Source organism: Anomaloglossus baeobatrachus, chromosome 4 (assembly GCF_048569485.1).
Source record: "Anomaloglossus baeobatrachus isolate aAnoBae1 chromosome 4, aAnoBae1.hap1, whole genome shotgun sequence".
NCBI classification, from domain to species: Eukaryota; Metazoa; Chordata; class Amphibia; order Anura; family Aromobatidae; genus Anomaloglossus; species Anomaloglossus baeobatrachus.
The window spans coordinates 142,938,769-143,010,857 of record NC_134356.1 but is presented as its reverse complement, the minus strand read 5'-3'; positions in this window follow the sequence as shown (position 1 = coordinate 143,010,857).

The window sequence follows — 72,089 nt, the reverse complement described above, 5'->3', positions numbered from 1 at the left end:
GCACAAGGGAGGTGATTTGAACTTTTGGTTTTTTTTATATTTTTAAAGACTTTCTATTGCTTTTACTAGTCCCTTTGGGGACTTGAAGCTGTGATACTCTGATTGTTTGTGCTTTACAGAGCGCTCTGTACAGCACAAATGAATGACAGTGCTCAGCTGGCGTTCACAGTAACTATGTCATGACAATCACTCAGGTCATCAATTGACCCCCCGCTATCATGACAACTCATTGGCATCCCATGATCACCCCAAAGGAGGATGGAGAATGGCACGTTCTTTGCCGGCGCTCTGTAAATTCTGCTGTCAGAGATTGACAGTGGTAATTAACTTGTTAACAGGTGTGAGTGGATCTCTGATTCAACGGCATCTGTTAAATGCGCATTTCAGCTGATAAGATCGGCTGAACATACATTCAGATCAAACGCCATGTTAGAGGAAACATGCGGGCTCGCCATGGGATAGATACGATCTTGGATGTACTTATACATCCAGGGTGGTTAAGGGGTTAAAAAGAACAGTCAATAATATCCAGTATGGTGTGACTGCAGCTACTAAGTATGAGCTATTTACTCCCTGGATTCATTTGTACACATTTGATTAAAATTCACTTGTTCAGTGCTGCTTAATGTATGCAGTTATATAGAACTATAAACAAACCTGTTCAGCACTAGAGATGAGCCAGCCTTTAAAGGCTCGAGTTCGGTTCGGTTCGTCGAACGGAGGCCCCGTTCGAGTTCGGTTCGGCGAACCGTTCGGCGAACCTCTCGAACCCCATTGAAAACAATGGAAGGCAAACACAAACACATAAAAACACATTATAAATGTACACATACAGTTAATAAACATTGCCATTATACTTACAGGTCCCTGCGACGCGTGCTGCACTCAGTCTCTCGCCGCTTTTCCTTCCGATAATCGCTGCATCCTCCCGGTAACCAGCACTGATGATAGGATTTTCCATGACGTCAAAAAAGCATGAGACCAGTCACAAGTCTATTATCTCATTGGCTACAGACTGGTCACATGGCTAGAAGTCATTGCTAGGTCCTGTCAAAACATCTCTCCGGTACGCGTAGCTCGTCTGTGCATTCCCGTGTACCGGTGAGATGCTCTGGCACATGGTTGGCTCCCCGTTCTGCTTCCCCGTTCCGTTATTCACCGGCTGCCACAGCCGGTCAATAACGGAGATCACCGTTGCTATAGCAACGCGCCTGTCAGCGGTGACATCACCGCTTACAGCCTGCAGCCTCTGCTACTCACTGAGTAATAGAGACTGCACGGGAAGCAGCAGCGTCTTTCTCCCATGCAGCGCTGTCTGATGTAGCAGAGCTGCATGGGTTGAAGGAGAAAGAAGACAGAAGACCATGGATCGTGGAGGGATGCGAAGGAGTAATGAACATGGAGTCTCTAAGTGTGTCTGTGTATTTATTTCTATTAAAGTATTTTTCTCTGTGTGGTGTCTTTTTTTTAACCCTTTATTGGAGATTCTTAATGGCCGGGTCAAACTTGCCTGACATTAAGAATCTCTGACTTGATACTAGCTAGTAAAACAAAGCTAGTATTAACTCATTATTACCCAGCAAGCCACCCGTCAACAGGGCAGCTGGAAGAGTTGGATACAGCGCCACATGATGGCGCTTCTATGAAAGCACCATTTTCTTGGGTGGCTGCAGACTGCAATTCACAGAAGAGGGGCCCAGAAAGCTCGGGCTAACCCTTGCTGCAGATTCCAATCCCCAGCTGCCTAGTTTGAATCTGCAGCTCAGGGTGCCCATGCTTTCTGGGCACCCATGCTGCAAATTTCAGTCCGCAGCCGCCCCAGAAAATGGCACTTTCATAGAAGCGCCATCTTCTGGAGCTGTATCCAACTCTTCCAGCTGGTGACGGGTGGCTCACTGGGTAATAATGGGGTTAGGGCTAGCTGTATATTATCAACTGGCTCTAAGCCTGAAACTCATGGTGTCATGCCAATATTAGACATGGCCACCATGAATTTGTAGTACAGATAAAAAAAAACACAACACACAGAAAAATATTTTTATTAGAAATAAAACACAACACAATTAGTGACTCCATCTTTATTGAAATAAATAACCCCCTCCTCAGTAGTCCTGGGTCAAGGGTCCCACGCCGTCCAATCTGGATCCAATATCATCTGATCGGTTTGCTGGAAGGCAAAGCGATCAGATGATGTGTCAGGTTCAAGGGCCTGAATCACATGACACAGCAGCTTATTGTATAAATGGCTTTTATACAGTCAGCTGATGCATCAGTGCAAAAAAAAAAAACTACACACTTCAGTGCAGACTACTGTCCGGCAGCTTCAGCTGATAGTTTAGCCGGCCAGGCGGCAAAAAGCCGGCCACACCGCTCGACTTATAGTATCAGCTGATTCTGTCAGGTGACCACATCAGCTGCCCATCGACAGGTCTGAGAAAGAGAGAGAGAGAAAGAAGAGAGAGAGAAAATAGAGAAAATAGAGAGAAGAGAGAGAGAGGAGAGAGAGCGAGAGAGAGAGAGAGAGAGGGAAAAAGAGAGACTGAGAAAAAGACAGGGAGGAGAGAGGAGAGAGAGAGGAAGGGAGAGAGAGAGAGAAAGAGAGAAAAAGAAAGAGAGAGAGAGAAAGAGAGAGAGAGAGAAAGGAGAGAGAGAGATACCATGGACCCATGAAAGCACCTTTAGAGGTGCAAAATGGTACCATCGTCCTCGTGCTCTCCTCTCTCTGCATCCCTGTGTCTGTCTCCCCTGTCTGCATGAAGCATTATTAAAAATCAACTTACACTGCAGAGTGCTGCCATTCTTCTTTTTCTTCATTCTCCTGTTGTGAGTATTTTTATCTTACATAGTGTACAGCTATGTTTCCAAAGAGATCATCCACTAGAGCCTGACTAAGGTGTACTTCTCACATAATAAGATCGCTAGCGAGATCGCTGCTGAGTCACAGGTTTTGTGACGTAATAGGGGTCTCACCAGCGATCTCGTTATGTGTGACAGTAAGCAGCGACCTGGCCCCTGCTCTGAAATCGCTGATTGTTACACACTGTTCTGGTTTATTTTCTTCAAAGCCGATGTCCTGCTGGGCAAGACGCATCACTGTTTGACACCTACCAACAGCCTTCTATACAGGTCGCTTATCGTTATATAGGTCGCTGATTGTTACTGCGTCGTTGGTAAGGTCTGACTGTTTGACATCTCACCAGCGACCTCCCTGTGACTTATCAGAGATCCTTATCAAATTGCATCATTTTCGGGATCGCTGGTAAGTAGTTAAATATGACGGGGGCTTAAGTATGCACAGTAATTACATTCCAGGCTGAGGAGCTAATTCTTAAAATCCTTTTCAGCTCTCTTCAGCCTAATAATTTCTATACAGCAGTTAGCTCCTCATCTCCTTCCCTATTCCTCTTATCTCCCTCCCAAGCTGCTGCTATTAGTCCTGTTTAATCACTTTCTTTCAGGCCTCACCATCAACAGTATCCAGAGCAGTTATCCAAATCAAGACTCTCACTTTCCTAAGCAGTTTGTTTGTTCAAATATACTGTTAGCACTATATTATAACATTGTTGTAACAATGCAGACTTCAGAACAATGACAGATTGTTAATTTTTCAAAGCAAAGCTACTGACTAGATCTGTCACTCATGGAAGAGTGCCTGCCACCCAGCATCCAGGAAATAAGAAGACTGCTGAGTCTAAACTTTAGAATACCACTTTAAATTACCTAAAATCATAAATATTCACTATACAAGCAAAAATTATTATATTATAATAATATATTATTGACCAATACACAATAGAATTGTTTAGTCACCTTTATATTAGTGTCAGAAAACATACAATTAATATTATCTTTCAAGTAAAACAAAAGGTTTTTTTTACAAATGGAGTGTGAAAGAACGTATTAATGTAATATAGTATACATCTACTTCTAATTTGCATTTCTCAACAGCAGTGAAAAGCACAGCATAACATGCAATCAATGTGTCAAATAGTTTAAAATCCATAGGAAATCCCAATATCCTTTGTTTCATTGACATCATTGCTGGATGCTAATACATTTCAGATGTCTACAGTTAACCTTCAGATTATTCTAGGGCATGAAGCTTTCTTATATTTTTGGTTTGTTAATGCCCTACAAATCATATGAGTATAAATCCTCTAAGCAGGATTACTAGCTTCCATTCAGTTTAATCTTGAGATCTTACAAGCAGGTTTCTTTAGTGACTACGGTGTGTGCTTTCAAAAAGAAGAGCCTGACTCGTCACTTCATCAATACTTGTAATATTATCAGATCTGAAGATAATCCTCGTCTCCTTCATAGGCCACCATGCAGGTCATTATAGGATTTGCATTGCTGTCTGTGAAAATTCAATATTTACATTGCAAGTTGAGGTACTGCAGACAGATATAAAATCAGAATATTCTTTTTTCCGGCTGATAAATAGCATTGTTCAGGAAGAAATCATCAGCTTCCAATTTACCTTTGTTACACAATTTATTAAAAAAAAACAGCTTGAAGTTTTTTAGAATGGTTTCTAAATTCTCACAGTGTATCCATAGCATTATTAACTATAATCTCACAACATTCCATTTGAGTTAAAATGTTATGTAGATGGAGACTCAAGGATATTATGGCATATCAATAACCTCCAAAATCATCGATTAGTAATCTATAGGTCAAATTAAAGTATTTCCAGGGAAACAAAAATTGTAAAAATTGTAGCATAGCCCCACCGGATGCCATAAAACAGCAGTTCTTCAGTGTTTCTCTCACGCTCGTTTCTCTGTTGTAGAGTTTTGTGACATGTTCTGGGTCAGAGACTCACTTTATGGCTGGACTCACACGAACAAATGAAAAAAACGGTGCCATTCTCATCCAGGAGAGTATGACAATTTTTTGTCACTTGTCATCCGTGTGCTCTCAGTGTGCTGTCAGTGTGCTCTCAGTGTACAATCCATTTTTTTCTCAGCACCTACTAGTCATTTACAGTAATTTACAGGACCATATATAGTGTTCTGTGCTACATGATAGTAATATATCCATAAAAACGGACGTCACTAGGATGGTCCGTGTGCCATCCATTTTTTATTGCACCCATTGACTTGTATTGGCGAGTCTTGGACGATTTCGGCAGCAAATCGCAGCATGTTGCAAATTTTCTCTCATCCAGACTCTGGATGAGAAAAAAGCTGACCAACTACTCTCCCTCATTGACGAACATTGGTTCAAGTGCAATGAGATATTTTCTTGCATTGCACTCGTCCGATTCATACGCTCATGTGAGCGTACCCTATCTTGTGAGATTCTGTTTATTAACTGGATTCCCTGTCTTTTGGGAAGGAGAGGGTTAATGTCAGTTTACCTTCCAGCAGCTCCTGACTCCTGGTCAGGTGTTGCTGGTTGGGACCACGCCCAGTTGTTATAAATACCGGAACAGGTGAAGTTCAGAGCTCTTACCAATTGCTCAGTTAAGGCTGCAGACACATTAACGTATGGCATCTGATGTGAGAGCAACTGATGCATTATGCTAATGACCCCCGCTTCAGGCTCTGCTGCGAGCATGATCCGAGTGTCATGCAACTGTAACCGGATCTTGCAATCGGGTCACAGCTGCGAAGCTGAAGGCGGGCGCTGAGGAGGAAAGGGAGGGGTTAATCCTCCTTCTCTTCCATTGTCAGCCTGTGCGTGTATCGCACTGCACTGGGATAACATCTGAGTGCAGTCCGATGTTTTTCTCGCATCCATTCACTTGACTTAGTGCGAGTGATATGGCTCTCGCAGAAAATCGCAGCAAGCTGTGATTTTTTTCCTCAGTAAATTTAGGGCTGAGAAAAAAATTGCTGATCTGATCTGCAGCATTGTCTATCATGGGGCCGAGTGCAATGCGAGATTTTCTCGCATTGCACTCGTCCGATTTATATGCTCATGTGAGTGTGCCCTAAGGAAACTACCAGTGTGGCTTTCCAAGATGCAATCTTTGCCGGTTTATGATCAGAACTGCACATTTTTCAGATACAGACAACACACGCAGTTTTTCAATAGATTTGTTTATTAACTGCAACATGACTCACATTGTTTATATGGCTACCTGCAATGAATGTGCCCAGCACTACATAGGATGTACCATACGTGAGTTCAAGGCATTTATTGCGGAGCATATCCGTGATGCTACACCAGAACCTTTGAAAATTAAATGTACCATATCGGGATTATCCAGACACTTTTTAGAAAAACATCAAGGGCGTCTGAATACTCTGAATATCATTGGAATACAGAGAGTAACTAAGCCTGTTAGAAGTGGGGATTGGCAGAATAAAATATTTAAACAAAAAGCCCTTTGGATTCTTAAACTGAAAACTAGATGTCCTAGTGGTTTAAACTATAAAACTGATTTATTTTATCTATATTAATGCCTGTTTATTATGAGTTGTTTTGTTATTTTTTTTTATTTTATTTTTTTGCATTATATGTGGAATTTATTCAATATATACGGTACTTTTAATCATTTTTAGCTTTTTGTATAGTCGTATATGTACATATTTCCATATGCATACATTGGTCAACATTTTTCTAGTTTTTTTTCTTCTTGTGTTTTTTTTGCAGTATATGTGGAATTTTTTAGTATTCATTGTTATGTATTATTAGATTTTGTGTATAGTCGTATATTTATATATTTGTTCAACATGATTTTTCCACAAGTTGTGTGGATATTTTTTTTTCTTTTTATGCAGCATATGTGGCATTTTTTCAATATTTATTGCCATGCATTATTAGCTTTTTGTATATATTTTGTATATATTTTGTATATATTTTGTACATTCACATATGCATTTATTTTTTTTAAAATTATGTGATTTTATTTTTCTTTTCCTCCTTCTTGCAGAGTGGAGCTATGTTGTGAGCTATTTATGTCCATGTGCATGTAATCTACTCATTTGTTAATCAAAGTTGATATTAGAGCTTTTTCAGAGTCATATTTGTATAAATGTATACGCCTCAGTTCAGACCGCTGCCAAGACTAAGGGCTTTGAACGAAACACGTAAACTGGTCTGTCTATACTGTCTATGCTTGATTTTATCATGTTTTAAACCGATTCAATAGAGGTGTGATTTTTATTTGTGGATGCCGGATACAATTTTTTTTTGCCTTATCCTATTATCCTATAAATACCCTCTACTTCCACCAAAGGCTGCCAATTATTTTCATCATTTGGTAGCTTGGCTAGGAGGAGAAATGAGCTGTGAAACCCCTCCGAGACTTGCACTGTGTGCTGCAGCATTGGTGCTTGATGCAGCAGTTCTAGTTGTGCTGGTTGTACAGTATGGATGTTACCCAGTAGTCTGTTGTCTTTCCCCCCTTTTATGTTTCCCCTTGTGCTCCTTTGCATGTGGTTGCCGGGTGTGCAAGTTGTTGTTGTAGTTACCCCTGTTTTGTCTTTATTTGTCAGTGGGGTTGTTGACTTCTCTTCTAGTTCCTTCCCCCTGGGTGGTGATTAATGGAGAGGAATCTTATCATCAGGAACAAGGACAGAAGGTAGGGCCTTGTTTGGAGGCCCAGACCTCTGTTCCTTCAAGAATAACTCTGGGTCTTACGGTGAGCGCAGGGGCCCCAGCCTTATGGCCAGTATAGGTTTCCTGCATTACCCTGGTCACTCCATGACAGTTTCTAGGGAAAAATATCTCTATTGTATCCTGCCAAATAAATGCACCAAACAGCAGCAAGCTCAAGCCCTTTGACTAGAAATAAGAGGATCTTTGGAAATTTAAATTTTATCGGCTTTGCCAAATTTTCATAGAAAATTCAATTTGCAAATTATAACTGCTTCAAAGCCTTCAAAAGTCATTAAAAATCATGTATAACACTCTGAGGTCTCCTAGGACTGTATCCAACCCACAGCCTGTTTAATAACACACTGCCCTTTTACTGCTTTTTAAAGTACAATAACAAATTAATGAATCTTTCATGTCATCAGGAAGACTGTTCTGTCCCAGCCTATATGTTCAGGAAAATGACTGCAATTTTCTCTGCAGCAAAATTCACACAAGTCAATATCCTGAAATTCTCATTTTTACGTTATAAAGACTGTAAATAAGTAATTATGAAGCAATAATTCTTGCCATGGCAAAAAAAAATTTAAAAGTTACATATTACTTGTATATAAAAAAGCCCCCAAATATCATGCCTACCACATCAAAAATTGATTTAAAAATGTTTATAAAACTATGTGAATCGGTAGCAGCACTCCCAATTATTATGTCCCGCAGTACCTGCAGTAACCCTCAATCCTCTGTACTACTGCACGACTAAATCTACCCTCACCTACTGCATCCTCACCAATTCCCTCTAGACTGTGAGCCCTTGTGGGCAGGGTCACTGTTCCTCCTGTACCAGTCTGTGCCTTTGTCAGACTGTTCAGTTCTAAATTTGCTGAGTGTCATGGCGACTTCTGACCCTGTTCACATTGCAGAGTTTGACACAACACACTATGGTTTCCCTAGTGCTTCTGAGTTGCACCGTCAGACTCACGTGTCGACCAGTTGTGTGCTTATCAGTGATCAGTTTAGCAGGAGTTAATTTCTGCTAGTTTGTGGATTTCTGCTAAGATCACAGGTAACAGAAGACCTATCACAGCAACCTCCGGTCTTTAAAAGATGGCGGAGCCTGTTTCCCCACGCTGATTATGGCTTCATTTGTGAAACCTGTCTTTGTGCTGTGGTGATCTTGTTCTGGTGATTACATTATTTGATATGTTGTGAAATATTTTCATTGTCTGTTTATTTCCTCCATAATTCTTTATTTCCTCCTGAGCATGTATTGTCTTACTTCTGTGTGCGTGTGCAGTGAGTTTGAGTTTTGGTTTTCCCTGTCAGTCTATTTTTGGGGGATAAACCAGTCCTGTACTTGCCCTCCTCGGGGATGGAGGAGAGGGGCTATAAACCAGGGCAATTCAGGAGCTAGGGTTAGGAACGCGGCCAAAACATTGTCACCATTAGACATATCTTTGGAAACAGGGAAAGCTAGGACAAACTTAACCCTAGGGTCAGTGTAGGCACCCCTATTCCAAGTTACCTTGTCACACCCCTCAACAGACTTGAATTGTTCATGATTATTTTACTTGTCTATGTATGCCCCTTTTCACAGGTTAAGTGCCATGAAATAAATGGCGCTATAATAATAATAAATAATAATATTAATAAAAGCAATTAAAAACAATTACAAGCACAATGGTGAGACAAGATTCAGACCCTGGGAGATAAGGAGATTTTGGAAGTTACTATTCTTTCTTAATGCCTTGTTCCATCCTTCTCAGTGTTGTTTCCAATTTAATAATTAGGGGAATTACATTGTTGCTGCCAATTGTATTCATATTACAAATGCTTTAGTATTTTTGAAGGATTTCAATAACTGACACATATCACCTGCCAATGTCAGATTGCAAATAAACACAAACTGCAGTTACTCTACTGCATAATATAGTCAGTCAATGACTTATGCTGATCCATCATGTGCAACATTGAATTCCATAGCAAACAGAGCACCAGCTGATTGACAATGTTGCTGAAAATTCTGGAGGACATTGTTGACCCTGTGGGAATGGTTGAAATGGCTACACACTCTCCTTGACATGAGCACTAAATTGTCTGAAAGGGTAACTTGATTAAAACATTTTGCATGATCAAATTGAACATGCATGCCACAAAGTGCAACATAGTGAGTGTGTTACCTTTCCCACATAGTGCAGCCAGATACAATACCTCAATGTTTCTAGAAATGTTGCTTTGTAAGGTTCTCAGTTGTAATTGACAGGGAGCTGCCCAGCATGACACTTGCAGTTTGATTCAAAAACACATGTCACCCATGCTCATCAGTTGTATGGTGGCATCACTGTGCTTCAACCCACAAAATGGAAAAATATGAGGGTGCGGAGTTGATGAAACTTACTGTCCTGAGGTTTGGAGCTTGTACATTGAGGAGAAGGAGGTGCACTATTTTCCAACAGTGCAAGACATAAAAACATGACATGACAAGACATGAAAGACATATTTTGTCTCTGGCCATAATTGCAGTTGTCGACAGTCTACAGTTGACAGCCCTTAATCAATGAATACCATCAAAAGTGACAAGCAAAAATATTGTGTATTACAACTACACAATTCAACAATGTATCAAGTTTTATAGATTAATATAAATATATATAAATCAGCACGTTTTTAATGCAGTTTTTAGCCAAAGTCATTATGGATTTAGAAGGAGTAAAAACTATAAAGTAATAATAAAAAATACTTTGTCCTATTAAAATATAACTGCAGTGACATTTTATAAAAAACACTCAATATGAAGAAACTTAAATCAATTTATTAGTTTTGAAACTCTCTATTAAAATAAACACGTAAGAACTTTTACCAATTAACCAGAACAGTGGTTATAAAGCTAGAGACTCCCACTTTAGAGGACATAGTAGAAGGAGTATTGAAACTAAAACTATGTAATAAATCAATTACCCTGCAATGCTTTTTCAGTATAAATCATGTGTCTTGGGCTGTGGTGGCCATCATACCAATGAGGGGCGGTAGGAAAAGTATAATGTGGGGGGTTCATCATACTGAGTGGAAGGCCATGGTAGCATAAAATTGTGGAGGTTCTATTGGTATCATATTTTGTGTGGGGACTGTGGGGGCAATCATACTGTGTGTGGGGACTGTGTGGACATCATACTGTTGTGGGTGGAGTGTTGTGGAGGCCATCAAACCATTAGTGGGGGAATGTACTTTCTAGGGGGCATAGGGTATCATTTTACTATGTGAAGGGCAGAATAGAGAGCATTATTATGTTGGGCACTAAGAGTTTCTATGCAAAATAGAAAGTCAAGTTATATGTGCAAATTCTACAGTAGCAGGCTTTTGCATTGAGGTATTAGCAGGGTGGTGATCTTTTATAAGTATAAATAGGTGAGCACAATGCTGTACATTGGAGAAGTCAAGGGTGTCTTTCTGGTAAACTTCACAGATGAATCGTGACTGAAAGACGTTGTTATGTTGGTCTAGGGCAGATGGAAAAGTCTACAATCCCAACCAAAAAACAATGACAGCTGTAAATCACTACAAATAACTGTATTTTAATCTATTACTATATTCTGCAGAACGTTTATCTAACATTATACAGCACGCATGACAGTGATATTGGTTTTGGTCTTCACATAATGATTTCTTTTCAGTAACAACATTGTTATCTGTTGGAAGTTCCTCTTTACTAACTATCATTAGCCCAAGCTACCATAATAGCTGATCCCCTACATGTGTCTCTGTATGTAAGTGTAAGTAAAATACTTAATCACTGTCATCTCCGGTTGCTAGTGACGATCTGGTCCCCGGTGATCACTTTGCAGCTTTTCCGGCTCACAAAGCGTGTATTGTGTGGGACATTGCTGCTTTCAAGTGTAAATTTAGATTTATATTGAGAAAGCAATTTCTAGTCTACACACAATCTCTGACCTGACTAATCTGTTTTCGGATTCTTATAAATCACTGCACTCTCAGGTATAATTTTACAAAGGGGCTTAAAGTTTTAATGACAGATGTCATTGTTCATGTTGAACAAACAATAGGTGTTGGGAAATTGTGAAGAAACTTGTGACAAAACAACGTTTCGACCCTATTTGGGTCTTGTTCACGCTGTCGCATGTCATATATTGGTGAAAAATGTAACATAATAAAGAAAATTTGTTTTACAAATATACTGTATATACAGTTGTGTATTTAGATGAAAACAAAATGACACATAATAAGTCTATTGTAAGTACATTTACATACAATGGTATGTATATACCCAGTCAAGCTATATAAGAATCATGAGCCTGATTATAGAATGATGGCTAAGTAAGTAGGGAAAGAAAGCGGAGAGAGACAAAAGTGGAAAGTAAAAATCAGGAAGTATATATGTAGTGACCAGAAAAGCCACTACCAATGTGTGTTCTGTATTATCTATGTGATTACATTTGTGACACCTATTCCCCACCTTGGGAGGAGGTAAATTATTTAGCGTTGCGCTGCCCTCTACTGCCTTGCTTTGGTATTGCAATTGATTTGAAAGCAAGGAAGTGGCTGTTGGGGGCGGAGCTTGAGGAGGCAGTTAAAAAGAAAAAACGGTTAGATGCGGTTGAGTTGCTGTGATGCAGCAGAAAAAAAAAAGACCGCCATTGAGATATGCGGGGAGTGTAATTATCACCCTATTCAGAGCGCCCCGTTTCTGCAACAACAGAGTACTGAAAAACGCAGTTAATCCAATTGATAGTGACATCCATCCTCCCAAGGCCGGGATAGGAAAAACGCTTGAACTAGTCCACTGTGGATTTTCTGGAGCCATCGGAGACACCGTGACCTGAGCATCCTCTGAGGTAGTAGGCCCGGCTTCTCACAAGGCGGTGCGGCAAATTACAAGTGGCGTCACGAACAGGAATCCAAGGACAAGACTATCATGCCCTAGTAGAATCCTTACCCATGGCAGAACATCCTACGCTTATGACCGCAAGGAGTCTCGTTACTGTATCTGCAGGAAGTGTACCAATTCGTAGCTAAACCTAGGTGACACTGCAGTGGAACTGAGAAGGTACTATCCTGTAGCTCAATTATCCATAATTTCCTATCAGGATGTAGTGAGCCTCACTCGAAAAGAAGTCCAACAGGCGACTCAAGTATTGGAAGAAAACAATGAAGCTCTGGAAACTCCGTGGTAGTCTGACATACATGTAGGAGAGGTGACCACCCCACCTAAACAAATTGAAGAAGTACTGAAGCTTGTTCAAGAATTCCACCAAGCCTTTAGTAAATATCCTATGGATTATGGTAAAGTACGAGAGATAACGCATACCATCCCCACTAGTTCTCATCCTCCCATTAAAGAGCGTTACAGACGTATTCCACCGGCCTTGTATCAGCCTGTAAAAAAAATGATCCAAGAAATGAAAGATGCTGGAGTAATCCGAGAAAGCCACAGCCCCTGGGCTGCACCTGTAGTTTTAGTGAAGAAAAAAGACGGCAGTATCCGATTCTGCGTGGACTATCGCAAGATAAATAGCATTACCCATAAAGATGCATACCCATTATCGCGCATTGAAGAATCACTAACAGCTCTAGGGTCTGCTGCATATTTCTCCACCTTAGATTTAACATGTGGATACTGGCAAGTGCCTATGTCGGAGGAAGATCGTGAGAAAACAGCATTTACCTCCCCAATGGGCCTCTTTGAGTTTAATGACATGCCTTTCGGACTCTGTAATGCCCCAGGAACTTTTCAAAGGCTTATGGAACGTTGGTTGGGCCACAAAAATTTTGAGACTGTTTTGCTTTATCTGGACAATGTCATTGTCTACTCCAAATCTTATGATGACCACTTACAGCATCTGGCAGAAGTTCTCCAGATTCTCATTAAACACGGCCTCAAAGTCAAACCCTCAAAGTGTCACTTATTACAGACCCAAGTACGCTACTTAGGACATGTCGTGAGTGCTGAAGGAGTAAGACCTGATCCAGACAAAACCGCCGTGGTCAGGGATTGGCCCACACCCACTACCCTGAAAGAAGTCCGGAGTTTCTTAGGTTTTACAGGCTACTATAGACGCTTTATACCTAACTATGCCCAAATTGCTGCACCACTGCAGGAGCTTTTACGTGGTCATCCACAAAAGGAAGGAAAGAAATCCATTGTTAACCACTGGACAGAAGGGCAAGAAGTTGCCTTTCAACAGCTCAAAAAGAAGCTTACCACTCCACCTATTTTAGCTTATCCAGATTACAGCAAGCCTTTCCGTCTTTATACCGATGCCAGCCTAAAGGGGTTAGGAGCAGTCCTAAGCCAGAAGCAAGAAGGAAAAGAACGGGTAATCGCTTTTGCTAGCAGATCTCTTAAAGGAGCAGAACGTAATGATCAAAATTACAGTTCTTTTAAACTAGAGTTTCTCGCTCTCGTGTGGGCCGTTACAGAGCGGTTCAAGGAATATCTAGCTGCTTCTCCATTTATCGCCTACACTGACAACAATCCTCTTGCTCATTTAAGCACAGCTAGACTGGGGGCTTTGGAACAGAGATGGGCGTCAAGACTTGCTAACTACGACTTTGTCATCAAGTATCGTGCTGGGAAGTCCAATGAAAATGCCAATGCTTTATCCCGATTACTAGACACTTCAGATCCCTTGCCAGATGAAGATCACTGGGAAGAAGTGGAAATGACGAACGTCTGTGCTCGATTTGCTCAACAAAAGGTGGCCAGTGCCTTTTTGCAGGAAACGACTGACTCCTACTCACAAGGAGCTAGTTCAGAACCCCTACTAGATGAAACTAGATGGATACAAGTAAAGACTGAAAGTAGAGTTATTGCTGAAATTTCAGAATTCCTGATAACAGGAAAACCTCCCGGGAGAATTCGCAGAGGTGATGCTGACCCTGAACTGATTTATCTGTGGAGACAACGAAAACTGTTCTTAGTGAAGAATGGATTGCTGTACCGTAGTAGCATGGATTCCATCACAGGTAGTCATCTCCATCAAATTGTGATCCCAAGGAGAGATGTAGACATGGTTCTCACTGCCTATCATGATCAGTCTGGTCTCTTTGGAGTGCAGAAGACAGGGGCCACAGTCCGTCGTCGATTCTATTGGATTGGCATGAGGGGAGACATTGAAAAATGGTGCCAGGAATGTCACACTTGTGTAACTAGGAAAAAAATTAAAGCTGATCAGAAAGCACCACTGCATCCAATTGTGAGTCGACATCCATTAGAAATGGTAGCCATTGATCATCTGAAAGTAGAGCCCAGCAGAACCGGCCATAGCTATGTCCTAACCATCATTGATCACTTCACCAAATTTGTAGAGGCCGTCCCTGTGAAAGATCTAACTGCTAAAACTACCGCTGCTATCCTCTGGAAATCCTTCTTGCTACCTTATGGGTGCTCAGAGAAGATTTTGACTGATCGAGGCTCAGCCTTTGAATCACAACTCTTCCAAGAAATGTGCACTTTCTACAATTGTCAGAAGCTCAGAACTACAGCATACCACCCGCAGTGTAACGGGCATTGCGAGAAGATGAATCAAACCATCCTGAATTTGCTAAGAACTATTCCAGCTCACAGAAAATCTGACTGGCCAACATTACTCCCAGAGCTCATCTATATATATAACAACACCACGCAATGTTCTACGGGTTATACCCCATATTATCTGATGTTTGGACGCCAAGGAAAACTACCAGCTGACCTTGCTCTAGATGTGACCATCTCAGATGAAATTAATCCTCTGCCTGCTACTGATTGGGTGAGTGACCATCAAAGACGCCTGGTGGAAGCACAAGAAATCATAGATGTCCATATGGAACAAATTCGCAACAGACAGCAACATAATTTTGATAAACAAGCAAAAGCTACACCTTTGCATGTTGGTGATAAGATCTGGTTGAGAAACGATCATCGTACAGAAAAACTAGATACACAATAGGAGAGACAGCCTTACATCATCCAAGGAATTTCATACCCAGGGAATGACATTTATTGTATCCAGAAAGATACCCAAGAACCCAAGGTTGTTCATAGGAATAGACTGAAACTCTGTAAGTCTGAATACCTCTATCCTGATTCACCGGCTGCAGACGAGTTGTTTGAGTATGAGCCCTTCCCTAAGTCCAGAAGATCCCAAAGTTCATCTTTTCCGGAATTTGATATAAATGACCCGTTATCTTGGTGTTTTGGTCCTATGATGTCTACCCGTGGACAAAGACAGACAACTCCTGATCAAAGAGTTGCTTCCTGCAAGAAGAACTAATCCCAGAACTGACCCTGCAGAGATATATCCTGATCCTATGGAGGAAACTACCCTTGTCCGACGCTCTCAAAGGATCAACAAAGGTCAGCTGCCAGTGAGATATTTAGACTAAAACTTGTAGAATGATTTTTACATTTTTCCTGTTTTCTTCTGAAAAAGACTATTTTTTTTCAGTTTGTTAGTTAATTTTTACTTAATTTAATTTTTGTTTTGTTGGTTTTAACACTTTGCTGCATCCATCCTTATTGAAACACAGGGACTAAAAAAAAAAAAAACAACAAAAAAAAAACAAAAAACAGCCGGTGCAGCCACGTTAATGGACTGTGTGCCCCGACTCTGCACCCGGGGACCAAAATACTTACACATTTTTACACATGACTTTAAGGCTGTTATTCAAGTTTTTAGACAAGAAGATTTGTTCATAAGAACAAGCTATGCTACATCCAAAGAGACTCTGGTGTTTGTGTTTATTTTGTTAATTTTTTTGAGTTATTGAAAATGCTACAAAGTTTATTTAGTACTGATGTTACAGTATTTTCATGATTATTAAGTGCCCTCAAAGTTTTTACAGAGAGTAGGAAGAACATTACTCTATTCCTAGTACCTCAACATCAACCATGGTACATATTTTGCAGTTATTCGGGTTTCCACCTATATCTTAATGGGTTTGCCAACCTGAGACAGAATCCTTTCTAGGAATGCCGATGTAACCTATGGGGAGAAGTATTGAATGGACCCCATAGATTTGCTATAGACATAGGGTTCTGCCCTAACTTAGCGCCCCAATGCAACTCACATGTAGCTTAGTTACTAAGTCTACACCCCACAATTGGGAGGTGTAGACGCTGGTGTCACAACCCGCTGTTGAGATATACCTCAGGTATAGAGTATATAGAGCACTCCTGCAGCTATGGCTATGTGTAGCAGTCTGTGTGGGCACCCTAGGTGATATAAAAGAAATACACTAAATTTGAGGTAGGAGACAATGGAGGAGGTAACCGGAGCCTTGTGTGGTAAACAAAAAGAGATACCTTAAGTAATTGAGTAACTTGGTGCAGCAGCACCTGGATGTAGTAGAGCACTTTTAGTAATGTGTCCTAGGGGAGATAATGTACAACTCTTACTATAATGAAAATAACCATTAAAGGACCTCATGGAGTGTAATTACGTCTGTAGTGACATACTCTGCACCCACGCCTGTGTCCAGTTGTTCATTTGTTGTATGCAGTGTGCTCTGTGCAGTGGTGTTTTATGCCATGACGGAAGAACGTCACAGTGGGGCGGAGCTTATGTGTCACATCCTCTGGGCCGAGTGTATGTACAAGCAAGCAAATGGTTGCTATGTGTGGTCCATAGAATGCGCATGCGTGAGCATAATCATAGCGCGGCGGAGCTCAAAAAGGTCTGTCAATGTTAGCTGTGAGTGGCACCTAGTGTGTGCATGCATGGATCTCTGTATAGGAGCTGCCTATGTAGATGCCTGTGTATTGTTGTGTATGGCTAATGTGTCAAGTCACAGCCAGATGATAGCTCACAGGATTCTGGTCATGCGAGTATGGGAATGAAAAAGGCAAGAGGCAGATAAGGAGATACATAATATGGAGTTTACAAGACCATAAACACCATAAAGAAAAAGATGCGGGGGGAGTGTTACGGTTCCCGTTTCTGGGGATCTGCGTGTCTCCTTATCCTTTGCTGTGGTCTGGCTATGCTATATCTTGGTCCCAGGTCTGTGTGGCGCTGGAGACTATGCTCTGATTCCATGCTACTGAGCATGTGCAAGCGCTGGAGACTAAGTCCTATCTTGCAGCCACTGCACATGTGCGGGTGACATCATCGCTGACATGAGGTCACATGTCTCTGACACATTCTAAGCCGATTGGCCGCTGGTCATGTGCTTATGACGCTTTGCTCTGTGATAGGCCAGCGTGACATCATTGCTGACGATTCTCGCAGTGGATTGGCTGGTGTCCTCCATCTTGGATGAGGCACAGAGTCTATATAAGACCCTGACGCACGCTGCTCGGCGCTCAGTCCTCTTGGTTCCTGCATAGGAGTAGACACTCTGTGCATGTCCCTTGTGGCACCTGCACTACCTATCACTATCTAGGTGAGCGTTATCGGTAGGGTAACGCTCTTGTACCTTGCAGCTTATGCTGTGGTCCGTATCCTCGCACCTTAGTGGAGCGGACATAGGCAGGTGCTTGCTGCACATGGTCTGACTGGGCCTTGTGGTTCTACTCTGAGGTGAGCGCTATCGGTAGGGTAGCGCTCCTGTACCTTTCAGTCGTACTGTTGTCCGTGTCCTCGCACCTTAGTGGAGCGGACATAGGTAGGTTAGGTGGTCGTTGCCTTCTAGGGTAACGCTCCACTATGCTGCCTCCTGCAGCAGTCCGTATCCTCGCACACTAGGGGAGCGGTCATAGGCAGGAGTTTCAAGCTAGGAGCATTGCTGCTGTCCGTATCCTTGCACCACAAGTGAAGCGGACATAGGTAGGTGCCATATTGCACACACTACACTTAGGGTGGTGTCACACACAGTGATGACGACAATGACTACGCTGCTACATCACCATTTTCTGTGACGTTGTAGCGACGTCCCGTTGCTGTCGCTGTGTGTGACATCCAGCAATGACCTGGCGCCTGCTGTGAGGTCGCCGGTCGTTGCTGAATTTCCAGCTTCATTTTTTGGTCGTCGCTCTCCCGCTTTGACGCAAACATCGCTGTGTGTGACAGCGAGAGAGCGACGAAATGAAGTGAGCAGGGAGCAGGAGCCGGCGTCTGGCAGCTGCGGTAAGCTGTAAGCAGGGTAAACATCGGGTAACCAAGGGAAGACCTTTGCTTGGTTACCCGATATTTACCTTCGTTACCAGCATCCGCCGCTCTCTCTGCCTGTGCCGGCTCCCCGCTCTCTGCACATGTAGCTGCAGTACACATCGGGTAATTAACCCGATGTGTACTGTAGCTAGAAGTGCAGGGAGCCAGCGCTAAGCAGTGTGCGCGGCTCCCTGCTCTCTGCACATGTAGCACAGCGACGCGTGTCATTATGATCGCTGCTGCTTCTGCTGTGTTTGACAGCTAAGCAGCGATCATAACAGCGACTTACAAGGTCGCTGTTGCGTCACATAAAATGGTGACGTAACAGCGACGTCGTTGTCGCTGTCGCTATGTGTGAACACAGCTTTAGTCTCTGTGACTGTTAACTGAGACAGGTGCTTTCACGCTCACAGATTGTGAGACTTCTTTGCACTTTTATGTTGTATTCCTCACTCTTTTGCATTTCCACTCCTATGCTATACTAAGAGGTAGTCGCTGTGACTTAAACAGTATACGCCGCTATTGGCCTTGGTGACATTGTGACGTAACAGTGTCAGTACCGCTTTGGTGGTACAGGTTTCCCCTATCCTCTGCCCTATTCTGCAGCAGAGCTCTACACAGTGGACCCTGACTGTCGGATAGCCTTTTATTCCCTTATTATCCGACAGCCCCGTAACAGGGGAGTAGATTCCAAAAGCACATTTATATCAGAATACATTATAAAATGTATAGAGTACAATACATTGTTTTAAGTATTTATAAATCAATACATATAACCAATGGTAGAAAAGGATAAGCGAACCATCAAATTTTAAATGCAGTGCCCCTGAGTCTGGTCGCTACAGGGTATATCATTATATCCTTCATGAGCAGGAAGTAGTTAACCCAGTAAGTTTACACACACCTCACATCACCAGACAGCAGGGACGCCCTCCCCAATGGGGACTGGGTTCTGTTTTGGGTCATTATGGGCACCCCCTTAACATGCTGGGTCCATTGTGGATAACAGGATGTCAGGCAGCCTAGGGGCTCCCCAGATCAACTGGACCTGGAGAACCAGTGTCATGGAGAAGCAGTCACTAGGAAAAAGTTAATAATTTCTCTTACATAGCTCGACCAAACACAGTCAGGAAGCCAGTTCCTAGCAGACCCAGGTCACCATAACAATGATCTGGATCCTTGCAAAGATGGGAGGGCAGGAGTAGGAGTAAGTAACAGAGCAAACAGGAAGTCGAGTGCAGTTCCAGACAGAGACAGAGACAGAGCAGACACACTGTGGTCCAGCTCCCTGAGGAGTCAGCTGCCAGGCATCCCTTGAGGAGGTAGAACAGAACTGTCTGGGATGTAACATCTCACCGACCTCTGCAAGTGTCTCCTGCAGAGGGGAGCCAGCCAGACTGGGGCTAGTAACACCTGGAGGGATGGGACCCAGTACCAGTAATCATGGGCTCAAAGAGTACAGTCACTGGGACAGTACGGGGAGTACTCACAGGACTGTGCACGGTGAGGTGCAAAACCCTAGGTCAGACAGACGCTCTAAGCTCATCTGATAACTCTGCCCGGTGAGGGGATCTTAACGGTTTCTCACCAACCTGAGAGTTTGGATTACAGCAGCAAAGGGAGAACCCAGGGAGCTGAGACAGAGGTCCAACCCAGACAAGGTTCAAGCTACCTGCATATTGGCCAAGAGAGAAAGAGCAGGAGGGGACAACCCCAAGATGCTTCATGCCACGGGGACCCAACAAGTACAGAGTAGCGCATGGAGGAGAAAGCCCACCGATTACCAGACCGGATCGGACCTCTGACCTTCCCGGGATCAACCGGAGTCTGTGACAGCGAGAACCAGCACCTGGGGCGCGATACCAGCTTACCAGTGAATAAAAACACCAGGAACCTGCACCCAGTGACTCTGTGATTAACTGCCGCCGCCCTGCGCTCTGGCGCTCCCGTGGACTGCTGCCCCATTCTCACCAACCTCTCGGGGTATTCCCGCTCCACCCGTGGGAAGCGATACCATCCTGGCTGCACCCAACACCTGTCCCGGAGAGAGACTCTGCAGCAGCGGCTAATCCCTGGCCGCGCACCATGGGTGGCGGTGCGAAGTATCCCTCATTCCTGTCCAACATCACCATGGGAGAGCAACAGTTGCAGGAAGGGTCTGCGGCGGAGGAGGCCGAGATCCAGTAGCCATTGCAACCGGCAACATGCTTCCCATAGACCCGTCATCCTCCTTCCATCCCCATTTACACTGGACACATGTTTGTTTGTTTTGTTTTTAAGGTAGCCGACGAGGCCACGGAACCAGGTCAGGCCAGTCACTGCAACCCCAAGAAACCACTGAACCGGTGACAAGTACCTTAAGGCCCCGTGGGGCGCTACAATTACAATGTCAGTTACTGTCAGGCACAGATGCTGTAATGAAAATGCATGGCAGATAATACAAAAAGAACAATCTGTAAACCACAATCAGTTAAGGTTTACTTATAAAATGAGAAGCAAGGGGGTAAACAGATAATGAGTGAAAGACATGCATTATTTATGCTTAACTGATTATATACTACTCACCTAACAAGGTTATAGAGGGGGAGGGAAATAGAGTCTTCATGGATCGTGGAGAAATCAGTGTGTCTAGGGAAGAGAATTTATGTTAGCCAATCAATTTCTCTATTAAGGCCTTTTGAGGATAGTGTCTAGAGGGTATAGCTAGTGATGAGCGAGTACTAAAAAGCTCGGGTGCTCGAGGCTCGGGCCGAGCATCCCAAGATACTCGTGTACTCGGCCCGAGCACCGAGCCCAATGTTATCCTATGGGAGACCCGAGTATTTTTATGAAATGACCCCCGGCAGCATGTAGAAACCCTAAAAATGTCACAAAAGTCTCAGAAGAGTGCTCAAATGACATGGCAACAGCATGGGGAAGACCCCTTGAAGCATTTATCACTCAAAAGTCACAGCTGTGAACAATTTTGTCCGAGTTTTACGCCATTTTTACGGACTCACCAGAAAACCTTCAAAAATGACACCAAAATGAATTTTCATGGCGGAAATGTTAAGGGCACATACCTAATAGTGAGATAGAGCTGGTGTATGTTACTTTTGGAGATTACATGAAAGATTTTACATGAAACATTGTGTGGCACTCCGATGTCCCTGAGAAGAGACGTACATGAAGGCCTCTTGAGTCTAATGTGCCCATTTTGAGGAAGTGAGTCTTTGTAGTATTTTCCTTTGCCAGGGCAGTCCAAAATTGTGAGGTTCACCAATGCCCCTGCATACAGACGTGCATGAGGGCCTGTATACCTGAAGTGCCCATTGTAAGGAAGTGGGTCTATTGTAGTATAGCCCTTTGGCAGGACAGCCAAAAATTGGGAGGCTCCACATTGTCCCTGGATAGAGACGTGCATGAGGGCCTGTAAACCTGAAGTGCCCATTGTAAGGAAGTGGGTCTATTGTAGTATAGCCCTCTGGCAGGACAGCCAAAAATTGGAAGGCTCCACATTGTCCCTGGATAGAGACGTGCATGAGGGCCTGTAAACCTGAAGTGCCCATTGTAAGGAAGTGGGTCTGTAAGGGGTGGGCAGACCCCTTACAAAGAGGTGCAGTGTTTCCCCCTGAAAGTTGTTAATGCTGATGTTATTTAATAAAAATGTTTTACTGTTTTAGTGGGTTCCCCTAGTGGCCGGGTGGGACGGCTGTCCCCATAGGTACAGGGCAGAGGAAAGGAGGAGCCGGCAGCAGAAAGGGGAGGGAGGAAAAGAGTTGTTAGGGAAAAAGTTAGAGTCAGAGGCAGTTGAGTCCGTGACGGGAGAGAAGAAGCAGAAGGGGCAGAGTGTGGAAGCTGGGTGGGCAGGAAAGCTAAGGAAAAGAAGAGAAGAAGTGTCCTCAAGTGTGAAGCAGAATTGGTGTGGGTCCAGTCTGTGTTAGCCGGAGTGGGAGCCTAGGTGAAGTGGAGTAGCCGGGCACATCCCCACTAGAGGAGGCGTCCAGAAAAGGTTTTCCCCCAGCAGAAGTTGTGAAACCATCTGATAATTGCCTCTGTTTTGAAGAAGTGTACAATAAACATGCCTTCTGGTTCAACCGACCTACGTCTGCAAAGTGTTTGTACATCTGACGGCGTTATCTGCACCACCACACTCTGCCCCACCAAACCATCTCCTGTCCCAACAGTGACGGCGGAGCCAGGGGTAAGCTTGCTAGAAAAAGGGGCCACGACTACAACCCCCGAGGCCCCCTGGCACCCTGTTACATGTGGCGTAGTCACAAAAACCAAAAAGGTAAATATTGAGGTAGTTATTAATCAGAATACCACCACTACATGTGGAGTAGTCCTCAGGATCCGGATTATTGGCGAAGGGTCCCGATTCCATGGTGGGAAGACCAAGTGGTGCCTGAGGCGTTGGACCGGGCACAAGATGGCGGCAAGATGGCCGCCGTCTTCATGAACACAGTGAGCGCGCGAAGAATTGGCGCCAAAAGAAAAGCCTGGGGCTGGCCGGTGAAGAAAAAGAAGTGCGGAGTGCGCTGCTCAAAGAGGGGAGGTGCTGGCCCCAGGATGCCGATGAAGACATGTGAAGTAGGCGGCGTTACAGGAAAAAAGAAGAGCCGCCTTGGCCGGGTCGATTTGATGTGCGAGACTGGGGGTGGAGTGTATCCAAGAGCGGGAAAAGAAGGCCCGCCTCCACCTTCTCCAGCATCTCCACTGACCCCGGCGCTATTGCAAGAAACGACAACTCAGGGACTGACTCCGAGCGAGATGGAGACCCCGAGGAAACAGCATGCTGCAGTGGGCGCGCTGGTAGCAACCAGCATGGGGAGAGGACGCCCGAAGCAGACTGCGACCACAGAAGGACTTACCCTTACCCTACCGGTTGTGCCAGGAGGACCGGAGTGGCCCACAAAAGTAACATGGGTCACCACCTGGGATGCCGCGACCGGTGAGACCTCGACTGAGGTCCGGGCCACCTACACGGCGCAGCTACAGCCGGGAAACAAAGTCCTGGGAACTCCACACCAGTGTCCGGAGGTGTTCCCGCCAGTCGAGGTGGGATCTCCAACCCACACAGCCGTTCCGGCCCCGGAAGAGCAACATGCCCAGGAGCTAGAAGAGGACGAGTGGGGATTCTTTTGGGAGCCGGTGAAGCCGACGCCCCTGACGCAGCGAAAGTCCCCATCGCCTGAACCCGATCCGGTGCAGGAAAGGTTACTGGCCGAGACCGTGGCCCGCAAGATGATGGCCGGTCCCCTTAGCGACGAGTTTGACAGTGCACCATCGGCACCGTAGTCAAATTTATCCAGAAGGAGGGCTATGGATTCATTGAGGATGAAGAGACCGGAGACCATTTCTTCTACAACCAGGTTAACCTGGACACTGAGGGCTTACCACAACGCCTTCATACGCTGTACCCGGGAGAAAAGGTGAAGTTCCGGAGAGAGGTGGGATGCCGGGGCCTATTTGCTGTAGGAGTGACCCGGATGCCCACTACACAAGAGGCCGCACAGTGGCAGCAAGAAATCGAATGGGAAGAGTGCCAATACCGGAGGCGTACCCAACAGAGACCGGTGCTGGCTGATATTTCCCGGCCGAGAAACACGCTGGCGGTATCGCCCGAAATCATGACAGGACTGAGTGCTGACCCAGAGAAGGGGACACCGGCGGTGTTGGCAATTCACCAGAGCCTGGTCACACACCCGGTGATCGTCGTGGGCAGTCCCCAGCCGTCCCGTTCAGCTACCCCGTCACCCCGTCGGGTGTTGAGGAGGCAAGACCGGAGACAGAGGCGTCAGAACCACCCGTCAACTACGAACCGTTCCGGAGATTGCGCCGCTTGCCAGGTCAGTCCCTTTCTGATTATGTGAGGGCTCAGCGGGCCGAATGGCAGCGGGCTTACCATCCCGAGTGACCCGTAATGACCGGAGGTAATGGACATGTTCGTGTTTAATACCGGCATTGTTAAAGAGCCGTAAAAGTTCCACATTTTGCAACCATGTTTAAGCTACCGAGCCCGGAAGGAGCCTGATGCTGGACTGAGCCCAGGGCTCCCTCTGCGTTGTTAACAGATACTGTTTGTACCCCTACCTACAAAGACCGGGAGTGCTGTGAAAGCCTCCGGGCACACCGTCTACAAAGACCGGGAGCTCCCAGGAGGGACTCCGGGCGCAGAACTTGTGCGCTCCGTGGTTGACTTTGTTTATGAAAGTTTTATTCAAAGTTTGTATTGCTGCTAAATTGTGTCTTTCAGGTTCATGCCTTGCCGGGAGGCTTAGGCAGAAAGAGGGGAGGAATGTAAGGGGTGGGCAGACCCCTTACAAAGAGGTGCAGTGTTTCCCCCTGAAAGTTGTTAATGCTGATGTTATTTAATAAAAATGTTTTACTGTTTTAGTGGGTTCCCCTAGTGGCCGGGTGGGACGGCTGTCCCCATAGGAACAGGGCAGAGGAAAGGAGGAGCCGGCAGCAGAAAGGGGAGGGAGGAAAAGAGTTGTTAGGGAAAAAGTTAGAGTCATCATAGTATCATAGTATCATAGTTTTAAAGGTTGAAGGGAGACTCTAAGGGGCACTTTGCACACTAAGACATCGCAGGCCGATGCTGCGATGCCGAGTTCGATAGTGCCCGCCCCCGTCGCAGCATCGATATGTGGTGATAGCTGGCGTAGCGAAATTTATCGCTACGCCAGCTTCACACACACACTCACCTGCCGTGCGACGTCCCTGTGGCCGGCGACCCGCCTCCTTGTTAAGGGGGCGGGTCGTGCGGCGTCACTGCGACGTCACACGGCAGGCGGCCAATCAGAGCGGAGGGGCGGAGATGAGCAGGATGTCAACATCCTGCCCACCTCCTTCCTTCCGCATATCCTACGGAAGCCGCAGTGAGGCCGGTAGGAGACGTTCCTCGCTCCTGCGACTTCACACACAGCGATGTGTGCTGCCGCAGGAGCGAGGAACAACATCGGACCGTCGCGTCAGCGTAATCATGGATTACGCCGACGCTGCACCGATGATACGATTACGACGCTTTTGCGCTCGTTAATCGTATCATCCAGCCTTTACACACTGCGATGTCGCATGCGATGCCGGAAGTGCGTCATTTTCAATTTGACCCCACCGACATCGCACCTGCGATGTCGCAGTGTGCAAAGTGCCCCTTAGTCCATCTAGTTCAACCCGTAGCCTAACATGTTGATCCAGAGGAAGGCAAAAAAAACCCCAATGTGGCAAACAAGTTCCAATGGGGAAAAAATTTCCTTCCTGACTCCACATCCGGCAATCAGACTAGTTCCCTGGATCAATACCCTGTCATAAAATCTAATATACATAACTGGTAATATTAAATTTTTCAAGAAAGGCGTCCAGGCTCTGCTTAAATGTTAGTAGTGAATCACTCATTACAACATCATGCAGCAGAGAGTTCCATAGTCTCACTGCTCGTACAGTAAAGAATCCTCGTCTGTGATTATGATTAAACCTTCTTTCCTCAAGACGTAGCGGATGCCCCCGTGTTCCAGTTGCAGGCCTAGGTGTAAAAAGATCTTTGGAAAGGTCTCTGTACTGTCCCCTCATATATTTATACATTGTGATTAGATCCCCCTAAGCCTTCGTTTTTCCAAACTAAATAACCCCAAGTTTAATAACCTGTCTTGGTATTGCAGCCCACCCATTCCTCTAATAATCTTGGTCGCTCTTCTCTGCACCCTCTCCAGTTCAGCTATGTCCTTCTTATATATCGGTGACCAGAATTGTACACAGTATTCTAAGTGCGGTCGCACTAGTGACTTGTACCGAGGTAGAACTATATTTTTTTCATGAACACTTATACCTCTTTTAATACATCCCATTATTTTATTAGCCCTGGCAGCAGCTACCTGACACTGTCCACTAAAGTGAAGTTTACCATCCACCCATACACCCAAGGCAGTTGAGTCCGGGACGGGAGAGAAGAAGCAGAAGGGGCAGAGTGTGGAAGCTGGGTGGGCAGGAAAGCTAAGGAAAAGAAGAGGTGTCCTCAAGTGTGAAGCAGAATTGGTGTGGGTCCAGTCTGTGTTAGCCGGAGTGGGAGCCTAGGTGAAGTGGAGTAGCCGGGCACATCCCCACTAGAGGAGGCGTCCAGAAAAGGTTTTCCCCCAGCAGAAGTTGTGAAACCATCTGATTATTGCCTCTGTTTTAAAGAAGTGTACAATAAACATGCCTTCTGGTTCAACCGACCTACGTCTGCAAAGTGTTTGTACATCTGACGGCGTTATCTGCACCACCACACTCTGCCCCACCAAACCATCTCCTGTCCCAACAGTGACGGCGGAGCCAGGGGTAAGCTTGCTAGAAAAAAGGGCCACGACTACAACCCCCGAGGCGCCCCTGGCACCCCGTTACAGGTCTATTGTAGTAAAGCCCTTTGGCAGGACAGCCAAAAATTGGGAGGCTCCACATTGTCCCTAGATAGAGACGTGCATGAGGGCCTGTAAACCTGAAGTGCCCATTGTAAGGAAGTGGGTCTATTGTAGTATAGCCCTTTGGCAGGGCAGCCAAAAATTGGGAGGTTCCACATTGTCCCTGGATAGAGACCTGTTAGGTTCTTAGTGCGTCCGTGCTTGCATTTAAAAACCGCACGTGTGTGCCTGTTGGTGGCAGCGTTCAGGTGCACTTGTGTGCGTTTTGCACAAACTTGGATATAACGCACAAGTCTAGTGAATACACATCAGCACAGCATTGCAAAATGCGCAAGGGCATTGGCAACGAACAAGGAAGTGGACGTGATGGTGGTGCAGGCAGAGACCGAGGTCGTGTGCAAGCTCTAATTTCGCCACAACAAAGGGCCACATCTACTCGCTCACACATCCTGTCCCAAATTCTTGGGGACCGCAGCAGTACACCGCTCTTGAACCAAGACCAGTGTCAACAGGTTGTTAGTTGGATAGCGGATAATGCTTCCAGTCAGATTGGCACCACCACAAACACTCTGTCTTCCACACGGTCAAGTGTCAGTAGCCGTGATACTGCACCGCACATTTCAGAACCTGATCCTCCTTCCTACCACCAGGCCGAGTACACGTCCACGGACATTACTGATCCCACACTTGGACACTCGGAAGAGCTGTTCACGTTTCCATTCACACATTCTGGCCTCTCGCCAGCTCCTGTTGAAGTGTGCCATGACGAGATTGTATGTACAGATGCCCAAATATTTGAGCAGCCACGTTCTCACGAAGTTGGCAACGTGTCTCAACAAGGGGTGGACGATGATGAGACACAATTGTCAGGAAGTCAGGAGGAGGAGCAGGGTGCGGAAGAGGAAGACGACGTGGTGGATGATCCAGTAACTGACCCAACCTGGCAGGAGGATATGCAGAGCGAGGACAGCAGTGCACAGGGGGAGGGAGGCGTAGCATCCCAACAGGCAGTAAGAAGCAGGGTGGTGGCCCCAGGCAGACGTCAGGCAACCGTTCTCCGGAACAACAACACGACACAAGGTGCCTGTACAAATGTTAGGTCTTCCCGAGTCTGGCAGTTTTTTAAGTTGGCTCCAGATGATTCTAAAAAGGCCATTTGCAACACCTGCCATGCCAACATCAGCAGGGGTACCAAAACTGACCACTACCAGCATGATCAGGCACATGTCAGCCAAGCACCCGACTTTGTGGGATGTACAACAGAGTCGAGGAGCAGTGATTGCTGATGTCACTGCTACGTCTTTGCTTGTTGTGCATGCGAGCCAATCCCCTGTCCATGCTGCCCACGAACAAGCCTCCTCCGGCCCTGCACTTGCAGTTGCCCACGCAGAAATAACACCATCATCAAGCACGTCCTTGTCCCAGCGCAGCGTTAAGTTATCCATTCAGCAAACCTTTGAACGCAGGCGCAAATACACTGCCAACGCCCCACATGCCACACTTCTAAATGCTAACATTTCGCGACTGCTTGCGCTGGAAATGTTGCCTTTTAGGCTGGTGGAGACAGAAGCATTCCGCGACCTGATGGCGGCAGCTGTCCCACGTTACTCGGCCCCCAGCCGCCACTATTTCTCCCGGTGTGCCGTCCCCGCATTGCATAACCACGTGTCACAAAACATCACACGTGCCCTGAACAACGCTGTTTCAGCCAAAGTCCACCTAACCACAGACACGTGGACAAGTGCTTGTGGGCAAGGCCGCTACATCTCGTTGACAGCACACTGGGTTAATATTGTGGAAGCTGGGACCCAGTCTGAGCGAGGGACGGAACACGTCCTTCCCACACCAAGTTTTGCAGGCCCTACCTCAGTCAGGGTTTCACCCACACTCTACAGCTCCGGAATGTCATGCTCCTCAGCCTCCTCCTCCTCCTGCGCATCCTCATCCACTTTACCCTTCACACCAGTCCCAAGCTGGAAGTGTCGTGGGCGGAGGAGGGGACGCTGCGCTCTCCCACTGCTCGGGTCCGGCTGCCGCTGCTCTTTGGCTGCTGCTGCTCGGTGGCTCGAGCGATGGCCGGATCCCGGGGACTCGAGCGGCGCTCCTCGCCCGTGAGTAAAAAGGGGTGGTTTGGGTTTTGGGGATATTGTCCGTGACGCCACCCACGGTTGTGGTGATTGTGTGGACACCACCGCTGCTCTGGACGGGGATCCCGGGAGCGGTGACAGGGAGCAGCTTTGTTGTTATTTCTCCCCTCCGTGGGTAGGGGGGTTGGTTGTCCCGGGGCCCGGTGATGGGGTAGAGATGGATGACAGGCAGGTTGCGGGGCCTGATGAGGTGCAGGGTCGCAGGGGCAGCGCTGTACTCACTCAGCCCAATGATGATGACACAGTTCACGGTAAAACAAGCGGCTGGATGGACGGGTCCCTCGGACGGCTGTGGTTGTTCCTCCCTAAAGGTTAGTGATGACTGTCTCTCCCTGCACCTAAGTTCAGTGTTGGTAGCGATGGGTTCCCACCGGTAACCCGCTCCCCTACCTGGATATGGGCCGGAGGAGCCCCTTTTGCCCGCAGGCGCTGGCCCTTTGAGACGGTTGCCCTTGGCGGTGGCGGTGTCTCCCCTTCACGGTTGGATGGTTGCCTTCTATCGGAACTTGGCTGTTTTTAAACCCGAAGGTCCCCTTCACTAACGGATTTGGCAAATTCACGGCGACTCCAAGCCTTGCCGGGATCGGAAAGGCCCCTGCCAATGGTGCTGGCTTCTCTTTGTATACCGGTCCGGTACCGCCGGGTCACCACCCATCCACGGTCCTTACGGCAGACTCCAATCGGCCTCCACTGCAGACGGTCACCACCACCTGCCAACCTTGCTGTCCTGTCCGGGCCAAACACCCGGACCAACTTCAGGCTCTTTGCTGTCACTTTTCTCCTCTCTACTACTTTCCTCCTTCCACTTCCTTAGCTTAACTCTCACTGCCTGTGTTTTCCCTCCTCCAGGACTGTGAACTCCTTGGTGGGTGGAGACCAACCGCCTGGCTCCACCCCCTTGTGTGGACAATAGCCCCTGGGGAAGGCAACAAGGATTTTGTGTTTTGACTATGATGTGCCTGCAGGGAGTGTGGGGTGTGTAAGTGTTGTGCTCTGTGGCCCGTGGCTTGTCCAGGGTGACACAGAAGCACTGCAGCACTGCCTCGGCGAAGCGGCAACAGGCTGTGCTGAAGCTAATCTGCATAGGTGACAAACCCCACAATGCAGAAGAGGTGTGGACAGCTCTGAAACAGCAGGCAGATCACTGGCTCACACCTCTGAACCTAAAGCCAGGAAAGGTCGTGTGTGACAATGGCCGGTACCTGGTGGCAGCTTTGAGGCGAGGCCAGCTGACACATGTTCCATGCGTGGCCCATGTGCTCAACCTCGTGGTTCAGCGGTTTCTAAAGTCATACCCAGAGCTGTCTGATCTGCTGGTAAAAGTTCGCAACCTGTCTGCACATTTTCGAAAGTCACCTACTGCTTCAGCTGGCCTTGCCGGCTTTCAGCGCCGTTTGCATCTTCCGGCTCACAGACTGGTGTGTGATGTCCCCACGCGTTGGAATTCAACTCTGCACATGTTGGTCAGGATATGTGAGCAGAAGAGGGCAGTTGTTGAGTACCTGCATCACGTAAGCCGTCGGGAAATGGGTCAAACTTCACACATAACACCTGAGGAGTGGAGATGGATGTCCGACCTATGTACCATCCACCAAAACTTTGAGGACTCCACCAAGATGCTGAGCGGCGATGACAACATTATTAGCGTCACCATACCGCTTCTCTGCCTTCTAAAATGGTCTCTGCTCAAAAACAAACATGATGCATTGCAGGCGGAGCGCGATGAGTTGGAGCAAGGAACAGTAGTGGGTGTGGGTGATAACACACAGCCCAGCCTCGTCTCATCACAACATGCAGTGGAGGACTATGACGAGGAGGAGGATGAAGACATGGAGCAACTCTCCGGCCAAATTGAGGATATGACATGCACACCAGTCATATCCTCGGTTCAGCGTGGCTGGCCGGAGGACAGGGTAGATGATGAGGAGGAGGAGGAGGAGGAGGACAGCATGTTCAGTCATCGTGTTGGTCAGGATACTGAAGTGATGGCTGTTAAGAGTCTGGCGCACATGGCTGACTTTATTGTAAGCTGCCTGTCTCGTGACCCTCGTGTTAAGAACATCTTGGCCGACAATCATTACTGGTTGGTAACACTGTTAGACCCACGCTAAAAGGAGAACTTTATGTCTCTTATTCCCGAGGCGGAGAGGTCAGGCAAAATGCAGCAGTTCCGGAAGGCCATAGTCACGGAAGTAGGCAAAGCATTCCCCTCACAAAACGCTAGCAGCATAGGTCAGGAATCAGTGGACAACCAAGGCGTACAGCCGAGAGGGGCACAAGTCCAATCCGCCAGAAGTAGGGGAACAGTCTTTAAGATGTGGGACAGTTTTCTCAGCCCCTCACGTACCACAGCCCCTGAGGTGCGGGGTAGTGCCACAAGAAATCCTAAGTCTGCCCAGATGCTCAAGGAGTACCTTGCAGATCGAACAACTGTACTCTGACATTCCTCTGTGCCTTACAATTATTGGGTATCCAAGCTTGACACGTAGCATGAATTGGCTCTCTCTACGCCTTGGAAGTCCTGGCCTGCCCTGCCGCTAGCGTTTTGTCAGAGCGTGTTTTTAGTGCCGCAGGTGGAATCATTACAGATAAACGCACCCGCCTGTCAACTGAAAATGCTGACAGGCTGACTCTGATCAAGATGAACAAGGGTTGGATTGGGCCAGACTTCACCACACCACCAGCAAATGACAGCGGAATTTAAAGTTTGTAACGGGAATTTGCCATGTACCTCCACTCACCCATGGGTACACACTTCTGGACTTTGGATAATCGCTGGACTGCTCCTCCTTCTCCTCATGCGCCACCATGATAACCGTTACAATAGTTAGGCCGTTGTTTCAGGTATACCCCCAGTGGTAAATTTTTTCGCCCATTCTTTCAGAATGGGCATTACAACGACAGGAGACCCGCTCCTTTGCAATGGGAACAATGTTTTGAGGCCCTCATGCACATCTCTATCCAGGGACAATGTGGAGCCTCCAAATTTTTTGCTGCCCTGCCAAAGGGCTATACTACAATAGACCCACTTCCTTACAATGGGCACTTCAGGTTTACAGGCCATCATGCACGTCTCTATCCAGGGACAATGTGGAGCCTGACGCTGCCACCGACTGCCACACACGTGCGTTTTTTAAATGCAAGCACAGACGCAATAAGAACCTAACAGGTTTTTAGGAGCGACAATTACTGAGAAGTTTGACACTATCAGACACTGCTGACTGACGTGTATTATTCACTAGACTTGTGCGTTATATACTAGTTTGTGCAAAACGTGTACCTGTACGCTGCCACCGACAGGCACACACGTGCGGTTTTTAAATGAACGCACGGACGCACTAAGAACCTAACAGGTTTTTAGGAGCGACAATTACTGAGAAGTTTGACACTATCAGACACTGCTGACTGACGTGTATTATTCACTAGACTTGTGCGTTATATACTAGTTTGTGCAAAATGTGTACCTGTGCGCTGCCACCGACAGGCACACACGTGCGGTTTTTAAATGCAAGCACGGACGCACTAAGAACCTAACAGGTTTTTAGGAGCGACAATTACTGAGAAGTTTGACACTATCAGGCACTGCTGACTGACGTGTATTATTCACTAGACTTGTGCGCTATATACTAGTTTGTGCAAAACGTGTACCTGTACGCTGCCACCGACAGGCACACACGTGCGGTTTTTAAATGCACGCACGGACGCACTAAGAACCTAACAGGTTTTTAGGAGCGACAATTACTGAGAAGTCTGACACTATCAGGACTGTTTTAGACTGTGTACACCAGCCCCAGATATGATGAAGGCTGGTATACGGTCACCACTAGGAATGGCTATATACCCTGCCTGCCTGCCTGTATACAGCTACAATAGTCCTGAGAAGGACTCTGCTCCTGTACTCCGACCTGGCTATACCCTGACTGCCTGTATACAACTACAATAGTCCTGAAAAGGACTTCTGGTCACACTGTTTGCAGCCCTGCTACGGAAATAACTATAAAGGGCCACAAACCTTTCCCTGAAGCAGCAATGCTCTCCCTGCACTGACTGTCTGGATGGCTGTGTGCAGAGCACAGCGCGCCTGCCGGTATAAAGGCTCGGTCACGCTGTGCAGGCCGGCCAATCACTGCAATTCCACAACTAACAGGGCTGTGGCATTGCAGTGGTCTGCCAGCCAATCCCTGCATGAGGGCTGGCTCTCAAAAGACCGCCAACATGCAGGGATGAAGACCACGAGTACAGCACGAGTATCGCGAGATTTCTCGGTCCCCGCCGAGTAGCCCGAGTACAGTGATACTCGTGCGAGTACCGAGTAGTGACAAGCATACTCGCTCAACACTAGGTATAGCCTATATATAACCAGTTAAGTGCAAATAATACATGTCTCTAATGCATTATCTGTTTACTCCCTTGCTTCTCATTTTATAAGTAAACCCTAACTGATTTTGGTTCATACATTGTTCTTTTTGTATTATCTGCCATGCATTTTCATTACAGCATCTGTACCTGACAGTAACTGACATTGTGTTGAATATGATGGTCCACTTATCCTTATCTCCATTGGTTATATGTATTGCTTTATAAACACTTAAAACAATGTATTGTACTCTATGTATTTTCGTATACATGTGCTTTTGGAATCTATCCCCCCCTCTTTTTCTTGGTCTTGTAAACTTCATATTAGGCATCCCCCTATTTGCCTCTTGCCTTTTTCATTCCTATACACGTATGACTGGGATCCTGTGAGCAATCATCTGGCTGTTACTTTACACTTTAGCCATACACAATGATACACAGGCATCTACATAGGCAGCTTCTATATAGAGATCCGTGCATGCACACGCTAGGGGCCACTCACAGCTAACATTGACAGACCTTATTGAGCTTAATGATCATGCATGCGCATTCTAGTCGCAAACTGCCCAATTACGGACTTCCATTGAGGTTCCAAGCTTTGTTAAGGTTCAACTTTATCTGCTGAACCAAACTTCCAAAGGTTCGCTTATCTCTAGCCATGTGGGCCAGAATAGGATCACAGCGCTGCTGCCAGCTGGGAAAGACGATGGTTAGAAAATAGTTTCATACTCATACATAACATTATGTCGATAATTATAATGGATTAAGGAATAACAATGTTGATGAGACTTCGTCTTTAAAGAGAACATTTTACTGTGGGATTATCTTTTTATTAAAGCCAACAAATGTATTTGGTCCATGAATATAATAGAAAAAAGCCATCTTGCCGAAAAAGTTGGTGCTGAGCTTGCTGTGAAGCTATTCTCAGCATACTATATATATTGCCACATTATCCCTATGATAAAGTGTAAAAATGACTAATTTTGCTAGTTATTACAAGATTATGCAGTCTTTTAAGAGAAAGATCAATGTATATTTTAATTATCCAAGTATACAGTATATAATGCTAAGAGAAATGTTTGTTAGACCACACATTATGTGTTGCATTAGTTGTATCTAGTGATAAGAGAAGGGATTAAATGTTCAGGAACTCTCTATAAACAGAGTAAATTGCTATGACAGAATGCCCATTTCAAAGGCATCTAGCAGGTGGTCACTGCAAAGAAGCTGTGATAGGAAGATTATTCTTAATCTCTTTTGAAAAACCAATGTCAGTATTTTCCGTGATGCAGTACATAGACCTACTCATGGTGCAGTTTGTGAGAAACAAAGCAAAATACATTTATGTGCAGTCTGGATGTTTAAAGTCACAGAGGGTATTAGTGTTCTGTTTATTGTAAAATATTATACATTTTACAACACTTCTATTTAATTATTGTAAAATTATGATTATTATAATTAAAAAATCAACAGCTGAAGCTGATTTTTACATAGGAAAAAATATTTAGTATTTTCTCTGCTGCCACAAATAACATGTAACAACCATCAAACCAGTATATACTGTAACTAGATAAGTACTGTTATGCCTCATTCAGGGTTGGTGCCTCAGGATTGGAGGATTGCTGATGTGGTACCGATATTTAAGAAAGGTAAGAGGGTAGATCCAGGCAACTACCGTCCAGTAAGCCTGACATCAGTAGTATGCAAAGTTTTTGAGGGCATTTTAAGGGATGACATGCAAAAATATATTGCAGAAAATAATATGATAACTGACAAACAGCATGGATTCGTGAAAGATAAGTCGTGTCTAACCAACCTGTTGGGGTTCTATGAGGGGGTAAGTGCAAACCTGGATATTGGTAATGCAGCTGATGTGATTTATTTGGACTTTGCAAAGGCATTTGATACTGTACCACATAATAGCCTTATACTAAAGCTCCAGAAGCAAGGACTAGGGGACACAATATGCAACTGGGTAAGGAATTGGCTAAAAGATAGGAAACAAAGAGTAGTCATTAATGCTACATTCTCTAAATGGGCTATAGTCAGCAGTGGGGTGCCGCAGGGATCTGTGCTAGGACCAATTCTTTTTACTCTCTATATTAATGACCTTGTGGATGGGATTGATAGTACAGTGTCAGTCTTTGCCGATGACACCAAACTATGTAGGATATTAAAAACTGACCTGGATAGTACAATATTACAAAAAGATCTGGATAAGATGTCAGAATGGGCAGATACTTGGCAAATGAGATTTAATGTTGATAAATGTAAAGTAATGTACCTAGGACGGAGTAATCCTATAGCTGCGTATACATTAAATGGAAGTAAACTCGGGACTACAGAACAGGAGAAGGACTTGGGTATTCTCATTACAAATAAGCTGAGCAGCAGCACTCAATGTCAGGCAGCAGCTGCTAAAGCAAACAAGATTCTAGGGTGTATAAAAAGAGAGATTAGATCCCGTGATCCCAACGTATTGTTACCCCTCTATAAATCACTTGTAAGGCCACATCTGGAATACGGGATCCAGTTTTGGGCTCCACATTTTAAAAAGGACATTCAGAAGTTAGAGTCAGTTCAAAGGCGGGCAACTAGACTATTACAAGGAATGGAAGGCCTCCCATATGATGGCAGATTGAAAAAGTTAGATATGTTTAGCTTAGAAAAAAGACGTCTCAGAGGAGATCTCATTTATATGTATAAATACATGTGTGGTCAATATAAAGGACTGGCACATAACTTATTTCTTCCGAAAACAATACTAAGGACCAGGGGGCACTCACTGCGAGTGGAAGAAAAGCGATTCCGACACCTAAATAGGAAAGGGTTCTTTACAGTTAGAGCGGTCAGACTGTGGAATGCCCTACCACAAGAGGTAGTAATGGCAGATACTATAACAGCTTTTAAAAAAGGGCTGGATGATTTCCTCAGTACACAAAACATTGTTGGTTATAAATGACTTAGTGACTAAATGTACAACTGGTGGAGGAAGGTTGAACTAGATGGACCTAGGTCTTTTTTCAACCTAAGTAACTATGTAACTATGTAACTATGTAAAAAAATTCACAAATCTGAGTTTAAATACGTACAGTAGGGAAAATAACTATTTGATACACTGCCAATTTTGCAAGGCTTCCCACCTACAAAGAATGGAGAGGTCTGTGATTTTTTTATTGTAGGTACACTACAGTTGTGACAGACAAAATGAAAAAAATCCAGAAAATCACATTGTATGATTTTCAAATAATTAATTTGCATTTGTGTTTGAACACCTACCAAACAGCAAGAATTCTGGCTCTCAAAGGCCTGTTATTTTATCTTTAGGAATCACTCCTACTCTGCATTAATCACCTGTATTAATTTCAGCAGTTTGAACTCATTACACTGTATAAAAGCCACATGTACACACACTAAATCAATCACTCTCAAACCTCTCCACCAGGATCAAAGACCAGGACACCAGGGACAAAATTGTAGACCTGCACAAGGCTGGGATGGGCTACAGGACAATAGGCAATATACACCAAAAGTCAGCCTTGGTTAAGACAAATAGTATGGGTGATAAGACCATGAAGTGGTTCTTCAAAGTGAGAGAATGTACCACCACCCACTATTCATAAGTATTAGGGTACCTTCACACTTAGCGATGCAGCAGCGATCCGACCAGCGATCTGACCTGGTCAGGATCGCTGCTACATCGCTACATGGTCGCTGGTGAGCTGTCAAACAGGCAGATCTCACCAGCGACCAGTGAACAGCCCCCAGCCAGCAGCGACGTGCAAGCGACGCTGCGCTTGCACGGAGCTGCCGTCTGGAAGCTGCGGAGACTGGTAACTAAGGTAAACATCGGGTATGGTTACCCGATGTTTACATTAGTTACCAGCGCACAGCTGTGTGTGCAGGGAGCAGGGAGCCGCGCACACTGAGCGCTGGCTCCTTGCTCTCCTACCATAGCTACAGTACACATCGGGTTAATTAACCCGATGTGTAATGCAGCTACATGTGCAGAGAGCAGGGAGCCGCGCACACTGCTTAGCGCTGGCTCCTTGCTCTCCTAGCTGCTGTACACATCGGGTTAATTAACCCGATGTGTACAGCAGCTACATGTGCAGAGAGCCGGAGCCGGCAGCACAGGCAGCGTGAGAGCTGCAGATGCTGGTAACTAAGGTAAATATCGGGTAACCACCTTGGTTACCCGATGTTTATCTTGGATACAGCTTACCTCAGCTGTCAGACGCCGGCTCCTGCTCCCTGCTCGCTTCATTTGTCGCTCTCTTGCTGTCACACACAGCGATCTGTGTGTCACAGCAGGAGAGCGGCTTTGAAGAAAACGAACCAGGGCTGTGTGTAACGAGCAGCGATCTCGCAGCAGGGGCCAGATCGCTGCTCAGTGTCACACACAGCGAGATCGCTAATGAGGTCACTGCTGCGTCACAAAAAGCGTGACTCAGCAGCGATCTCGGCAGCGAGCTCGCTGTGTGTGAAGCACCCCTTAATGGATATACTGATCCATATCAAACAGAATACCAATTCACAAAAAGGATCAGAAACAGAAAGTAAAATAAATAATCATTATTATAGTAAATTAAAATTAAAAGTGAGGTGAAGTAACAGAAAAGGTACACACGGTGGCATACTAGAACAGCAGAAAACTATGTAAATGCCGATTACAAAAGAACCTACAGAGAAAACCTCAGAACTAGAGATGAGCCACCCCCCTGGAGTTCGAGTTCGGTTCGGTTCATCGGACGGAGGCCCCGTTCGACGAACGCTCGATGAACCGTTCGACAAACCACTTGAACCCCATTGAAAACAATGGGAGGCAAACACAAACACATAAAAACACATAGAAAACACCTTCTAAGGTGTCCAAAAGGTGACAAACAACTCCCAAGACACCTCAAACACATGGGAAAGTGACAAGGACATATACTCATGCGAAAACAAAAGAGCTGGACCAGTAAAAAGAGGAGGAGACACAGATATAGGCATGTCATGCCCTTCTAAAGTCATGTAAAACACCGCAAGAGGACTCCAAGCAGAGTCTCCCTTTTTTCCAAAAATTGGGCCACACACACACCACTTCAGTGGCATCACTTGTGCCCCAGTTGCAAACTGGATGTGTTGATTAGCATCAAGCACATTCAAAAATACACCAGCCTTAATTGTCCCCAGGATGACTCCGGGGTAGGTAGCAAAGTCTTTGCTGAACCATGACTTGTTCATCTTGACTCATTGTTAAAAACACAGCAAGAAGACTCAAAGCAGAGTCTCCCTTTTTTCCAAAAATTGGGCCATACACACCACTTCAGTGGCATCAGTTGTCCCCCAGTTGCAAACTTGACAGGTTGATTTGCATCAAGCGCTATCCAAAATACACCAGCCTTTACTCTCTCCTGGATGACACCGGGATAGGTAGCAAAGTCTCTGCTGAAACATGACTTGTTCATCTTGGCTCATTGTTAAAAACACCGCAGGGGAACTCCAAGCAGAGTCTCCCTTTTTTCCAAAAATTGGGCCACACACACCACTTCAGTGGCATCACTTGTGCCCCAGTTGCAAACTGGATGTGTTGATTAGCATCAAGCACATTCAAAAATACGCCAGCCTTTACTGTCCCCAGGATGACACTGGGGTAGGTAGCAAGTCTTTGCTGAACCATGACTTGTTCATCTTAGCTCATTGTTAAAAACACAGCGAGGGGACTCCAAGCAGTCTCCCTTTTTTCTAAAAATTGGGCCACACACACCACTTCAGTGGCATCAGTTGTCCCCTAGTTGCAAACTTGACAGGTTGATTTGCATCAAGCGCTATCCAAAATACGCCAGCCTTTACTCTCCCCTGGATGACACTGGGGTAGGTAGCAAAGTCTTTGCTGAACCATGACTTGTTCATCTTGGCTCATTGTTAAAAACACCACAAGGGGACTCCAAGCAGAGTCTCCCTTTTTTCCAAAAATTGGGCCACACACACCACTTCAGTGGCATCACTTGTGCCCCAGTTGCAAACTGGATGTGTTGATTAGCATCAAGCACATTCAAAAATATGCCAGCCTTAACTGTCCCCAGGATGAAACCAGGGTAGGTAGCAAAGTCTTTGCTGAATCATGACTTGTTCATCTTGGCTCATTGTTGAAAACACAGCAAGGGGACTCCAAGCAAAGTCTTCCTTTTTTTCCAAAAATTGGGCCACACACATCACTTCAGTGGCATCAGTTGTCCCCCAGTTGCAAACTTGACAGTTTCATTTGCATGAAGCACATTCCAAAATACGCCAGCCTTTACTCCCCCCAGGATGACACAGGGGTAGTAAAGTCCTGGCGGATCCATGACTTGTTCATCTTGATGAACGTTAGTCTGTCCACATTGTTACTGGACAGACGCGTGCGCTTATCTGTCAGCACACACAGCAGCACTGAAGACATGTTCAGAGACAACGCTGGCTGCGGGACACGACAAGATCCCCAAGGCGTAAATGGCGAGCTCAGGCCATATTTCAAGATTTGAAGCCCAAAATAAGCAAGGATCCAGTTGCAAAGTCATGGCATCGATGTTCATTTGGAGATGCTCCTGTATCATCCTCTCCAGCCACTGACTATGTGTCAGACTTCTTGTCTCTTCTGGCCTTGTATTGGATGGTCTAAAAAAAATATGAAATGATTCCATAAAATTGCTGTTACCAGCACCAGATACAGTGTTGCTGGTACGGTTTGACTGATAATGATGAGACAGTCCCATGCTTGGCAAGTTACAACTGGGAGATTCACTCCGTGCACCACTGGTGTTTGGTGGAAAAGCAGAGCTAAGATTGAGTAACAGCTTCTGCTGATACTCCTGCATACGTGCGTCCCTTTTCTGTGGCAGGAATTATTTCGCCAAATTTGGACTTGTACCGGGGATCTAATAGTGTGGCAACCCAGTAGTCATTATTACTTCTAATTCGGACAATCCGAGGGTCATGTTGTAGGTAGTGCAGCAAGAAGGCGCTCATGTGTCTTCCGCATCCATGCGGACCAAGTCCTCGATGTGTTTGTGGCGGCAAGGTGATAACCGTGCTTCCTTCCTCTGACATCTCAACCCAACCTCGTTCAACCGAAATTTGACCAAGGTGTCCCTCATCTGCTGATTCTTCCATGCCCATCGAAAGTTCGTCCTCCATTTCTTCCTGGTCTCCTGCACCTTATCCAACACTTTGGCTGCTACCATGCAGCCTTGTTAATCCCTCTGCCCCACCATCCCATGCTTGCCGCCTTGGTGAAGCTGAACGTCTGGACCTTGTAGATGTTGGTATCCCTTGCGCATATGAATCTTCTTGTACTTCCTCCCCTTCCTCTTGTCCCATTCCCTGACTCCGAATAGTGTTTAGCGTGTGCTCCAGCATGTGAATGACTGGAATTGTCATGCTGATAGTGGCATTGTCAGCGCTAAACATATTCATCACCATGTCGAAACTGTGCAGAAGGGTTCATAGGTCCTTGATCTGAGACCACTCCAACAGCATGATCTGCCCCACCTCTGCATCTCGTTGGCCCAGGCTATACGTCATAACGTATTGCACCAGGGCTCAGCGGCGCTGTCACAGTCGCTACAACATGTGGAGAGTTGAATTCCAGCGTGTCACCACATCGCATTTCAGGCGGTGAACTGGCAGGCCGAAAGATTTCTGGAGTGATGCAAGTTGATCAGCTGCGCCGGGTGAACAGCGGAAGTGAGCAGAGAGTGACCGTGTCCTGTGCAGAAGACCATCTAGGCCGGGATAGTGGGTTAAAAATTGCTGGACAACAAGGTTCAACACGTGAGCCATACAAGGCACGTGTGTCACCTTGCCCCGGTGTAGGGCTGCACCCAGGTTTGCAGCATTGTTGCACACGGCCTTCCCTGGCTGCAGGTTGAGTGGAGACAACTATTTACTAAACTCGCTCTCCAGAGCTGATCTCAACTTCTCAGCTGTGTGACTCCTATTTCCCAGACATTTCAACGTAAAGACCGCCTGAAGCCGTTGAGCTCTGCTGCCAGCATAGTAAGGAGGTGTGCGGGATTCCTCGTGGGCAGTTAAAACGCGGTTGGCCTGACCAGGCAGCCTTGGGGCGGGGGTGGAGGACCCAGACGAGGTTGAGGAGGCAGAAGCAGTGGAGGAGCTTCCACATACAGAGGATTGACGCACAAGTCATGGGGACGGCAAGACTTGTACAGCAGACCCTTCTCCTTCTCGCACCATAGTTACCCAGTGCCCAGTCAGCGACATGTAACACCCCTGTCCATGCTTACTGGTAAAAGTATCAGTGGTGAAATGCACCCTGTCACACACAGAGTTTCTCAAGGAAGCGGTGATGTTGTGTGCGACATGCTGGTGTAGCGCAGGCACATCTTTCTTGGAGAAGTAGTGGGGACAGGGGATCTGGTACTGGGGCACTGCGACAGACATAAGGTCTAGAAAATCCTCTGTGTCCACCAGGTGGCAATCGAGGTAATACTTTAGGGGTTGATGTCAGATGGGAATTTACAGCTGGCTTCAAGTAGAGGGGTTAGAAATGGATGGGCATCTATCAGACACCTCCATTATTAACCTAAGTGTAATTAAGTATATAGTTAAAAAAAAACACACAGGATAAAGAAAAGTTTATTTGAAGAAAGATTCCTTCACACATTATTGTTGAACAATTTATTATTTAAAATCCTCAAAGTTCAATTCAATCCAATGGAGTAATGTCTCATGATGCCCATCGATTCCTATGGAGCTGCATTATGTGAATATTCTCAGAACGAGGCTGCATAGGTCACTGCCAGTCACCGGCAGCCCAGAATTTCTCACAACATCATCGATGATATTAGTAACTCAGTGACATCACTGATCTTGTGAAATTCTGGGCTGCATGTGACCGGAAGTGATCTATGGAGCCTTGTTCTGAGAGTGTTCTCAGAATGCAGCTCTACAGCAATCAATGGGCGTCATAGGAAATTACTTCATTGGATTACATCGAAATGTTCATGATTTCTTTTGAATTAATAAATGTGTGAATTAGGGAGTGTGTGGGAATCTTTATTCACGAATTAGATTTGAAGATTTTTTTTATTCAAAAAATTGGTGAATGAGAAAGTGGGAGAGAGTGTTTATTCAAGTTAAATTTTTTTACTACTTTTTTTTTTAAATTCTATACTTACTGGGTTAGTAAGGAGGGTGTCTGATAGATGCCTATCCATTACTAATCCCAGGACTTTATGCTAGCTGTCAATTCACAGCTGACAACAACCCCAAAACATTTACCTAATTGCCACTGCAGGAGGATAATTGGGAAGAGGTGGGCTAAGCATTAGAATTGGCACATCTAATGGATGCACCCCTTCAGGGTGGCTGTAGTCTGCTTTATTCAGACTGGGAGAGGCCAAATAACCATTGGCTTTCCCATCCTCATAATACAAGAACCCAGCTGTCATTTTTACCTTGGCTGGTTATTAAAAATAAGGTAGAACCCACACTATTTTTTAAATTATTTATTTAACTAATTTTAAAAAATGGCATGGGATCCCATCTATTTTTGATAACAAGCCAAGGTAAAACTGACAGCTGAGGGTTGCAGCCCCCAGCTGTCTGCTTTACCTGTGCTGTTATCAAAAAAGAGCCGGAACACACATCCCTTTTTTCTCCCTATCCACATTTGTTTGCAGGGCAATTATCTTTATTTGTTTTTTTTTTTTTTTTTTGCAAGGCCCTAGCCCTTATTATTATAATTTTGCAGCCATTTTACACCATGCAAGTTTGGGTTTTTATTGACTTATATAGGGTTTTAGGGTCCGGAGTTAAGTTTGGGTCAAGTCCGGGTCCCGAATCGATCTTTACTACTTATAATTTCTTATTACATCATTTTTGAAAAGGGTGTTGAATTTTGTTGAAAAATAGAAAAGAAAATTGCAGACACTTAACTGTAAATATTTAGTATACAATACATGGATCTCTGTAGTCTTGTAGTTTCAGGCACAGTAGCGACTTGGGATTAAATTGACTCCAAAGAGTCCCAAGAGCTGTTTTTCAATATGACAACTGCAGGCTACATGTAGTTTTTGCTACTCTATGCAGCCTGCATGGCCTAAACATACAAACATAGCATGCAGTATTTTGTATTTCTCTCTCATCAAGCACATCTGGGATATTGTTTATAGCAAATGCATAGGGAATTTCAAGTAAAAACTCTTGAAGATTTGCTGCAAAAGTGCATTTTGAATGACAAAACATTCCTCAGACAACTTTAATAAACTTTATTGTTATCATGCCAAGGTTTGTGTGTTTATTTTTACACATGTGCTTTTACTCTTTACTGAATAAATCAAGATGTTTCAAAAACGTTATTTCCATGTTTTTTTACATTTCCTTAATTCCACAAGTTTTAGTTCTTGGTTTTGCAATTTCATTATTGAGCAGTGTACACAAATGATTTACTGAGCATAGATGGATGTCCTGAGTTTGAGAAGGATAATTAACCAGGGGAAAACTGGGTAAAACATCATAGCAGTGAAAACCTGCAAAGCGACTTGCTCCCCTCCATCATGGGCTCCTTTGCAGCTGAAACAGTGTCACATGCAATATGTCTGCAACTGGTGCAAAGGGATTAATACTGAAGAGTCAATAAGGTTATAAATAGAGTTGAGCGCGGTTCGTGGTTCTCCAGTTCGCGGTTCGAGTGATTTTGGTGGGTGTTCTAGATCGAACTAGAACTCGAGCTTTTTGCTAAAAGTTCGTTAGCTCGAGTTACGTTCGACAATGGTTCTATCAGCAAAAAGCCTAGCTAATTACTAGCTGGCTTTTCACTGTAATAGTGTGAGTCACTCTGTGACTCACACTATTATAAAATTTCAGCGTATAGTGTGCAGAGGCTGCGCGTTCAGATCACTGCTGCTGGGATAATTTTTTTTTTTTTATTCCTTCCCTAAGCGCGCGTGTAGTGGGGCGGGCCAGCATGTCAGCCAATCCCAGACACACACACGGCTAAGTGTACTTTTTGCCAGAGAAGCAAGGGCATGTGTCATAGGCTGTCCATGTCACATGTCCTTGCATTATAAAAACGGACATTTTCCTCCAGCACGCCATTATCTGCCTTCTGCGTCTGGGTGTCAGTCACTGCTCACACAGCTCCTGTCGCCGATCCTGCTGTGTACGCTATACACACAGCGTTCTACAGATTAGGGACAGAAGTTTATTTCAGCCCTTTTAAGGGCTAATTACAGCTGGCTCAGAGCCATAGGTGACAGTCAGGTCCATAGAAATGCCTTTTACAACTTCAGATAACAGCGTCTGTGTAGCTAAGCTCAGGAAATTCCTTCCTGCATTTCACCATTAGGAGGGACAGAAAGTGAGGCTTTCTTTCTTCTACACTGACCCACAACCCTGCCACTGTACCCTCCTGCCCTTTTTTGCAAAGCCATTTTAATTGCAGAGCGCTGCCAGTTAGTGCCATCCAAAGAGTGGCTGCTGTCCTCCATTATTGTGCCACTTGTGCCAAGCAAGTCCCACCACCTCTGCATTCTCCCCTCCTGCACATTTTTGCAAAGCCATTTTAATTTAAAAGAGTGCTGCCAGTTAGTGGCATCCAAAAAGTGTCTGTTGGACTACATTAGAGTCCCACTGGTGCCAAGCAATTTCCAGCACCTCTGCATTGCACCCTCAAGCTCATTTTTACTAAGCCATTATAATAGCAAACACTGAGGAAACTTAGTGGCATCCTAGAAGTGGCTGTTGGATTTCATTAGTGTCCCACTGGTGCCAAGCTATTTCCAGCACCTCTGCATTGCTCCCTCAAACTCCTTTTTACTAAGCCATTATAATAGCAAACACTAAGGAAACTTAGTGGCATCCTAAAAGTGTCTGTTGGACTTCATTTGTGTCCCACTGGTGCCAAGCAATTTCCAGCACCTCTGCATTGCACCCTCAAGCTCATTTTTACTAAGCCATTATAATAGCAAACACAGAGTAAACTTAGTGGCATCCAAAAAGTGGCTGTTGGACTTCATTAGTGTCCAACTGGTGCCAAGCAATTTCCAGCACCTCTGCATTGCACCCTCAAGCTCATTTTTACTAAGCTATTATAATAGCAAACACTGAGGAAACTAAGGGGTGCTTCACACACAGCGAGCTCGCTGCCGAGATCGCTGCTGAGTCACGCTTTTTGTGACGCAGCAGTGACCTCATTAGCGATCTCGCTGTGTGTGACACTGAGCAGCGATCTGGCCCCTGCTGCAAGATCGCTGCTCGTTACACACAGCCCTGGTTCGTTTTCTTCAAAGCCGCTCTCCTGCTGTGATACACAGATTGCTGTGTGTGACAGCAAGAGAGCGACAAATGAAGCGAGCAGGGAGCAGGAGCCGGCGTCTGACAGCTGAGGTAAGCTGTATCCAAGATAAACATCGGGTAACCAAGGTGGTTACCCGATATTTACCTTAGTTACCAGCCTCTGCAGCTCTCACGCTGCCTGTGCTGCCGGCTCCGGCTCTCTGCACATGTAGCTGCTGTACACATCGGGTTAATTAACCCGATGTGTACAGCAGCTAGGAGAGCAAGGAGCCAGCGCTAAGCAGTGTGCGCGGCTCCCTGCACATGTAGCTGCATTACACATCGGGTTAATTAACCCGATGTGTACTGTAGCTAGGAGAGCAAGGAGCCAGCGCTCAGTGTGCGCGGCTCCCTGCTCCCTGCTCACACTGGTAACTAATGTAAACATCGGGTAACCATACCCGATGTTTACCTTAGTTACCAGTCTCCGCAGCTTCCAGACGGCGGCTCCGTGCAAGCGCAGCGTCGCTTGCACGTCGCTGCTGGCTGGGGGCTGTTCACTGGTCGCTGGTGAGATCTGCCTGTTTGACAGCTCACCAGCGACCATGTAGCGATGCAGCAGCGATCCTGACCAGGTCAGATCGCTGGTCGGATCGCTGCTGCATCGCTAAGTGTGAAGGTACCCTTAGTGGCATCCTAAAAGTGGATGTTGGACTACATTAGTGTCCCACTGGTGCCAAGCAATTTCCAGCACCTCTGCATTGCACTCTCAAGCTAATTTTTACTAAGCCATTATAATAGCAAACACTGAGGAAACTTAGTGGCATCCTAAAAGTGGCTGTTGGACTTCATTAGTGTCCAACTGGTGCCAAGCAATTTCCACCACCTCTGCATTGCACCCTCAAGTTCATTTTTACTAAGCTAACATAATAGCAAACACTGAGGAAACTTAGTGGCATCCAAAAAGTGGCCGTTGGACTTCATTAGTGTCCCTCTAGTGCCAAGCAATTTCCAGCACCTCTGCATTGCACCCTCAAGCTCATTTTTACTAAGCCATTATAATAGCAAACACTGAGGAAACTTAGTGGCATCCTAAAAGTGGCTGTTGGACTTCATTAGTGTCCCACTGGTGCCAGACAATTTCCTGCACCTCTGCATTGCACCCTCAAGCTCATTTTTACTAAGCCATTATAATAGCAAACATTAAAAAAACTTAGTGGCATCCTAAAAGTGACTGTTGGACTTCATTTGTGTCCCACTGGTGCCAAGCAATTTGCAGCACCTCTGCATTGCACCCTCAAGCTCATTTTTACTAAGCTATTATAATAGCAAACAATGAGGAAACTTAGTGACATCCAAAAAGTGGCTGTTGGACTTTATTAGTGTCCCACTGGTGCCAAGCAATTTTCAGCACCTCTGTATTGCACCCTCAAGCTCATTTTTACTAAGCTATTATAATAGCAAACTGTGCTGCCAGTTTAAGGGCCACAGTTGCATTGTCAGGGATAGTCAGTGTTGTTTCTTCTGCTGTCAATAAAGCTAGACCACCTCTGGAATCTACACCACCTCTCAATTTTTACTACCAAATTTTAAGTGGACAATCTTGTCGCTATCAAAATGAGTGGCAAAATGACAGATGCTGGTAGAAAGGGGAACAGGCGTGTTGGAAAAGGAAAAAAAGTTTTTGTCCGTGGGGAAGGTGGCAAAGCTACATTACCATCTGGTGAAGATAGGCCATCTTCCAGCAAAAGTAAGATGTCTACTACTTTCCGTGGACAATCCAATGTGCTCCCTTTTTTACGGACTCGAATAACTGTAAGAAAGGTAGATGATGCACAAAAAAAGAACGTGCTTGAATGGATCTCAAGTGCTCCAACAAGTGCCCTCTCCTCCACCTCAACAACCGCATCCACAAAAAAACAGTCCTCTGAGTTGTCATCCCAATCACACTTGCTTTCTCCCAGCTCTCAAGTCTCCATCCGCCCTGCACAGTATGGTGGAACAGAGATGGCTGAGTCTGCAGAGCTGTTCAGTCACACTATAGACTTGGAATCAGAGGTATGCTCCCAAGCTACAGTGAGTACAGACCAGGAATTGGTCTGCAGTGATGCCCAGAATCTTTGTGACTCAGATTCAGGCCATGATGACCAAGTTTCTGAGCATAATGTTGACCCTTATGCACAAACTGTAACACCTGTTGTTAGAGACAAAGAGGAACATACTGATGACGATGAGATGCAGATACCAGATTGGGATGACAACTTAAATATTCGGTCAGGGCAGGAAGAGGCTAGGTCTGAGGGTGAGGGAAGTGCAAACACAACGCTTGATGAGGAAGTTCTAGATCACACCTACTGTCAACCCACAGTCAGGCACTCGAGAAGGTCAACAGAGGTAGTGGAGGAGGCTGCAACTAACGACTAAGTTACCTTGCGCCTTCCTGGACAGAGTCGGAGTACTGGTAGCACGTCTATAACTGTATCCTCAGCCACCACTCTGCCTCTGAACACTAGTCGGGGTGGCTCAGCAGGTTGCATGTCCTCTAAGCCTTGCCTAGCCTGGTCCTTTTTTGACCTTGCAAAGGATCTCCCAAATCATGCGATCTATAAAATTTGTTGGGAATCTGTTAGTAGAGGCAAAAACCTCAGCAGTTTGACAACTTCTTCCATGAATCGTCACATGAATAAATATCATATGTTCTAGTGGGAAGCTCACCGTGCTGCAATGCGGCCTAGCAGACCGGACCATCCACCGCCTGCCCCTTCCAGCGCATCCGTGCGCTCTTCATCTTCTAGGACTGTGGGAACAGCTGTCACACCTGGTTTTCCACGCACACCTTCCACCACTGTAACCGCAACAGACAGTTTACTTGGTAGGTCCTCAGTTGGTTTGGAAGGGGAAATAAGTGCGTGTGTATAGCTCTCTCAGACATCGATAGCACCAACGTTGGATGAAGGCAACATCATGTCCACGCCTGCACTTTCCTCACAAACCTGCATTTTTCCAGGGACACCCTACTCACCACCATCTACACACAGCAGCCAGATCTCTGTCCCTCTGATGTGGACAAATAAAAGGCCATTTCCTGCGCCCCATGACAAAGCTAACAGGTTGACTTTATCCCTCTGTAAACTCTTGGCTACCGAAATGCTGCCTTTCCGCCTGGTGGACACAGAGGATTTTAGAGACCTTATGTCTGTCGCTGTGCCCCAGTACCAGATGCCCAGTCGGCACTACTTCTCTAAGAGAGGTGTGCCTGCGCTACACCAGCATGTCGCACACAACAACACCGCTTGCTTGAGAAACTCTGTGTGTGAACGGGTGAATTTCACCACCGATCCTTGGACCAGTAACCATGGACAGGGACGTTACATGTCGCTGACTGGGCACTGGGTAACTATGGTGATAGATGGTGAAGGGTCTGCTGTACAAGTCTTGCCGTCCCCACGACTTGTGCATCAATCCTCTGTCTGTCCAAGTTCCTCCACTGCTTCTGCCTCCTCAACCTCGTCTGGGTCCATCACCTCTGCCCCAAGGCTGCCTGGTTATGCCACCAGCGTTGTAACTGCGCAGAAGGAATCACACACCCCTCATTACTATGCTGGCAGCAGAGTGCAACGGCATCAGGCGGTCTTTATTTTGAAATGTCTTGGAAATAAGAGTCACACAGTGGCTGAGTTGTGGGCAGCTCTTGAGACTGAGTTTTTTAAATGGTTGTCTCCACTCAACCTGCAGCCTGGTAAGGCCGTGTGCGACAATGCTGCAAACCTGGGTGTGGCCCTTCGCCTGGGCAATGTGATACACGTGCCTTGGATAGCTCACGTGTTGAACCTTGTTGTCCAGCAATTTTTAACAAACTATCCCAGCCTAGATGGCCTTCTGAACAGGGCACGAAAACTGTCTGCTCACTTCCGTCATTAACCGCCGCAGCTGAGTGACTTGAATCGCTCCAGAAGTCTTTCAGCCTGCCGGTTCATCGCCTGAAATGCAATGTGCCGACACGCTGGAATTCTACTCTCCACATGTTACAGTGACTGTGGCAGCACTGCCGAGCACTGGTGCAATACGTCATGACGTATAGCCTGGGCCAACGAGATGCAGAGGTGGGGCAGATCACCCTGATGGAGTGGTCTCAGATCAAGGACCTATGCACCCTTCTGAACAGTTTTGACATGGGGACGAATATGTTTAGCGCTGACAATGCCATTATCAGCATGACAATTCCAGTCATTTACATGCTGGAGCAAACGCTAAACACTATTCAGAGTCATGGGGTGGGACAAGAGGAAGGGGAGGAAGTACAGGAGGATTCATATGCGCAAGGGACAACAACATCACCAAGGTCCAGATGTTCATCATCACCAAGGCGGCAGGCATGGGACCATGGGGGACAGGGATCAACAAGGGCGCGTGGTAGCAGGCGAAATGTTGAGGAAGATGCAGGAGAACATGAAGAAATGGAGGACGAACTGTCCATGGACATGGAAGACTCAGCGGATGAGGGAGACCTTGGTCAAATTTCAGTTTAAAGAGGTTGGGGGGAGATGTCAGAGGAAGAAAGAACGGTGATCACCTCTATGCCACAAACACAGCATGGACTTGGTCTGCATGGCTGCGCAAGACACATGAGCGCCTTTTTGCTGAACTACCTCCAACATGACCCTCGTATTGTCAAAATTAGAAGTGATGATGACTACTGGCTTGCCACACTATTAGATCCCCGGTACAAGTCCAAATTTTGTGACATAATTCCAGCCATAGAAAGGGATGCACGTATGCAGGAGTATCAACAGAAGCCGTTACTCGATCTTAGCTCGGCTTTTCCACCAAACAACCATGGTGCACGGAGTGAATCTCCCAGGTGTATCTCCAAATGAACATCGATGCCATGAGTTTGCAAATTGAGCCTTGCTCATTTTGGGCTTCAAATCTTGAAAAATGGCCTGAGCTCGCCACTTACGCCTTGGAGATTTTGTCGTGTCCAGCTGCCAGCTTTGTCTCAGAAAATGTCTTCAGTGCTGCTGGGTGTGTGTTGACAGATAAGCGCACGCGTCTGTCCAGTGACAATGTGGACAGACTAACGTTCATCAAGATGAACAAGTCATGGATCCGCAAGGAATTTACTACCCCTGTGTCATCATGGGGAGAGTAAATGCTTGTGTATTTTGAATGTGCTTAATGCAAATTTACCTGTGAAGTGTACAACTGGGGAACAAGTGCTGCCACTGAAGGGGTGTCTGTGTGGCCCAATTTTTGGAAAAAAGGGAGACTCCGCTTGGAGTAACCATTGCTTACAGTGTTTCTAAAAATGATCCAAGATGAACAGATCTGGGTTCAGCAAAGACTTTGCTACCTACCCCGCTGTCATCCTGGGGACGGTTAAGGATGGCGTATTTTTGAATGTGCTTGATGCAAATCTAACTGTGAAGTGTACGACTGGGGCACAAGTGCTGCCACTGAAGGAATGTCTGTGTGGCCCAATTTTTGGAAAAAAGGGAGACTCTGCTTGGAGCAACCCTTGCTTGCAGTGTTTTTAAAAATGATCCAATATGAACAGATCTGGGATCAGCAAAGACTTTGCTACCTGCCGCGGTATCATCCTGGGGATGGTTAAGTATGGCGTATTTTTGAATGTGCTTGATGCAAATCTAACTGTGAAGTGTACAACTGGGGCACAAGTGCTGCCGCTGAAAGGGTGTCTGTGTGGCCCAATTTTTGGAAAAAAGGGAGACTCCGCTTGGAGTAACCCTTGCTCACAGTGTTTCTAAAATGATCCAAGATGAACAGATCTGGGTTCAGCAAAGACTTTGCTACCTACCCCGCTGTCATCCTAGGGACGGTTAAGGATGGCATATTTTCGAATGTGCTTGATGCAAATCTAACTGTAAAGTGTACAACTGGGGCACCAGTGCTGACACTGAAGGGGTGTCTGTGTGGCCCAATTTTTGGAAAAAAGGGAGACTCCGCTTGGAGTAACCCTTGCTTGCAGTGTTTCTAAAAATGATAAAAGATTAACAGATCTGGGATCAGCAAAGACTTTGCTACCTACCTCGCTGTCATCCTGGGGACGGTTAAGGCTGCATATTTTTGAATGTGCTTGATGCAAATCTAACTGTGAAGTGTACGACTGGGGCACAAGTGCTGCCGCTGAAGGGGTGTCTGTGTGGCCCAATTTTTGGAAAAAAGGGAGACTCCGCTTGGAGTAACCCTTGCTTACAGTGTTTCTAAAAATGATCCAAGATGAACAGATCTGGGTTCAGCAAAGACTTTGCTACCGACCCGGCTGTCATCCTGGGGACGGTTAAGTATGGCATATTATTGAATGTGCTTGATGCAAATCTAACTGGGAAGTGTACGACTGGGGCACAAGTGCTGCCACTGAAGGGGTGTCTCTGTGGCCCAATTTTTGGAAAAAAGGGAGACTCCGCTTGGAGTAACCCTTGCTCACAGTGTTTCTAAAATGATCCAAGATGAACAGATCTGGGTTCAGCAAAGACTTTGCTACCTACCCCGCTGTCATCCTGGGGACGGTTAAGGATGGCGTATTTTCGAATGTGCTTGATGCAAATCTAACTGTAAAGTGTACAACTGGGGCACCAGTGCTGACACTGAAGGGGTGTCTGTGTGGCCCAATTTTTGGAAAAAAGGGAGACTCCGCTTGGAGTAACCCTTGCTTGCAGTGTTTCTAAAAATGATAAAAGATTAACAGATCTGGGATCAGCAAAGACTTTGCTACCTACCTCGCTGTCATCCTGGGGACGGTTAAGGCTGCATATTTTTGAATGTGCTTGATGCAAATCTAACTATGAAGTTTACGACTGGGGCACAAGTGCTGCCGCTGAAGGGGTGTCTGTGTGGCCCAATTTTTTGAAAAAAGGGAGACTCCGCTTGGAGCAACCCTTGCTTACAGTGTTTCTAAAGATGATCCAAGATGAACAGATCTGGGATCAGCAATGACTTTGCTACCTACCCCGGTGTCATCCTGGGGACAGTTAAGTATGGCGTGTTTTTGAATGTGCTTGATGCAAATCTAACTGTGAAGTGTACGACTGGGGCACAAGTGCTCACACTGAAGGGGTGTCTGTGTGGCCCAATTTTTGGAAAAAAGGGAGACTCCGCTTGGAGTAACCGTTGCTTACAGTGTTTCTAAAAATGATCCAAGATGAACAGATCTGGGATCAGCAAAGACTTTGCTACTTACCCCGCTGTCATCCTGGGGACGGTTAAGGATGGCGTATTTTTGAATGTGCTTGATGCAAATCCAACAGTGAAGTGTACGACAGGGGCACAAGTGCTGCTACTGAAGGGGTGTCTGTGTGGCCCATTTTTTGGGAAAAAAGGGAAACTCCGCTTGGAGTAACCCTTGCTTGCAGTGTTTCTAAAAATGATCCAAGATGAACAGAGCTGGGATCAGCAAAGACTTTGCTACCTACCCCGGTGTCATCCTGGGGACGGTTAAGGATGGCGTATTTTTGAATGTGCTTGATGCAAATCTAACTGTGAAGTGTACGACTGGGGCACAAGTGCTGTCACTGAAGGGGGGGTCTGCGTGGCCCAATTTTTGGAAAAAAAGGGAGACTCCGCTTGGAGTAACCCTTGCTTGCAGTGTTTCTAAAAATGATCCAAGATGAACAGATCTGGGATCAATAAAAACTTTGCTACCTACACCGGTGTCATCCTGGGGACGATTAAGGATGGCGTATTTTTGAAAGTGCTTGATGCAAATCTACCTGTGAAGTGTACAACTGGGGCACAAGTGCTGCCACTGAAGGGGTGTCTGTGTAGCCCAATTTTTGAAAAAAAGGGAGACTCCGCTTGGAGTCACCTTGCGGTGTTTTACCTGATTTTAGAAGGGCGTGCCATGCCTATATCTGTGTCTCTTCCTCTTTTTCCTCGTAACGCTGTTTTGTTTTTGCTTGTCACTTTCCCATGTGTTTGTGTTGTGTTGTGAGTTGTTTGTCACCTTTTAGACACCTTTGAGGGTGTTTTCTAGTTGTTTTTGTGTGTTTGTGATTGCCTTCTATTGTTTCCTATGGGGTTCGAGTGGTTCATCGAACCGGTTCGCCGAACTGAACTCGAACGCGACCTCCGTTCGGTGAACCAAGCTCGAGCCGAACCGCGACGGGTTCACTCATCTCTAGTTATAAACAAACTGTCAAAAAAAATACTATTACGGAAATATATACTGTATATATATATATATATATATATATATATATATATATATATATATACACATATATATATATATATATATATAATGTACATACTGTATACACAGTGCAGACTAAAAGTTTGGTCACACCTTCTCGTTCAAAGAGTTTTCATTATTTTCATTACTCTAAAAATTGTAGATTCACAATGAAGGCATCAAAGCTATGAATTAGCACATTTGGAATGAAATACTTAACAAAAAAGTGTGAAACTACTGAAAATATGTCTTATATTCTAGGTTCTTCAAAGTAGCCACCTTTTGCTTTGATTACTGGTTTTCAAACTCTTGGGATTCTGTTAATGAGCTTCAAGAGTTAGTCACCAGAAATGGTTTTCACTTCACAGGTGTGCCCTCCCTTGTCAGGTTTAATAAGTGGGATTTCTTGCCTTTTAAATGGGTTTGGACCATCAGTTGTGTTGTGCAGAAGTCTGGTGGATACACAGCTGATAGGCCTACTGAATAGACTGTTAGAATTTGTATTATGGCAAGAAAAAAGCAGCTAAGTAAAAAAAAACGAGTGGCCATCATTACTTTAGAAATGAAGGTCAGTCAGTCCGAAAAATTGGGAAAACTTTGAAAGTGTCCCCAAGTGCAGTGGCAAAAACCATCAAATGCTACAAAGAAACTGGCTCACATGAGAACCGCCCCAGGAAAGGAAGACCAAGAGTCACTTCTGCTGCGGAGGATAAGTTTACCGAGTCACCAGCCTCAGAAATCGCAGGTTAACAGCAGTTCAGATTAGAGACCAGGTCAATGCCTCACAGAGTTCTAGCAGCAGACACATCTCTAGAACAACTGTTAAAAGGAGACTTTGTGCAGCAGGCCTTCATGGTAAAATAACTGCTAGGAAACCACTGCTAAGGACATGCAACAAGCAGAAGAGACTTGTTTGGGCTAAAGAACACAAGGAATGGATATTAGACCAGTGGAAATCTGTGCTTTGGTTTGATGAGTCCAAATTTGAGATCTTTGGATCCAACCACTGTGTCTTTGTGTGAAGCAGAAAAGGTGAACGGATGGACTCTACATGCCTGGTTCCCACCATGAAGCATGGAGGAGAAGGTGTGATGGTGTGAGGGTGCTTTGCTGGTGACACTGTTGGGGATTTATTCAAAATTGGAGGGATACTGAACCAGCATGGCTACCACAGCATCTTGCAGCGGCATGCTATTCCATCCGGTTTGCGTTTAGTTGGATCATCATTTACTTTTCAACATGACAATGACCCCAACACACACCTCCAGGCTGTGTAAGGGCTATTTGACCAAGAAGGAGAGTGATGGAGTGCTATGCCAGATGATCTGGCCTCCACAGTCACCAGACCTGAACCCAATCGAGATGGTTTGGCGTGGGCTGGACCTCAGAGTGAAGGCAAAAGGGCCAACAAGTGCTAAGCATCTCTGGGAACTCCTTCAAGACTGTTGGAAAACCATTTCCGGTGACTACCTCTTGAAGCTCATCAAAAGATGCAAAGAGTGTGCAAAGCAGTAATCAAAGCAAAAGGTGGCTACTTTGAAGAACCTAGAATATAAGACATATTTTCAGTTGTTTCACACTTTTTTGTTAAGTATTTCATTCCACCTGTGTTAATTCATATTTTTGATGCCTTCAATGTGAATCTACAATTTTCAGAGTCACGTGAAAATAAAGAAAACTCTTTGAATGAAAAGGAGTGTCCAAACTTTTGGTCTGTACTGTATATACTATATATATATATATATATATATACACAGTATTTACATTGTATAATTGTAATAATGTACATTAGTCTCATTTGTTACTCAAGGTTAAAATATATACAAATATTTGCTTTTAAACTTGGAAATAATATTTCTATTCTAATATAAAATCTGTCAGAACTGTGGATAATCAAGATACAAATATTTAGGGTTCTGAACCTTTCAGCCACTGAACAAAGCACTAGAGATGATAAAGTGTATCTGACAAACAGAAACACATAATGATGATGCACAAGGTTATTCACTGCCAAGAGAGCCAGTTTAAAATACTAAAGGTGCATTCTAAGTTCTATAAAATATATTTTTTTTTCTTGATCATGGCATTTGTATGGTATTTCTTTATGATTTGAGGCTTTTTTCTCCCTTCTGTTAGGATGTGATTGAACCATATCTGCACAATTTTTAACTTGCTAGCATGTTCTCCCTCGGAGTATAATGGTCTATCACAGTGATCCCCAACCTTTCTTACTTTGAGAGCCACATTCTGAGCTGAGAAATAGTCGGAAGCCACAATCTATGTGAAGAAATTATAGAAGCCATATTGCTAAAATAACACATTGCTAGTAATTAAATGCTTATCACTAAACATGAAAGGGTTGTTGTTACACCTTATGGCTCTCCTGTGGCAAGGAATGAGACAGTCTCCTTGCCTGCCACGAGCATTCCTGCTCAGCAGCGCCGAAGGTCTGCCAGACTGCGCAGAGTGCAGGAGAAACCTCCTCAGAGAGGCAGCACAAGGGTGACACCTAGTGGTACTCCTGTTGCAAGAAATGAGGCGGTCTCCCATTCCTTGCCTGCCACAGCTCCTCCTGCTCAGCAGCCTCGAAGGTCTGTGAGGTTGCGCAATGTGCAGAGATTTGCTGCTCAGGGAAGCAGTGAGACTCCCGTTATCTCTACACATTGTGAGACCGAGGATCCCGCCTCTATTTCCCAGAGGCAGGAGGGTGAGCATGTGCTATGCTTGGTGGATCCTGATTCGCCCACTGATGTCACACGGCTTGATGACAAGGCTGGTGACGTGGTGAATCCTGACTGGCCATGCTGGGATGTCGTGGATCCTGATTGGGTCAAGTCCGTCATCTCCGCCTCGCGCCCGCCCTTGGCTGGAGCTACACCTCCTTAAAAGCTCCTCCTGCCATCATGGCGGCGCGCGACTGTCCTTCTATGTTTGGATGTCTGGCAGCGTGCTGCCATGCCACTGCTCAGGCATTATCTTCTTCTGTGGGCTTGGCCCTTGCTGCTTAGGCAGCACCTGGTTTGCAGGCCGTGTCCCTGCCTTGCTGCTCCGGCAGTAGCTCCTTCTACAGGCCGTGTTCCTGTCCCAGGTGAGCTCCTCGAGTCTCCACTGGACTCACCTGGTTATTGAAAGCACACGTGCGTGGGCACCTCTGTGCTACCCTCGTGCCATATTCTCGTGACTTCCACTGGCACACGTGCGTGGGCACCTCTGTGCTTCCCCGTGCAACAGGTACACCGAGCCGTGTGATCCCTGCCATACAACCCACACGGGTTAGGGCAGACCGGTGTACATAGATCGTCTGTGACATTCCAGACGATCGCTAGCAGCAACCCGCTCACTCTTCACCCACCATAGCAGCGGTCCCTTACACCGCACAGTGGACCTTGACCGGCGGAAGCTGTCCATTCCCCATCTTGGCACGCTTCCCCGGGTCCCCCTCGTAACAGGTTGTGCTAGTTATTATGGGTCACAGGGTGAATTTATCTATATTTTTTATGCAATATTCATATAGTCTTTGTAAAACTCTGGACAGTCATGTCTGCAAATTTAGAAATTGTTTGGCTCTGCGTGCAGCTCCCTGTGCTTGGCCACATAGTGGACGGGTGGAGGAACCATCTGCTATGTATTAGTCTAGCATGTATATCGGACCAAAATACAGCATGCTGCTATTTTTTTCACTGCACATAGGCTCACATTTGGCAGTACACAGGTCAAAAATAAGTTTGTTTGAACATACCTTAAGACTGAATTAAGACATCTGAATATTACAATTTCAACATGTGATTTTTCAGATTGACCGCTGGACTCATGGCCTGAACTCAATACCCTCATAGGCCTATAGGAGACTGATAAGGTGGTGATAAAATATCGTAGTCTGTCCGTAAATTGCAGTTTCAGACCAGGATATATGAATGTCTGAATGAGGCCTTAGCCAAAATTCAGTCGTCCGTGTTTTACAGCATAAGCAAGGACTGTGATGCACAGAATATTTATTTTATACTAAGACAGTACCCCAACCTCAACTATTCACTATGCTCCTACACTGAAATATTGCTCCTAGTGAGGCCAGTTACTGTTCCCAAACAGTATGGTACCATTTTCATGGTCTCCACACTGCTCCCCCATACAGTGTGATGTCTCCACAGTGTACACTCACCCATGCTACATCAACACACACACCCTGGATATATTTCCTGCTACTCTTCTCTGCCAACTAGCCATTGGATCCCTCAACCACTGTTAGAGGGTTATTCCCATCTCCAAGATCCTATCCCAATATATAGTAAGTGTAATAATACTAGCAAATATTTTAATTAGAAATGTAATATAGTTCTCCTGATTAGCTACATTACTGCACATTAGGTAAGCGGCATAGCTAATCAGGAGAACACATTTCTAATTGAAGGTATCTTTTAATATTATTATTACACCTACTACATATTGTAATAGAATATTGGAGCTGGGAATACCCCTTTAAATCCTACCAGGATGTTTATGTCATGTCAAAATGTCATGTGACAATAATAAAATACTTGTATTGCGCTTTTCTCAAAATTGATTCCAACGAGGATTGCCAACTTGACTTTTTATTTTTTCTGGACAGCTTATAAAAAAATCACGGACAGAGTATTACAATCTAGTTTCTCATTGTCATTTTGGAGAACTGGTTTCCTTTTTGTATATGTACATGGAGTGTTATTTTATCCAGTCACCCGAGTTTACAGAGTGACTTGTAGCCAAGTTTTTCATTTTTTATTGCCAAATTGGAAAACCATAATAAATTAAGATCACAAGTGATAAATGTCTAGCGCTAATAAATCTGATATGAAGACAGTTAAAATAAACTGTCCAAGTTTCTTCAGCTTCAAAAAATCATGGATCCATCAACTTTATTTAGATTCACCATTATATTAAGCAATATCTGTGTCCTGAGAAGACAGATATAGTTGAAATTTGGACATACCCTTAACTTTCAACCAGATAGTGGGGACTCAGGACGGTCCTGCTGGATCCAGAATGGGGGCCAATCTGTGCTTGGACTGTGATACATCAGAATGCTGCCTCAGGGCTCATGCACATGACGGATTTTCTGATACAATTGCAATATGTGGTTTTCACAGATAGCACTGGTACCTATGCTATTCGAGTGGGATGTGCACATATAAAAACATAGTTTTTTTCTTCAAACTGAGCGGTCTGCTTAAAAATGTCAGATCATACATAATTGGCAAAGCAAGTATTTGGGTCAAAGAAAAAAAATGGACTACACTTGGATGTTATCAATTAGTGCGGTTTCAGACTGATACTGCCCTAGATCATCCCTATATCAGCCACTTTTGTGGTCTCGGAATTATGACTATAGGGATTATGTGACATCAACAATGTGCGCCACTGCCCTAAACAGTCAGTCACGGAGCTCAGCATTGTGTGCCATCAACCTATACACGAGCTCTGTGACTGATCTTATTACAACATCAAGACTGCAGTGATGGCAGAAAGCTGGCACTTCACCCTAGAGGTTATGGGTGAGGGTGGCATATACCTGATAAGTTTAAATTATGTACTTATAGGCAGCTCTATATGGTAATGTAAAATAAATAAATAAATAATTGAAAAAAACGGTGTGGGGTCCCCCTCAATTTTGATACACAGCCAAGATAAAGCCTCACAGCTGAGGACTGGTATTCTCAGACTGGGGAGACTCACGTTATTGGGAGCCCCCAAGCCTAAAAATATCAGCCAGCAGCCACACAGAATTGCCGCATCCACTAGATGCGACAGTTCAGGGACTTTACCTGTCTTAACCCGATTGCCCTGGTGCAGTGGCAATCAAAGTAATAAGGAGTTAATGGCAGACCATAGCTGCCATTAAGTCCTAGATTAGTCATGACAGGCACCTATGAGACACCCCCTCATCACTAATCTGTAAGTGAAAGTAAAAAAACATGACCACCGAAAAATCCTTTATTTGAAATAAAAGACAAGAAAGCCACCCTCTTTCACCACTTTGTTAACACTCCTCCAGGTCCAATGTAATCCACACAAGGTTCCACGACGCTTCTAGCACTGCTATATCTGACATTCACAGCTGAAATTGAGGTGAGTCGCGCTATCAGCAGTAACGTCACTCAGATTAGCCGCTGGAGACCTCTCCCTGTGACAGCAAATCACCCAAGTGACTGAAGTGAGCCGCGCGATCAGTGGTGCCATCACTCAGGTGAATTCAGGTCACAGCTTTAGTCCTTCATCTGTGAAATCAAATCAGCCTGTGACACAGAGACAGAGCCGCGCAATGAGAATGAACTCGGGTGAACCTCTGACATCACAGCTGCGAGCCCCGCACTACTGCCTGTGTCACAGCACTGATGTCATATGTTCACTCGAGAGCATACTCATCATGTGGCTCTGTCTCTGTCTGCTGTCAGCAGGCAGTCATGCTCTATGGTGCTCGCTGTGACAGGACAGGGATGTAGTAGAGCTGAGTCACCATGGGACCTCGTGTGGACTACTTCGGACCTGCAGGGGTGTTTAGGGGTTAATAAAATGTTGAAAGAGGGTGTTTTTTATATTTTATTCAAAATAAAGGATTTTGGGGGGTGTATATGTTTATTTATTTTCACTTACTGATTAGTGATGGGGGCAGGGTCTCATAGACGACTGCCATCACTAATCTAGGACTTAGTGGCCTTGCAAATTGCCATTATTATCCTTATTACCCCGATTGCTACTTTACCATGGCAACAGAAAGAGCCGGGTCTAGTGCCAGAATTGGTGCATCTTATGGATGCGCCACTTCTGGGGCTGTTGTCGGCTGCTATTGTTAGGTTGGAAAGGGCCAAATAACAATGGACCTTTCCACAATAATAATATTAGCCCCTAGTTGTCTGCTGCAACTTTTCTGGTTTTAGAAAAATAGGGGGGACCCCATGTCATTTTTTTTTTTAAATAAATCAAATAATTAAAACATTTTTAAAAAGTGTGGGATCCCCTCCATTTGTCATAAGCAGCCAAGGTACAGTAGAAAGCTGAGGGTTGCAGCCCGCACCTGCTGCTGATTCTGTGCTGGATATGAAAAATGAGGGGGACCCCACGCCTTTTTTTTACCCAAAAAAATAAAAAAACATCTGTCCAAGCTAGCTGTCGCTCTATCAAGCTATCCTGTTATTTCTATCTATTCTACCTGTTCTCTCTTATTATTTATTCTATATGTTCTTTCTATCTATCTATCTATCTATCTATCTATCTATCTAGCTATTCTTTCTATTTATTTTTTCTATATATTCTAGATATCTATTAATTATCCTATCATATCATATTTCATTTCTCTTTTAAAAATCGCAGTCAAAAACGCATGTAAAACGCATTGAAAATGCATGCGGTTTCACCGCATTTTTTTTTCAAAGTGTTTACAGTTGTCAAAGTCTGCCAGAGGGTGCATTTTTTTGTCAAATCAAGACCTACCCAAAGAGGGGAATGCAGGGATCCAATCTCTCAATTCTCCCCCGAGCTCAGAATTCTCATACTATGTGAGCACACTGTTAGCAGATAGAGGAGGGACATAAACAGTCATCCCTCGGAAGTGATAAAAAATGAGGAGGATCAGTGCTGTGTCTACTGTTTATCAGGTGAGTGCTAGTAACAGCCCTGCAAAGGCAGTAAGACATCAGAATCATTAGAAATTATGCACTGAACCAACCAAGCCGATGCTGCGATGTCGCACGTGATAGTCCCCGTCCCCCTCGCAGGTACGATATCTTGTGATAGCTGGCGTAGCGAAAATTATCGCTACGCCAGCTTCACATGCACTCACCTGCCCTGCGACCGTCACTCTGGCCGGCGACCCGCCTCCTTCCTAAGAGGGCGGGTCATGCGGCGTCATAGCGACGTCACATGGCAGGCGGCCAATAGAAGCGCCCACCGCCCACCTCCTTCTTTCCTTAGAGCCGCCGGCGGCAGGTAAGGTGAAGTTCCTCGCTCCTGCGGCGTAACACACAGTGATGTGTGCTGCCGCAGGAACGAGGAACAGCATCGTACCTGTCGCGGCAGCATAATTATTCAAAAGTCGGAGCCTGCAACGATGATACGATAACGACGCTTTTGCGCTCATTCATCGTATCATCTAGAATTTACACACAACGATGTCGAAAGTGACGCAGGATGTGTCACTTTCGATTTGACCCCACCGACATCGCACGTGCGATGTTGCAACATGCAAAGCCGCCCTAAGTGTTTGGACTGGTGCAGAGGAGACAGCCCATGTTATCTGTGCTCTCTGATGTGACAGCTTCAGTTCTTCTGCAATACTGAGTGCAAGCAGACATCAGGAGGTGGAGCCAACCACACACTGGGGGGTGATGTCATGAGCAAGTAGGAGGAGGGTGAACCTATTCATGACTCATCCTCCTGATCCTCATGCACTTTGTCCGGCTCCTGTTGTTTGCTTTAGGCCGCTTTCACACTTGCGTTGAACAGCATCCGTCACAATGCGTTGTGTAACGCATGTGATGGATGCGTTGTAAATAGTGTGATATAAAGGCAACAGATTCCTGTGAAATAACATGTTGCGTTAAGCCAAGAGAAAGCCCCCATCATCACTGCACACACCCCGGCACTACCGCACTCATCATCATCACTACACACACCCAGGCACTACCGCACTCATCATCATCACTACACACACCCCGGCACTACCACCCTCATCATCATCACCGCACACACCCCGGCACTACCGCCCCCATCATCATCACCGCACACACCCCGGCACTACCGCACTCATCATCACCGCACACACGCAGGTGCTACCGCCCCATCATCATCACTGCACACACGCAGGCACTACCGCACTCATCATCACCGCACACACGCAGGCAATACCGCACTCATCATCACCGCACACACCCCGGCACTATCGCACCCATCATCACCGCACATGCACCGGCACTACCGCACTCATCATCACCGCACACACCCAGGCACTACTACCCCCATCATCACCGCACACGCGTAGGCACTACCGCACTCATCACTGCATACACACCGGCACTACCGCTCCAATCACCACCGCACACACTACCTCAGTGACGTCCCTGCTGACAGCACGACTCACTTCAGTTGCTGCCTGGCGCTGACAGAGAGCGGTACAATGGAGCAGCGTCCAGTACAGCAGGCTTGGCTAATAAGCTAAGTTGCAACAGAGGTCGGTACAGAAGGCTTGTTTTATCATCGGGGTCACGTCGTTAGTGACGCACATCCGGCGTCATTAACGGTATCACAGCGTGTAACACTTATCAGCGACCTTAAACGTCCTCCAAAGTGGTGAAAATCGTTCACCATGGAGAGGTCATCCTAAAACCAAAAATTGTTAATGGTTGTTTATAGATGTTGTTCCTCGTTCCTGCGGCAGCACACATTGCTGTGTGTGACACTTCAGGAACGAGGAACCTCACCTTACCTGCGTCCCGCCCGCAATGAGGAAGGAAGGAGGTGGGCGGGATGTTCGTCCCGTTCATCTCCGCCCCTCCGCTTTGATTGGCCGGCCGGTTAGTGACGTCGCGGTGACATCGCCGTGACGCCGAACGCACTTCCCCCTTGAGGGAGGGATTGTTCGGCAATCACAGCGACGATGACGACCAGGTAAGTGCGTGTGACGCTGCCGTAGGGATGTTCGCTGCGGCAGCGATCACACGATATTGCATGCACGACGGGGGCGGGTACTTTTGCGTATGATATCGCTAGCAATTGCTAGAAATATTGAAGCGTGTAAAGCTCGCTTTAGACCGTTAGGGTATGATGCAGCAGCGGTGACCAGAGTAGAAGGCGTAACCGATATGGTACAATGAGGCAGTGGCCGGGACAGCAAGCTTGGCTGATGTGGTGTGATGCAGCAGCAGTGGCAGGATAGCAAATTTGGCCTATATGGCATGATGTAACAGCAGCAGTTGGGACTATGAAACAGACAGGTATAAGTAAAACAGAAGCAGAACAGAGGTAAGGGACCTGAACAAATAGCAATTCATCTTTAGGATTAGACCACATTGCCCAGGTACCTCAAATAAGATGGGTTTCCTTAAACATGTGATGCCTCTCAGCCATTGACTCAGAGATACTTTTGGGTTAGGGCACACTGACCCTTTAAGAGAACAGTCAGCATGCCTTTGAGCTCTGATTTCTCCTCAGGATCAAACTCCTTTCAGTCCACTAAGAAGAGAGTTTTACATTGAAACCTTTTACAGCAAGGATAGATTTTACCTTAAAGATGTCTTCTTCACTGAGGGAGGCAAGGTGCTTGGATCTCTGAAGTAGCAGCTCAGGTTGACAGTAGAGATGAGCGAACCTCTGAAGGCTCGAGTTCGGTTTGGCTCGTCGAATGGAGGACCCGTTCGACGAACCGTTTAACGAACCATTTGACGAACCTCTCGAACCCCATTGAAAACAATGGGAGGCAAGCACAAACACATAAAAAAACATTATACATGTACACATACAGTTAATAAACATTGCCATAACACTTACAGGTCCCCGCGACGCGTCCTGCACTCTGTCTCCCACCACTTTTCCTTCCGATAATCGCTGTGTCCTCCCGGTAACTAGCACTGATGATACGACCTATCGTGACGTCATAATAGCATGTGACCAGTCTCGTGTCCAATATCTCATTGGCTACAGATGGGTCACACGACTAGACGTCATTGCTAGGTCCTGTCAGTGCATCTCTCCGGTACGTGGTGATCGTTCAAGCATCTCCGTGTACCGGCGAAATGCTCTGGCACATGGTCGGCTCCCCGTTCCTGCATGGGGCGCTCTTTACAGAGTCAGCCCACATGCAGGGACTACTTAAGCAAGCATTGTTGACCATAGGGAGATCAACATATCCACTGCGGAGACACCATCACATGTTTCTCAACGCAGTGATTCTAGAGCAACGCCCCCTGGGAAGTATGCAAATAAGAAAGCCGCGGAGACACCATCACGTGTTTCTCAACGCTGCCAGGAAACTAGCCAGGTCTTTCTCCGGGAAGGAACAACCATGGGAAGGGCAGTCTCCAGTCAAGGAGACCACCTATACCAAACATGGTATCCATCCACAGACAGCCGTTTCGGGGTATTTGCCCCTCATCAGTGTGGAGTAGGAATCTGTGGATATGTTGATCTCCCTATGGTCAACAATGCTTGCTTAAGTAGTCTTTTACTAGGCATTGCCCCCACTAGCCAGATTCCTACTCCACACTGATGAGGGGCAAATACCCCGAAACGGCTGTCTGTGGATGGATACCATGTTTGGTATAGGTGGTCTCCTTGACTGGAGACTGCCCTTCCCATGGTTGTTCCTTCCCGGAGAAAGACCTGGCTAGTTTCCTGGCAGCGTTGAGAAACACGTGATGGTATCTCCGCGGCTTTCTTATTTGCATACTTCCCAGGGGGCGTTGCTCTAGAATCACTGCGTTGAGAAACATGTGATGGTGTCTCCGCAGTGGATATGTTGATCTCCCTATGGTCAACAATGCTTGCTTAAGTAGTCTTTTACTAGGCATTGCCCCCACTAGCCAGATTCCTACTCCACACTGATGAGGGGCAAATACCCCGAAACGGCTGTCTGTGGATGGATACCATGTTTGGTATAGGTGGTCTCCTTGACTGGAGACTGCCCTTCCCATGGTTGTTCCTTCCCGGAGAAAGACCTGGCTAGTTTCCTGGCAGCGTTGAGAAACACGTGATGGTGTCTCCGTGGCTTTCTTATTCACATGCAGGGACTAGCTGTCACAGACGGTAAATAGCGACATCAGGAATCACGTGATCGGAGAACCGTTGCTATGGTAACCCACCTGTTAGTGGTGACGTCACCGCTTACAGCACGCAGCTGCTGCTCACTCACTGAGTGAATAGACTGCACGGGAGCAGCAGCATTCTTTCTCCCATGCAGTGCTGTCTGATGTAGCAGAGCTGCATGGGTTGAAGGAGAAAGAAGACAGAAGAGCAGGATCTTGGAGTGCTAACAGGGAGTAATACACATGGAGTCTCTAATATGTCTGTGTATCTATTTCTATTAAAGTATTTTTTCTCTGTGTGGTGTCTTTTTTTTAACCCTTTATTGGAGATTCTTAATGGCCGGGTCAAACTTGCCTGACATTAAGAATCTCTGGCTTAATACTAGCTAGTAAAACAAAGCTAGTATTAACTCATTATTACCCAGCAAGCCACCCGGCTTCAGGGCTGCTGGAAGAGTTTGATACAGCGCAAGATGATGGCGCTTCTATGAAAGCGCCATTTTCTGGGGCGGCTGCGGACTGCAATTCGCAGCAGAGGCACCCAGAAAGCTCGGGCCAAGTTGTGCTGCGAATTCCAATCCACAGCTGCCTAGTTGTACCTGGCTGGACACAAAAATGGGGCGAAGCCTACGTCGATTCTTTTTTTAATTATTTCATGAAATTCATGAAATAATTAAAAAAAGGGCTTCCCTATTTTTTTTAGTTCCCAGCCGGGTACAAATAGGCAGCTGGGGGTTGGGGGCAGCCGTACCTGCCTGCTGTACCTGGCTAGCATACAAAAAAATGGTGAAGCCCACGTCAATTTTGGGGGGGGGGGCAAAAAACTGCTGCATACAGTCCTGGATGGAGTATGCTGAGCTTTGCAGTTCTGCAGCTGCTATCTGCTCTCCTACATACACTAGCAAATGGAGCATGCTGAGCCTTGTCGTTCTGCAGCTGCTGTCTGCTCTCCTCCAAACAGACAAACAGCAGACAACAGCTGCAGAACTACAAGGTTCAGCATACTCCATCCAGGACTGTATGCAGGAGTTTTTTGCCCCCCAAAAAAATTACGTGGGCTTCGCCATAGTTTTGTATGCTAGCCAGGTAAAGCAGGCAGCTACGGGCTGCCCCCAACCCCCAGCTGCCTATTGGTACCCGGCTGGGAACCAAAAATATAAGGAAGCCCTTTTTTTAAAAAAAATTTCATGAAATAATTACAAAAAGAAATGACGTGGGCTTCGCCCAATTTTTGTGTCCAGCCAGGTACAACTAATTAGTTGGGGATTGGAATCTGCAGCTCAGGGTGCCCAAGCTTTCTGGGCACCCCTGCTGAAAATTGCAGTCTGCAGCCGCCCTAGAAAATGGCGCTTTCATCGAAGCGCTATCTTCTGGCGCTGTATGAAACTCTTTTAGCTGCCCTGGTGACAGGTGGCTCGCTGGGTAATAATGGGGTTAGGGCTAGCTGTATATTATCAACTGGCCCTAAGCCTGAAATTCATGGTGTCACGCCAATATTAGACATGGCCACCATGAATTTCTAGTACAGATAAAAAAAAACACAACACACAGAAAAATATTTTTATTAGAAATAAAACACAACACAATTAGTGACACCATCTTTATTGAAATAAATAACCCCCTCCGCAGTAATCCTGGGTCAAGGGTCCCGAGCCGTCCAATCCAGATCCAATATCATCTGATCGGTTTGCTGGAAGGCAAAGCGATCAGTTGATGCATCAGGTTCAAGGGCCTAAATCACATGACACAGCAGCTGATTGTATAAACGCCTTTTATACAATCAGCTGATGCATCAGTGCAAAACAACCCAAAAAAACTACACACTTCTGTGCAGACTCCTGTCCGACAGCATCAGCTGATAGTTTAGCCGGGCGGTAAAAAGTCGACCTTACCTCTCGACTTATAGTGTCAGCTGATTCCGTCAGGTGACCGCATCAGATGATCATTGCCAGGTCTGAGAGAGAGAGAAAGAAGAGAGAGAGAGAAGATAGAGAAAAGAGAGAGAAAAGAAAGAGAGAAGAGAGAGGGAGAGAGAGAAGAGAGAGAGGAGAGAGAAAAGAGAGAGAGAAGAGAGGGAAGAGAATGAGGAGAGAGAGAAAGAGAGAGAGAAAAAGAGAGAGAGAAAGAGAGAGAAAGAGAGAGAGAAAAAGAGAGAGAGAAAGAGAGATAGAGAAAGAGAGAAAGAGAGAGATAAAGAGAGAGAGAAAGAGAAAGAGAGAGAGAAAGAGAGAGAGAGGAGAGGGAGAGAAAGAGAGAGAGGAGAGAGAGGGAGAGAGAGGGAGAGAGAAAGAGAAAGAGAGAGAGAAAAGAGAGAGAGAGAGGGAGTGAAACAGAGAGAGAAAGAGAAAGAGAGAGAGAGAAAGAGAGAGAGAAAGAGAGAGAGACAGAGAGAGGGAAAAAGATAAAAAGAGAGCCTGAGAAAAAGAGAGAGAGAAAAAGAGAGAAAAAGAGAGAGAGAGAAAAGGAGAGAGAGAAAAAGAGAGAGAGAAAGAGAGAAAAAGAGAGAGAGGAGAGGGAGAGAGAAAGAGAGAGAGTGAGAAAGAGAGAGAGAGAAAGAGAGAGAAAGAGAGAGAAAGAGAGAGAAAGAGAGAAAAAGAGTGAAAGAGAGAGAAAGAGAGAGAGAAAGAGAGAGGGAAAGAGAGAGAGAAAGAGAATGAGAGAGAAAGAGAAAGAGAAGAGAGACAGGAGAGAGCAATGCAGCCTTATTCCGTGAACTGCTCCGATTTTAGAGGTGTGTCCACGGCTCACAGCTAATGTCCGGTTCCTCCCTTCAGTGCTGAATTAAATTAAATTATAATTATAAATAAATAATAATTTAAAAATAAATTACGTTTTTTACCGGGACGAGCGGGATGCGAACTCATGAAGTACTGCTTTTTAGACGTGAGCTCTATCCATTCAGCAACTGCCTCTAATGAGAAACATAGGCAGATTTGGTTACCTTGTCGGCTGCTATTGTTAGGTTGGAAAGGGCCAAATAACAATGGACCTTTCCACAATAATAATATTAGCCCCTAGTTGTCTGCTGCAACTTTTCTGGTTTTAGAAAAATAGGGGGGACCCCATGTCATTTTTTTTTTAAATAAATCAAATAATTAAAACATTTTTAAAAAGTGTGGGATCCCCTCCATTTGTCATAAGCAGCCAAGGTACAGTAGAAAGCTGAGGGTTGCAGCCCGCACCTGCTGCTGATCCTGTGCTGGATATGAAAAATGAGGGGGACCCCACGCCTTTTTTTTACCCAAAAAAATAAAAAAACATCTGTCCAAGCTAGCTATCGCTCTATCAAGCTATCCTGTTATTTCTATCTATTCTACCTGTTCTCTCTTATTATTTATTCTATATGTTCTTTCTATCTATCTATCTATCTATCTATCTATCTATCTATCTATCTATCTAGCTATTCTTTCTATTTATTTTTTCTATATATTCTAGATATCTATTAATTATCCTATCATATCATATTTCATTTCTCTTTTAAAAATCGCAGTCAAAAACGCATGTAAAACGCATTGAAAATGCATGCGGTTTCACCGCATTTTTTTTTTCAAAGTGTGTACAGTTGTCAAAGTCTGCCAGAGGGTGCATTTTTTTGTCAAATCAAGACCTACCCAAAGAGGGGAATGCAGGGATCCAATCTCTCAATTCTCCCCCGAGCTCAGAATTCTCATACTATGTGAGCACACTGTTAGCAGATAGAGGAGGGACATAAACAGTCATCCCTCGGAAGTGATAAAAAATGAGGAGGATCAGTGCTGTGTCTACTGTTTATCAGGTGAGTGCTAGTAACAGCCCTGCAAAGGCAGTAAGACATCAGAATCATTAGAAATTATGCACTGAACCAACCAAGCCGATGCTGCGATGTCGCACGTGATAGTCCCCGTCCCCCTCGCAGGTACGATATCTTGTGATAGCTGGCGTAGCGAAAATTATCGCTACGCCAGCTTCACATGCACTCACCTGCCCTGCGACCGTCACTCTGGCCGGCGACCCGCCTCCTTCCTAAGAGGGCGGGTCATGCGGCGTCATAGCGACGTCACATGGCAGGCGGCCAATAGAAGCGCCCACCGCCCACCTCCTTCTTTCCTTAGAGCCGCCGGCGGCAGGTAAGGTGAAGTTCCTCGCTCCTGCGGCGTAACACACAGTGATGTGTGCTGCCGCAGGAACGAGGAACAGCATCGTACCTGTCGCGGCAGCATAATTATTCAAAAGTCGGAGCCTGCAACGATGATACGATAACGACGCTTTTGCGCTCATTCATCGTATCATCTAGAATTTACACACAACGATGTCGAAAGTGACGCAGGATGTGTCACTTTCGATTTGACCCCACCGACATCGCACGTGCGATGTTGCAACATGCAAAGCCGCCCTAAGTGTTTGGACTGGTGCAGAGGAGACAGCCCATGTTATCTGTGCTCTCTGATGTGACAGCTTCAGTTCTTCTGCAATACTGAGTGCAAGCAGACATCAGGAGGTGGAGCCAACCACACACTGGGGGGTGATGTCATGAGCAAGTAGGAGGAGGGTGAACCTATTCATGACTCATCCTCCTGATCCTCATGCACTTTGTCCGGCTCCTGTTGTTTGCTTTAGGCCGCTTTCACACTTGCGTTGAACAGCATCCGTCACAATGCGTTGTGTAACGCATGTGATGGATGCGTTGTAAATAGTGTGATATAAAGGCAACAGATTCCTGTGAAATAACATGTTGCGTTAAGCCAAGAGAAAGCCCCCATCATCACTGCACACACCCCGGCACTACCGCACTCATCATCATCACTACACACACCCAGGCACTACCGCACTCATCATCATCACTACACACATCCCGGCACTACCACCCTCATCATCATCACCGCACACACCCCGGCACTACCGCCCCCATCATCATCACCGCACACACCCCGGCACTACCGCACTCATCATCACCGCACACACGCAGGTGCTACCGCCCCATCATCATCACTGCACACACGCAGGCACTACCGCACTCATCATCACCGCACACACGCAGGCAATACCGCACTCATCATCACCGCACACACCCCGGCACTATCGCACCCATCATCACCGCACATGCACCGGCACTACCGCACTCATCATCACCGCACACACCCAGGCACTACTACCCCCATCATCACCGCACACGCGTAGGCACTACCGCACTCATCACTGCATACACACCGGCACTACCGCTCCAATCACCACCGCACACACTACCTCAGTGACGTCCCTGCTGACAGCACGACTCACTTCAGTTGCTGCCTGGCGCTGACAGAGAGCGGTACAATGGAGCAGCGTCCAGTACAGCAGGCTTGGCTAATAAGCTAAGTTGCAACAGAGGTCGGTACAGAAGGCTTGTTTTATCATCGGGGTCACGTCGTTAGTGACGCACATCCGGCGTCATTAACGGTATCACAGCGTGTAACACTTATCAGCGACCTTAAACGTCCTCCAAAGTGGTGAAAATCGTTCACCATGGAGAGGTCATCCTAAAACCAAAAATTGTTAATGGTTGTTTATAGATGTTGTTCCTCGTTCCTGCGGCAGCACACATTGCTGTGTGTGACACTTCAGGAACGAGGAACCTCACCTTACCTGCGTCCCGCCCGCAATGAGGAAGGAAGGAGGTGGGCGGGATGTTCGTCCCGTTCATCTCCGCCCCTCCGCTTTGATTGGCCGGCCGGTTAGTGACGTCGCGGTGACATCGCCGTGACGCCGAACGCACTTCCCCCTTGAGGGAGGGATTGTTCGGCAATCACAGCGACGATGACGACCAGGTAAGTGCGTGTGACGCTGCCGTAGGGATGTTCGCTGCGGCAGCGATCACACGATATTGCATGCACGACGGGGGCGGGTACTTTTGCGTATGATATCGCTAGCAATTGCTAGAAATATTGTAGCGTGTAAAGCTCGCTTTAGACCGTTAGGGTATGATGCAGCAGCGGTGACCAGAGTAGAAGGCGTAACCGATATGGTACAATGAGGCAGTGGCCGGGACAGCAAGCTTGGCTGATGTGGTGTGATGCAGCAGCAGTGGCAGGATAGCAAATTTGGCCTATATGGCATGATGTAACAGCAGCAGTTGGGACTATGAAACAGACAGGTTTAAGTAAAACAGAAGCAGAACAGAGGTAAGGGACCTGAACAAATAGCAATTCATCTTTAGGATTAGACCACATTGCCCAGGTACCTCAAATAAGATGGGTTTCCTTAAACATGTGATGCCTCTCAGCCATTGACTCAGAGATACTTTTGGGTTAGGGCACACTGACCCTTTAAGAGAACAGTCAGCATGCCTTTGAGCTCTGATTTCTCCTCAGGATCAAACTCCTTTCAGTCCACTAAGAAGA